At 33.6% G+C, this 62005-nt stretch overlaps 1 protein-coding gene and 1 long non-coding RNA gene across 2 annotated transcripts; both read right to left on the minus strand.

Moving 5' to 3' along the window:
- Nucleotides 1-15126: 15126 nt before the first annotated feature.
- Nucleotides 15127-16509, minus strand: LOC146936005 (uncharacterized). The gene has a single exon (XM_085749126.1). The coding sequence runs from the start codon at nucleotides 16507-16509 to the stop codon at nucleotides 15127-15129; it is 1383 nt and encodes a 460-aa protein (XP_085605252.1).
- Nucleotides 16510-21965: 5456 nt separating this feature from the next.
- Nucleotides 21966-24435, minus strand: LOC146936006 (uncharacterized). The gene is made up of 2 exons (XR_015033124.1): nucleotides 23828-24435; nucleotides 21966-22202 (listed from the first exon to the last, which is right to left on the minus strand). It is a non-coding gene; the product is annotated as an uncharacterized LOC146936006 (long non-coding RNA).
- Nucleotides 24436-62005: the final 37570 nt, after the last annotated feature.

Below are 62005 nucleotides of genomic sequence, written 5' to 3' on the forward strand. Positions count from 1 at the left end.
TATGGTATCTTGAATGGCGTAACGATGTAAAAAATGACTGTCTACTCCATTATAATTCTGACCCTTTTGGTTATATGGTGAAAGAGTACTTGGTTTAAATTTGTACTAAATTTCCACAACATCATAGACCCAATTGGGTCTATATTAAATCAGAATTTGGAGTGAATTGCTATGACAATTTATACTTAACATTTTTTTTATTAATTCTTAAATTCCTCATTTCAAAACCAAATCAACTTATTACTATTATGCTAATTTATCTTAACGCCTTTTCACATTCTTTGAATTTCTTTTTCCTTTATTCTACCATTCGATCCCTTCGCTTTCATAATTACCTCGTTTTGATCCCTTCGCTTTCATCTACCTTTTTACGAACTAGTAACTTGTTGATTCCTTCCAAGTTATAGGGTTTTAATGTAGTCTCAATTAATTGCATAGTAAGGTTCGTTTTTGTTTATAGAATTGTGGATAGACTTACTATACTATAAACCCAAATGGTTGATACAAAAAATCTACAACACACTAGACCCAATTGGTTCTATGGTATTTTGAATGGCGTAACAATATAAAAAATGACCGTCTACTCCATCATAGTTATGACCCTTTTGGTTCTATGGTGAAAGAGTATTTGGTGTAAATTTGTACTAAGTTTCGACAATATCATAGATCCAATTGGGTCTATATTAAATCAAAATTTGGAGTGAAGTGCTATGACAATATATACTTAACATTTTTTTTTATTATTAGTTCTTAAATTCCTCATATCAAAACTAAATCAACTTATTACTATTATGCTAATTTATTTTACGCCTTTTCCCATTCTTTGAATTTCTTTTTCCTTTATTCTACAATTTGATCCCCTGCCTTTCGTTTAAACCATTCGATCCCTTCGCTTTCATAACTACCTCGTTTTGATCCCTTCGATTTCATCTAACTTTTTTCGAACTAGTAACTTGTTGTTTCCTTCCAATTTATAGAGTGTAAATGTAGTCTCAATTAATTGCATAGTAAGGTTCGTTTTTGTTTATAGAAATGTGCATAGACTTACTATACTATAAACCCAAATGGTTAATAAAAAAATCTACAACACATTAGACCCAATTGGTTCTATGGTATCTTGAATGGCGTAACGATGTAAAAAATGACTGTCTACTCCATTATAGTTCTGACCCTTTTGGTTATATGGTGAAAGAGTATTTGGTGTAAATTTGTACTAAATTTCCACAACATCATAGACCCAATTGGGTCTATATTAAATGAGAATTTTGAGTGAAGTGCTATGACAATATATACTTAACATTTTTTTTATTATTAGTTCTTAAATTCCTCATTTCAAAACCAAATGAACTTATTACTATTATGCTAATTTATCTTAACGCCTTTTCACATTCTTTGAATTTCTTTTTCCTTTATTTTACCATTCGATCCCTTCGCTTTCATAATTACCTCGTTTTGATCCCTTCGCTTTCATCTACCTTTTTACGAACTAGTAACTTGTTGATTCCTTCCAAGTTATAGGGTTTTAATGTAGTCTCAATTAATTGCATAGTAAGGTTCGTTTTTGTTTATAGAAATGTGGATAGACTTACTATACTATAAACCCAAATGGTTGATACAAAAAATCTACAACACACTAGACCCAATTGGTTCTATGGTATTTTGAATGGCGTAACAATATAAAAAATGACCGTCTACTCCATCATAGTTATTAGGGGTGTTCGCGGTGCGGTTTGGTTCGGTTTTGAGCAAAAAAGTCATCCAAACCGCGAGATAAAAAAGCATGCGGTTTGGTTTGGTTCGGTTGATTTTTGAAAAGTCATCCAAACCAAACCAAACCAAACCAATGCGGTTTGAATTGGTTCGGTTTGTGCGGTTTATCGCGAGATAAAAAATATTACATTAACTCTAATATTGCCAACTTGTTACAAAATAAACATAGGACATTTTATTTTGAAGTTTATATGATAAAATATTAGGTAAAACTTATATCAAAATAGGTAAAATTAAGAAGAAACATAAGCATGAAACAAAATTATTGGGAAGTAAAGAAAACAAATTCATCACTGAAAATGAATTGAAAGAGATGGAAAGGAATTATAATCGAACATGATGGTGCAACGATGGAAAAATCGAATCAAAAGAGATTATTCTTGAGCTATGTAATTGAGCTAGTACATATTTAAGTAATATTCATTATTCTTGCGGTTTGGTTTGGTTTGGTTCAGTTTCTGAGATGCAAACCGCAAACCGAACCGAACCGCGCGGTTCAGTGCAAAAGTCATCCGAATTCATCCGAACCAAGTGCGGTTTTTTGCGGTTTCGGTTTGGATTGGTTTGGTTTGCGGTTTTTCTATTGGGTTGGTTCGGTTTTGAACACCCCTAATAGTTATGACCCTTTTGGTTCTATGGTGAAAGAGTATTTGGTGTAAATTTGTACTAAGTTTCGACAATATCATAGATCCAATTGGGTCTATATTAAATCAAAATTTGGAGTGAAGTGCTATGACAATATATACTTAACATTTTTTTTTTATTATTAGTTCTTAAATTCCTCATATCAAAACTAAATCAACTTATTACTATTATGCTAATTTATTTTACGCCTTTTCCCATTCTTTGAATTTCTTTTTCCTTTATTTTACAATTTGATCCCCTGCCTTTCGTTTAAACCATTCGATCCCTTTGCTTTCATAACTACCTCGTTTTGATCCCTTCGATTTCATCTAACTTTTTTCGAACTAGTAACTTGTTGTTTCCTTCCAATTTATAGAGTGTAAATGTAGTCTCAATTAATTGCATAGTAAGGTTCGTTTTTGTTTATAGAAATGTGCATAGACTTACTATACTATAAACCCAAATGGTTAATAAAAAAATCTACAACACATTAGACCCAATTGGTTCTATGGTATCTTGAATGGCGTAACGATGTAAAAAATGACTGTCTACTCCATTATAGTTCTGACCCTTTTGGTTATATGGTGAAAAAGTATTTGGTGTAAATTTGTATTAAATTTCCACAACATCATAGACCCAATTGGGTCTATATTAAATGAGAATTTGGAGTGAAGTGCTATGACAATATATACTTAACATTTTTTTTATTATTAGTTCTTAAATTCCTCATTTCAAAACCAAATCAACTTATTACTATTATGCTAATTTATTTTAACGCCTTTTCACATTCTTTGAATTTCTTTTTCCTTTATTCTACCATTCGATCCCTTCGCTTTCATAATTACCTCGTTTTGATCCCTTCGCTTTCATCTACCTTTTTTCGAACTAGTAACTTGTTGATTCCTTCCAAGTTATAGAGTATTAATGTAGTCTCAATTAATTGCATAGTAAGGTTCGTTTTTGTTTATAGAAATGTGCATAGACTTACTATACTGTAAACCCAAATGGTTAATATAAAATCTACAACACACTAGACCCAATTGGTTCTATGGTATTTTGAATGGCGTAACAATATAAAAAATGACCGTCTACTCCACCATAGTTATGACCCTTTTGGTTCCATGGTGAAAGAGTATTTGATGTAAATTTGTACTAAGTTTCGACAATATCATAGACCCAATTGGGTCTATATTAAATCAGAATTTGGAGTGAAGTGCTATGACAATATATACTTAACATTTTTTTTTTATTATTAGTTCTTAAATTCCTCATATCAAAACCAAATCAACTTATTACTATTATGCTATATTATTTTAACGCCTTTTCCCATTCTTTGAATTTCTTTTTCCTTTATTCTACAATTTGATCCCCTGCCTTTCATTTAAACCATTCGATCCCTTCGCTTTCATAATTACCTCGTTTTGATCCCTTCGCTTTCATCTACCTTTTTTCGAACTAGTAACTTGTTGATTCCTTGCAAGTTATAGAGTTTTAATGTAGTCTCAATTAATTTCATAGTAAGGTCTGTTTTTGTTTATAGAAATGTGCATAGACTTACTATACTGTAAACCCAAATGGTTAATATAAAATCTACAACACACTAGACCCAATTGGTTCTATGGTATTTTGAATGGCGTAACAATATAAAAAATGACCGTCTACTCCATCATAGTTAGGACCCTTTTGGTTCTATGGTGAAAGAGTATTTGGTGTAAATTTGTACTAAGTTTCGACAATATCATAGACCCAATTGGGTCTATATTAAATCAGAATTTGGAGTGAAGTGCTATGACAATATATACTTAACATTTTTTTATTATTAGTTCTTAAATTCCTCATATCAAAACCAAATCAACTTATTACTATTATGCTAATTTATTTTAACGCCTTTTCCCATTATTTGAATTTCTTTTTCCTTTATTCTACAATTTGATCCCCTGCCTTTCATTTAAACCATTCGATCCCTTCGCTTTCATAATTATCTCGTTTTGATCCCTTCGCTTTCTTCTACCTTTTTTCGAACTAGTAACTTGTTGTTTCCTTCCAATTTATAGAGTGTAAATCTAGTCTCAATTAATTGCATAGTAAGGTTCGTTTTTGTTTATAGAAATGTGCATAGACTTACTATACTATAAACCCAAATGGTTAATAAAAAAATCTACAACACACTAGACCCAATTGGTTCTATGGTATCTTGAATGGCGTAACGATGTAAAAAATGAGATTCTACTCCATGATAGTTCTGACCCTTTTGGTTATATGGTGAAAGAGTATTTGGTGTAAATTTGTACTAAATTTCCACAACATCATAGACCCAATTGGGTCTATATTAAATCAGAATTTGGAGTGAAGTGTTATGACAATATATACTTAACATTTTTTTTTATTAATTCATAAATTCCTCATTTCAAAACCAAATCAACTTATTACTATTATGCTAATTTATCTTAACGCTTTTTCACATTCTTTGAATTTCATTTTCCTTTATTCTACTATTTGATCCCTTCGCTTTCATAATTACCTCATTATGATCCCTTCCTTTCATCTACCTTTTTTCGAACGAATAACTTGTTGATTCCTTCCAAGTTATAGAGTGTTAATGTAGTTTCAATTAATTCCATAGTAAGGTTCGTTTTTGTTTATAGAAATGTGCATAGACTTACTATACTATAAACCCAAATGGTTAATAAAAAATCTACAACACACTAGACCCAATTGGTTCTATGGTATCTTGAATGGCGTAACGATGTAAAAAATGACTGTCTACTCCATTATAGTTCTGACCCTTTTGGTTATATGGTGAAAGAGTATTTGGTGTAAATTTGTACTAAGTTTCGACAATATCATAGACCCAATTGGGTCTATATTAAATCAGAATTTGGAGTGAAGTGTTATGATGTAACACCCATACCAGACGTATCTAGAAAGTCTAGCATGTGCATTAATATTAGTACTGGATACATTAAAATTTACAACATAAACTTCATACGAATGAATAATTGTACAACAAATTGCGTTCGTACATAAGTCACATAAATAGCTCATCCATACATTTATAATTACATCCTCAAAAGCTAAAGCATCCTGCAGTGACACGAACGCACACTTGTTGAAATATCCATCCGACTTCAAGCTTGCATAGCATCCTGCTTATCTGAAACAAATAAGGATTGGGATGAGACATAAGGTCTCAGTGAGTTCCCCTAAATCCTAGGCTATAGGCAACCTCAAGGGGAAACCTACGGTCACCACGTGTCTACTTTACAACCTGACGGTTGATTATACGTGTGTGGGGACTTGCATACTAGACGGTTGTGCATACTAGGGCCGTCATAGTCTCATCTTAACTTGTTATAGGCTTACTATAATCATGTGTGTCATGGCGATCAAGGGATCCTAGGACCGCTAACTCATGATACGGTAAACGCATCAAGATTTAACATAACATATTCATGACACAATCCTAAACCGGACGATTAGGGGAACCTAAGATCGTCATCGGCATAACATTCTTTACTTTCTCTATTTCCTGACTTGAACTTGTCTGATAGCATCTTGTGCTATTGTGCATAAACATAATCATACATAATTTCATTATTGCATAAACATAACATAGTCAGGGTCATACTTGGTTAGCGTTGAACAAACATTAATTATCTTGATTCATTTTACGGATAGTCCCGGTTGGAGTAACCCCGAGATCAATCCCATACATGACCGATGTACGTACATCGGACTCCCTCGGTGTCGTGCGGGTCCCTTGCGGCTTGAACCGTTCCCCTTAGGTCGAGAACCTCCCGTATCCCCCTGGCGTGGATAACAAGAGACACGAACACCTACGTCTTGCTTACTCGGTGACATGCGGGTCCCTTACGGCTTGAATCGTTCTCATCATGAGAACCCCTTGTATCCCCCTGATGTGGATAGCAAGAGACATGCCACCTACACTTATTCATATACATACTTAATCATGGTGGAGAGAAATAACCTATCAATCCACAACTTACATACTTGCTAAGTCATTCTAGTTCATGTGCGAAGAGATTATCCTTCGCGTCTTAGTTACATATGCATTCATATTTCTATACTTGGCACACTTAGGGATTCTTGCTAACATGCTAGTTCTCGACAACTATGTCGAGGCTCTAGTTCTCCCTTGCTTAAGGAATAACTTGCTACCCAAATCTATATCATAACATAACATTTCATGTGCAATTCGTCATTGAAATTCTTGATGTTGTTCATGCATTTCTTTACCAATATCCTTAGGTGTAGTGTGCAATGATAACTTGACTTTGAGGGGTGTTTAAAGTTATAAGAGACTGCAGGGAAAAGCTTGGTCGAAACCACTGCATTTCATGAATTTTCTTGTAAAAAGTGTTGTGCTGCCAAATCTCGCTTGAGCGAGATTTATCATGCTTGAGCGAGATTCCAAGCGAGATTTTTAATTCGGTTCTGCCTTAATCTCGCTTGAGCGAGATTCATCTCGCTTAAGCGAGGTTCTTCAGTACCAGACCTGCAGAATTCGTAATTTTGACCTCTAAATCTCAAAATTAAGTTTCCAATGCACACAAACCACTTAGAATACATAGAAAACAACTTAGAACAAATACATAACAACAAACAACATAATTTCAATGATTAATGGCAAAAGGGGTACTAAAACCCTAACTTACATTCTAATACAAATCATGTTTATTCACAAGATTAAACAAACCCAAAGGTAGGTAATCTATCTATGGAACTCACCTAATCAATGATTTCATAGCAGCTCCAAGTTCCTTGCTCAAGCAACCAAAACTCTAGTTTTTGATCCATATGTTTCCTTTGTTCAACCCACCTCAATCTTGATGTTTTCTTGCAATCTAAGACTTCATGATCCTTGCTTGATCATCTTTGATCCAACCCATAGCTTCTTCATCAAAACCCTAACCTTGAATCTTTTCTAAAGAGAAGGAAGGATTGGAAATAAGCTCAAACCAAGTCACCAATCTCTTGTGGAAAGATAGAGACACTAAAATTGTTCTTGAATCTATGAAGAAGAAGATTTGATGCATGATGTGGTGTGAAGAGGGAAAGGATCGATGGAAGAAGAGAGAAGGAGAAGGAAGCTCTTGCCAACCTTAAGAGAGAGAAAGGAAAAGAGGAAAATGAGATATTTTTGGTGTCTTAACCCAATAAATATCCTTTCCCATGCAATTACATATTGCCCTTGGCTTAAACGTGTTTAAAACGACTCTGATACTTTTCCCGTAAAAAGCTGACATGTCATAAAATATTTTCCATTAACTTATTTTCCGAGATATTGGTCCTCTAGCACGATCGACTGGTAATATTCCGACACCGACAGGCGGGATATTACATTCTACCCCCCTTAAAGAAATTTCGTCCTCGAAATTTAGGGATCAACTACCGATCATCATGACAAAATCTTGGCATCTTTGATCTAAACCATACATATTCTAATCATCCATTCTCAAGAAGTTCATCGTATAAATTCCTCAAACATGCATTTCGTCTTGTTTCTTGATTCACATACATAAGCATATAGCTTTCTTGATCTTAATATAACTCAACATTTAGAGTTAACTTGTTACATCATGATTTAGAACATTCCTTGCTACATATAGACTTATCGTTTGGGACTCATATCTTACCCGCTTAACATAAACCATTCATAAAGGTATCTTATTATAAACATGTACACTCAGGATTTGCCCTTTAACTGGAATCCTACCGGAAACCAGGTTTGCCCTGCAGTGCTTACTTGCAACATTAAATATCTTTTCATGCCTACATAATCTTTCTTACCGCGCGTTTCGACTTATGCCTCTTACATACATTACTCATATAGACGATTCCACAAATCACTTATCTCCTTTCAAAGCCTTAGGAAATTTCCCGACTTCATGCGATTTCTCTGCACCTGAATTAGTGGGTACTCACATAACTTGACATGGAAATGTGAAATCAACTATGCCGATTCATCTTAACAATTTAATCACCAACGTTGTGGTTCACATGCTCTTGAAACTTTCTAGCACATCTACTTGCACATACATCAAACATTCTTAACACATTTCCGTGTATCCTGTAGGATATTGGCTTCATACGAACATTGTCGTTTCCATAACATGTACATACTTTCAAGTGCCACCTCTTATTAAATGATAACGATATGTGTCTAGCATTTTTCTTGAAGAAATTTTCTTAAACTTTGGTATTAGGGTTCTTGGAACGAATATATACTTGACTAAAATATTTTATCAATTCCAAAACTGAATTTGCAATAGCACCACAGAACCACCGGACGAGTTTCTATATTTTGAAAAAGATTTAACAACTCGCCCCAAACTTTTCCATGACAAGTTGGTCCTGAAGTTTGTACGTCTTAAGTGAGTTTACTTACGACGTATCTTATCAGTTTCAAAAACGTATAATTCTATGAGTTTAAATAAAAACATCGTTCCCAAGTTCCGTAATACCAATCTTAGCTTTCTGTCGCGTCATTTTTCGGAGATCAAGACTATTTGGTTAGCGTTTGACTCACTTTTTATTTCACGACTTTGAAAAAATTTATTTAAATTGGGGGGTCCGGGGGTTGGTTATATTTAGGGAAGGTATTAGCACCCTAAATATTCGTAGTACTCTACGAGAACCTTTTGGTTTTATTTAATGTTTTGTGCTATAAACTTGCTTGCTTTTTTTTTTTTTAAAAAAAAATGAAACTTTGAAATGATTAAAAAAAGGAAGACCTAATTATCTACATTTTATTGATTTGGAAGGACGAGTGTCCTCTGCCTACGTACCCGTGAGGGATCAAAACCTCGTAGTTCGGGGTTAAGAAAATGACGTTTGATTTGTTTTGGTGTTTTTTATTAATTTTGAAAAAAGGTTTTAAAATAAAAGCCAAGTGGCAAATGAGTATTTGTTTGTATTTTTTATATTGAAAGAAAGATGACTCAAAGTATGATTAAAATTGATTTGATATTTGATTAAGAAAGAAACTAAAAAAGAACGATCACTTGATTGAAAATCAAGGTTTATTATGAAAATATTTTTTGTGATTTTTGTTGATTATTTGAATGTTTTTGTTGTTTTTGAATATTGAATAGGACATAAAATAAACTAACGTAGCAATAAAAATAAAAGCGTGAGAATTTTTTGTAGTGACATTGGATCACCACAAAATCTCCTAACCTAATCTAATTTTTTTTGCATTTTTTGATATATAAAGCAGTAAGAGAAATAAAAGACAGAGACACACACACACACACACACACACACACACTATTTTTTATTTATATTGTACATTGGACCTAATTACATTCTAGATATATGCAATAAAATAAATGACTAAAAATATACATGCATGAATAAATAATACAAATGCAGAATAATAAATCTAAACTTATAAAAGTGCATGAGATAAAATTAACAATAGATAAACTAAAGAGATAAATAAATAACAAAAATAGAAATGCATGATAATAAAACACTAAACAAATCAAACAATGCGTTATTATTTACCTTTGTTTATCGTTTAATTCAAAGATCAAATTAAATTCTACGACAAACAAAAGCAACCAAAATAATAGTATAGAAACAATATGAATTGACCAAAAAACATAAATGGAATCCAAAATAGTTTATACACGGTTAAAAATTAGTATCATGGTAAACATTGCCTCATACAAAAACTAATTTAGTGTCACAAACAAACAAAATTTGCCTCAAAACATATAAATATACACGGTTAAGGTACAGAGTTTGCTTGCTTAAAAAACGTATGAAAATTAAGTATAGAAGAGTTGTTGCAGTATTAAAAGGCTGAAATATCATGAAGGAATCAAAATCAGACGAGTGAGCCTGCAAAGAAATTGATATTCGCAAGTATATATAATTGAATTGAACCATGGTTTTGATAGAGTTCAATCAAGAAGCTGACTTGCGTTTTACTGACACTAGATCTATAATCCTTTTGCAATTTCAACCAAAATCAAGACATGCATAAATTAAACATAAGAAAAGACGATTGATAAGATTAAAAAAATAAAACAAAAAAAGAACCAAAAGTATAAGAGAGAGAGAGAGATGCAAGACAATATGAGTGTGTTGTGTTTTGGCTTGGACCTTTTGATTGGAAAGAAAGTGAATCGGTGAAAGAAAGCTGCCGCCACCTCCAAGGTAGCTCCCCCGATCCCCCCCTTTGATATGTGACTCTGTCCTCCTTTTAAACAATTATGCAGTTTTTAATTTGGACAGAAATTAAACTCCAATTAAAAGTGCATTGAATAGGATTGAATGGCATTGCAAGATGCTGGACGCGTTTGGCATGAAAAAGGGAAGAAAGAGTAGACTTGAGACTCTGCCTGTGATTGAGGCGTGGAAAAGAACAAGAAAATTGGAAAAGAGCAAACAATATTTTTTGGACACTATACTATTTTGGACCCATTAAAAAGTTAACAAAACAAAAATCAAAACTAAAGAAAACGTATTTGACTAAAAGGATAGAAATGGAAAAGAAATGATAAAACTAAATAAATAATAATAATAAATATGGAAAGGTGTAAACTACAAACAAAAGACAAAATCAAATAAAAATATAAAAGATGGAAATTAAAATAAAAGACTAATAAAATAAAATAAAGGAGAAGTGGGCTTGAACTCGGAACAAAATATGAGGTATTTTAAAATACCTCTCTGCCGAAATTTTCACTGAAAAGACCGAGAATATTCCGGGTCAGAGGACATGTGTCAGTGGGACCTTAGGTCAAAAATTGGGGTATGACAGATGCCCCTATTTAAGTTTCTTCGTCCGGAGACTTGAAGATGGAATCTTTGAGTTGACGGACTGAAGAGACTTAAATATAAAAGTACACCAATTTTGGACCTAAGATGCTATGAAATGCTCATGATGCAAGTACGAATGCAGGACGACAAAAATGACTTGACTAGGACTGGAAAACAACAACGGGATACCCATGTTCGTTAAAGAAAGGGATCTGACACTGCTGGGGAATGTAGTTTTACTGTGGAAGAGATTGTCTACTACCGTATCGGTTTGGAACGATAGCTTAATGAAGACAAAACTTTTTAGCGACATCACTTGAACAGATAAACTGGGGATGACACTCGAGAGAGAAAAAAATGTGATTTCAAACTGAAACTTGGCGAAAGGTAAACTCAAGCGGTCCGTTGTTTAGGACTGACAGCTCAAAATAAGACAAAATGGAAACTCAAGCGGTCCGTTGTTTAGGACTGGCAGCTTAAAATAAGACAAAAAGGAAACTCAAGCGGTCCGTTGTTTAGGACTAGCAGCCTGAAACATGATAAAAAGGAAACTCAAGCGGTCCGTTGTTTAGGACTAGCAGCCTGAAATAAGACAAAAAGGAAACTCAAGCGGTCCGTTGTTTAGGACTGGCAGCCTGAAACAAGATAAAATGAAACTCAAGCGGTCCGTTGTTTAGGACTGGCGGCTTGAAACAGGATAAAAAGGAAACTCAAGCGGTCCGTTGTTTAGGACTGGCAGCTTGAACAAGACTAAAAGGTAGATTCAAGCGGTCCGTTGTTTAGGACTCGCCACTTGAAACAAGATAAAGATAGACTCAAGCTGTCCGTTGTTTAGGACTCGCCACTTGAAACAAGATAAAGGTAGACTCAAGTTGTCCGTTGTTTAGGACTCGCCACTTGAAACAAGATAAAGGTAGACTCAAGCTGTCCGTTGTTTAGGACTCGCCACTTGAAACAAGATAAAAGGTAGACTCAAGCTGTCCGTTGTTTAGGACTCGCCACTTGAAACAAGATAAAGATAGGCTCAAGCTGTCCGTTGTTTAGGACTCGCCACTTGAAACAAGATAAAAGGTAGACTCAAGCTGTCCGTTGTTTAGGACTCGCCACTTGAAACAAGATAAAGATAGGCTCAAGCTGTCCGTTGTTTAGGACTTGCCACTTGAAAGAAGATAAAATGTAGACTCAAGCTGTCCGTTGTTTAGGACTTGCCACTTGAAAGAAGATCAAGATAGACTCAAGCTGTCCGTTGTTTAGGACTTGCCACTTGAAAGAAGATAAAATGTAGACTCAAGCTGTCCGTTGTTTAGGACTTGCCACTTGAAACAAGATCAAGATAGACTCAAGCTGTCCGTTGTTTAGGACTTGCCACTTGAAACAAGATAAAGATATACTCAAGCTGTCCGCTGTTTAGGACTTGCCACTTGAAAGAAGATAAAGGTAGACTCAAGCTGTCCGTTGTTTAGGACTTGCCACTTGAAACAGGATAAAAGATAGACTCAAGCTGTCCGTTATTTAGGACTTGCCACTTGACACTGACAGGTGACAACTCTTGACCAGACACACTGGGGATGGCACTTTTGACGATGAGAAGGTAAATGTCAGATGTTCATGTGTAGAAACTTGCGGCTTGACACAATGATAAGTAGAGACCAAATTGAAAAGACATGAACGAAACAAGATTTTGGTGACTAATGCAATCATGTATGAATTGATATCGCGTATATGATATGTATGAATGTATGAATAAGTGAAAATATTTATGTATGATTGTGTGAATGTATGATTGTATGGATGTATGAATGTAACTTGTATGATTGTATGAACTGTATATGACAGACGAACTCGATGAGACATGACACGACAGGTAAGACGGGAGGCGGATTGACATCGCAGTACAAACACTCGACAAACTTCCTTGGAGATGATATTATTGTGAACCAATCGAGCCGTTGACGGTGTGAAACCTGGCACAAGGTAGCAACTGGTGAATAGCAACCGATGAATCTTGGGGAGAAAGCCCATTCTTTAACCAAAAGTCTGGAAGAAGTCACCATTTGTAAATCAGCGCGGAGTGCCTTTCCTCTGGCATGCTTCAACAGTCATGTTTTTTTTTTTTTTGTATATTTTTTTTGTTTTGAAAATCCCTAACTTTTGCCTGGACCGCCCTTTCGGGTTTTCAGTCCACCGGGAATATATTCCTTTTTTTGTGCCCCTAATTTTTGCCTGGGCTGCCCTTTCGGGTTTTCAGTCCACCGGGACGCTCTCTATTGCCTAAGCCGCCTTTTCAGGTTTTCAACTTAGCGAGCATTTATTTTTGTATTTCTTTTTTTTTTTGACTGTGAAAGCATCTTGCTTGAAGCAGAGGTCCCCTCCATTGTGTTTAGACATGTTTCTTTTCCGGAATGTAACCGTTCTCGAGGCGGATGCTGATGTACGCTTCGACTACTCACAAGTTCAAAGAGAGTGCGTTTGTTGTTCACACTTTTCAAAAGATGTAAAAAAAGTTTTTGTATTTTGAAAAATTTTTTGCTTCAAGTATTGCCATCAAAAATAGAAGAAATTTTGCAAATAGAATAAATGAGAATTCCAAATAAATGGCACAGGCTCAAATTTGATGAATTGAGTGGTGGCCTGCCAATGGCGTGGCCCCATGGATCTTTGAAAAATTTGGAAAATGGTAAATATATGGGAAGGTACATTGAACACAATAACCGTCACACTCCCTGACAACTTTGAATGCCCCAGTTCCGAGTCTTTGATCTGCAGATGCTTCAAATCGGAGGTTCTTTTGACGACTGGATGCCCCAAGTGGACTGTGCCGACTGATGCAGTTACTTGTCATGATCCTTAACTTTTGCATAGATCGCCCTTTTCGGGTTTTCAATCTATCAGGATAATCATCATTTTTTTTTCTCTAATTTTTGCCTGGACCGCCCTTTCGGGTTTTCAGTCCACCGAGACGCTCATTTTTGCCTAAGCCGCTTTTTATGATTTGCGACTTATCGAGCTTTTATTTTTTTGACAGAGTATTTCTTAACTGCACCGGTATTCATAGGACGTGCGAGTTTGTCATCACCGTAAAAGTTTTTGCACATGAACCTTCATAATTAGGCATCCATTTGCCCCTGGAGTCTGGTTGGAAAGTAGTACAAAGTTCCGTTCTTGAAATTTATGGGGACGAACCTTTTTGTCAGAAGCTTGTTTTAAACCTCTTTTGATATATTTGCACAACGTCGTCATGTGTTTAAATTCGATCAAGCTTGGACTTTAGCAGAACTCCTATTGACGGGACTTTGACTTCCACGAGAAGCAACGAACTCCATGTTGCATATTGGGGAAGGAGGGGGGGTTGCCCCTGTTGAAATGTGTACTGAAGTACGATATCCATGCGAGGCAACAGTAACGTCTCATGCCAGTCTTTGTGAGTGACTGCCATCTTCTGAACAATGTTCTTGATTTTTGTTTGCAGCTTTGACAGCTAAGATGCCCCAGTATGTGAGAGATCTCATCGGGAGTCTCTTCACTCTCTTCTTCAGCTTCGGACACAGGGAACTCAAAGTTGGAAGAGAGTACATGGTTAACATGTTCAACGGGTTTATTAATGCATGATTTGATTATTGATTTTGACAAGTGTAAGTTATGATTATGCAGATATTTGAGAATGATTAAAGAAGAATTTTTTTGGTTTTTTCTATTACCATTTTTCCAGAAAAGCACAAAATAAAAAACAAAGTCGGGATCAAAACGACCTTTTTATTAATGATGGAAAATACATGAAGCAAAAAGCCCTACACAAGTTCACTTTCGTCTTGGGCAGGACGAGAGGATGTTTTTTTTTAAAAAGCGAAAAGCAACAAACAAACATCATTTGAACAAATAAGTAGCGGAAGGAACGTCAACAGCGACCCAATTACAGCTAACCACTCCATGCGTTAGGTCTTAGAAGGTCAGGCGGTTGGTCCGGATCAAATTTTGAACTGCCTTCTTCATTGCATTACAATGTTCAATATCATGGCCAGGTGCCCCTTGATGGAAGTTACAGAAAAGGTCAGGTCTATACCATGCTGGCAATCTTGCTGGCACCGGAGGAGGCGACTTGGTCTGGACTAGATTCTTTTCGAGCAACTGTGGAAGCAAAACCGCATATTTTATAGGAATCGGGTCATACTGCGGCGTTTTTTGGGCCTGGCGATGTGTATCGACTTGCTGCCCTTTCACCATATTTACTCCCTGGTCTTTCTCCTTTGAACTGCCAGCAGGGACACTTTCATTGATCAGTCGTCCTTCTCGGACTCCTTCTTCCAACTGTACACCTATAGTAACCATCTCAGCAAAGTCCTTGGGGGTACTTCCGACCATATTCACATAATAGAACTGACTGAGAGTTTTAAAAAAGAGCTTGGTCATCTCCTTCTCTTCTATGCGCGGGCTGACTTGGGCAGCAGTATCCCTCCACCGCTGGGCATACTCTTTGAACGTTTCGTTGTCTCCCTGAGTCATAGCTTGTAGATCACTTCGATCTGGGGCCATATCCACATTGTAACTGTATTGCTCCACAAAAGCATCACACAGATCTTGAAAAGTTTGGATATTTGTTTTATCTAGATTCATGTACCATTTTGAGGCAGGACTAGCCAAACTTTCATGGAAGAAATAGATAAGGACTGAATCATCCTTGGAATAGGCAGACATTCTTCTCACATACATTGTTAGATGTTCCTCAGGACAGGATTTTCCCTTATACTTCTCGAAGTCTGGTACCTTGAACTTGTGGGGTATCTGAACATTTGGCACCAAACAAAGATCATAAGCAGTCTTCCCAAATATTTTCTTCCTTTGGAGGGCTCTCACATCTCGCTGAATTTCATCATATTTTTGCTGCAAGTCATTCACTCTATCATAGGCTTCCATATCCCCTGAATAGTAGATGGGCTCTTCTTCTTGTGGAATGGTATGCATCACAGGTGCTGAATAGGTCATAGAGACTGGAGGAGCTCTCATAGGAGGTGGAGGAACATGAGCTACATATTGATGGGTAGGCATCTGAGCTTCACAAGCAATGGGACGAAGTATTTCGCCAACAGTAAGAGGCGGGAACCAGGGCATGGAACGTTGTGGAGCAGAGCACTCCGGAGTATCGGCACAAAACATCCATTCAGGGCCAATAGAAACAGTTTCGGCTTGAGGCCTGATAGGAGGAGCAGGAGGACGTGCTTGAGCAACCGTCAGTGTCTTCATCAATTCAGTCATTTCGTCCATCTTGGTCTGCATGGCTGCAATTTCCTCCCGAAGCAATTGATTTTCTTGCTCGAGAAAATCCATCTTCTCTTTATGATTGCTCGAGTGTTGTACATGCGAGTTGGTTTCGGACGAGGACGCCATGACACTTTTGAGATTGGTTGACCTTTTATGGAGAAGGAAAATTTGTGAGACTCAGAATTGAGACCATGAAATGCACGATGATGCATGATGTTATGCAAAAATAGACACACATTTTCGAAGGATTTGTCACAGTAATTGTAAACATCATAAGGAATATTTTTCATTTGATAATTTGAAATGTTGAAAACAGTTCCCTCAAAAAAATGCCAAAGACAAAGTCCCTGACAAAGCTAAGGTCTAGTTTGAGACTTTTGAAATTGTATTCCTTGGTGTCCCTCTTTACAAGGTCTATACCTCTGATGTTTACAAAGATTTATCTAAGTCCTTCAATGTTTAATGAGAAAAAAGTTAATGAATGTATGCATGTATGCATGATTATGCTAAAGAACAAAGAAAACATAATGAGGTTAGGTCCATGATGATGGAGTCAAGGGCAACAACGCCATTTTGGTAAGGACTATGGTTTCATTTGTACTTGTAACAAGGGTTCTACCAAGTTCCCAAAGTCTGCAACCACTTCCAAATATTATCGGGTTACAAGATTACTCTTGTTCCAATGACATTCGTAGGAAAGTCTCGTTTGGGTGTAGTATCGCGTATCAACTAATTCAAGATTACTCTTGATCAGCCACCGCACTACGTCCTAAAAGGCCAAGATGAGTTAAAGGTAACTAAAGGTCCTCAACTTCGACGGTTACTTGAAAGTAATAGTGCCAAACACGATTACTCATGTCAACATAGTACTACCTCCAAGAACCTCCATTGAGCGGGATTATCACATGTACTAACACTCAAGATTACTCTTGGAATAGCACTTTGATTATATCACCATCCTATCTTAATGTTCCCTCAAGCCCGGGTGTAGGACTTATCTCACCACTCAGGTTTAAGAAAGGAGAAAGAAGAAGGATGAACAAATATATACACGGATTTCCATCTTTTATTTTTTTGTTTTTTTGATTTTTTTTAAGCAAGTTATAGCACAAAAATTAAATAAGACCAAGTTAGGCTCAGCCCTCAAAAGATCTCTTCCCCAGTGAAGTCGCCATTTCTGTCGCGTCATTTTTCGGAGATCAAGACTATTTGGTTAGCGTTTGACTCACTTTTTATTTCACGACTTTGAAAAAATTTATTTAAATTGGGGGGTCCGGGGGTTGGTTATATTTAGGGAAGGTATTAGCACCCTAAATATTCGTAGTACTCTACGAGAACCTTTTGGTTTTATTTAATGTTTTGTGCTATAAACTTGCTTGCTTTTTTTTTTTTAAAAAAAAATGAAACTTTGAAATGATTAAAAAAAGGAAGACCTAATTATCTACATTTTATTGATTTGGAAGGACGAGTGTCCTCTGCCTACGTACCCGTGAGGGATCAAAACCTCGTAGTTCGGGGTTAAGAAAATGACGTTTGATTTGTTTTGGTGTTTTTTATTAATTTTGAAAAAAGGTTTTAAAATAAAAGCCAAGTGGCAAATGAGTATTTGTTTGTATTTTTTATATTGAAAGAAAGATGACTCAAAGTATGATTAAAATTGATTTGATATTTGATTAAGAAAGAAACTAAAAAAGAACGATCACTTGATTGAAAATCAAGGTTTATTATGAAAATATTTTTTGTGATTTTTGTTGATTATTTGAATGTTTTTGTTGTTTTTGAATATTGAATAGGACATAAAATAAACTAACGTAGCAATAAAAATAAAAGCGTGAGAATTTTTTGTAGTGACATTGGATCACCACAAAATCTCCTAACCTAATCTAATTTTTTTTGCATTTTTTGATATATAAAGCAGTAAGAGAAATAAAAGACAGAGACACACACACACACACACACACACTATTTTTTATTTATATTGTACATTGGACCTAATTACATTCTAGATATATGCAATAAAATAAATGACTAAAAATATACATGCATGAATAAATAATACAAATGCAGAATAATAAATCTAAACTTATAAAAGTGCATGAGATAAAATTAACAATAGATAAACTAAAGAGATAAATAAATAACAAAAATAGAAATGCATGATAATAAAACACTAAACAAATCAAACAATGCGTTATTATTTACCTTTGTTTATCGTTTAATTCAAAGATCAAATTAAATTCTACGACAAACAAAAGCAACCAAAATAATAGTATAGAAACAATATGAATTGACCAAAAAACATAAATGGAATCCAAAATAGTTTATACACGGTTAAAAATTAGTATCATGGTAAACATTGCCTCATACAAAAACTAATTTAGTGTCACAAACAAACAAAATTTGCCTCAAAACATATAAACATACACGGTTAAGGTACAGAGTTTGCTTGCTTAAAAAACGTATGAAAATTAAGTATAGAAGAGTTGTTGCAGTATTAAAAGGCTGAAATATCATGAAGGAATCAAAATCAGACGAGTGAGCCTGCAAAGAAATTGATATTCGCAAGTATATATAATTGAATTGAACCATGGTTTTGATAGAGTTCAATCAAGAAGCTGACTTGCGTTTTACTGACACTAGATCTATAATCCTTTTGCAATTTCAACCAAAATCAAGACATGCATAAATTAAACATAAGAAAAGACGATTGATAAGATTAAAAAAATAAAACAAAAAAAGAACCAAAAGTATAAGAGAGAGAGAGAGATGCAAGACAATATGAGTGTGTTGTGTTTTGGCTTGGACCTTTTGATTGGAAAGAAAGTGAATCGGTGAAAGAAAGCTGCCGCCACCTCCAAGGTAGCTCCCCCGATCCCCCCCTTTGATATGTGACTCTGTCCTCCTTTTAAACAATTATGCAGTTTTTAATTTGGACAGAAATTAAACTCCAATTAAAAGTGCATTGAATAGGATTGAATGGCATTGCAAGATGCTGGACGCGTTTGGCATGAAAAAGGGAAGAAAGAGTAGACTTGAGACTCTGCCTGTGATTGAGGCGTGGAAAAGAACAAGAAAATTGGAAAAGAGCAAACAATATTTTTTGGACACTATACTATTTTGGACCCATTAAAAAGTTAACAAAACAAAAATCAAAACTAAAGAAAACGTATTTGACTAAAAGGATAGAAATGGAAAAGAAATGATAAAACTAAATAAATAATAATAATAAATATGGAAAGGTGTAAACTACAAACAAAAGACAAAATCAAATAAAAATATAAAAGATGGAAATTAAAATAAAAGACTAATAAAATAAAATAAAGGAGAAGTGGGCTTGAACTCGGAACAAAATATGAGGTATTTTAAAATACCTCTCTGCCGAAATTTTCACTGAAAAGACCGAGAATATTCCGGGTCAGAGGACATGTGTCAGTGGGACCTTAGGTCAAAAATTGGGGTATGACACTTTAAAAGTTATAAAATCATGGTTTGGCTTGTCTTAACAAGTATCGTTTCCACTTAACAAGTATTGCATACAAGAGTATGAATCTCATTACATAAAGCTTAAGAGTTGCATCTCCTTTCTTGATAACATACTTAACTTCAAAGGTAAATTCTTCCCTTGTTTAACCGATATACATAATTACATATCCATAGGAAATCCTTGGACCTCTTAACATTAACTTGTTCCTCTTCCTCGGAACATTAAACTTGATTCTCCACATCATCTTATCCGGTTATCGCTTGAGCATTAATACCTTTTCCGGAAACCGGTCATCATTCTTGATGCTTTAATTCTTTACTTGAGTCACAAAAGGTACCTTCTAAACCTTACGTGCTTCCCATTATCATCTTTCATGCATCCTGACCATTTCATATATAGCAATTCTTGTCCTTTTCATCTTGCTTAGGTGACAACACATATTTAAAACTTTTACCTTAGCCAACACTGACTGAATACTTATCGCATCGAGAACTTCTTGTTTGTCTTAGGATGCATTCTTGTTACACTTATGTTACCAACCGAATATTCTTCTCAAAGATTCTTTCATACTAAAATCCCATGTTTCGTGTTTAACGATTAGCTTCCATGGCGCTACTCTGATTCCCACCGGTTGGCTTAAACCATTACCCTAATCCGTTAGAGCAATTGAGACTTCAATTCATGCTTATCACTTGATTACTTACTTCTTGAGATCTTCCATGTTGTACCCAACATCACAACCTTACACTTGTCTTCTAAATTCAAAACTCATGATAACTTATCTTATACTCATAATACTTGACTTGGGGGTAAACCTTACATTCTTGCTGATTGCATTTACCTGCTGAGGTATACATATCATACTTGAACTTGTTTTCGAATAAACTCAAATTCCTTTAAACTTTATAGTTCAACTTCATAATGAGCCTTAGCAAATCAATTAAGCAAAACATAGGTTCAAGAGATACGTCATAATTCCACATAATCCGTGAACCTTGTGATTCCTCATAACTTTGCACCGCTTTAACTTCTTACTTCATACCTCTTGCATGAACATCCGTGACTTTCCTTCTAGATACCAGAACTTCTATACTCTTGATCTTGGCTCGTTCTTGATTCTTAACACATTAACTTCCAAAGCTACCTTAAACCGTATCGATTTCGTTGATGGTTTCCCATGTCTATTTCCTTGAAAATCTTAGGATATGATATGCATTCGTAACTTGATGTCATAAAAGATTTTTGTCACATAAAATAGTATTGTGAAGACATCTCCCCAATAGTCATTGCAAACCATGGAAACAAACTAGTAGATTTCACAAAACAGGAAGTTTCGTCCCAGGCTTGCTATTGGTGAGCTTCTCCAACTCTATTATTCAGAAAACATTTATTGCATAAAATTCTTATTCTCAAGTATACAATGCACATCATTCATTCCTATCATCGTAAAATATTCTATAACATATGCATGGCAACATCAACCTTTTTCGATACAATTCTTGGCACGCCGGAAATCAATGCCTTACGCCTAATAACATAAAACTTTCTCTTGAATCCTTAACTTTCCCCACTACGAATAACTTACCTCGTTACATTGCCACTTACACAACTTTTCGAGCATACATGTCCTTAACTTCATTCTCATATTGCTACCATCTTACCCGACATTGTCGGAACGTTCCTTCTTATCATGTCTTACATTCCCGGAGGATTCACACTTGTACATGATCAGTTCACCGGCCACCTTTCGGCACGATCCAACTTCCTACTTACACTCATTCCGAGTTCTTACTTCTGAGTTCACACTTTCCAGTGCATCTTCATCACATACTTCGTTCCTCCTGGGTCCTATTCAGCTCTCAGGCATCCATTCTAATCGTTGAATGCTAAATTGAGTTGATCAGGCTCAACTAACAACTACAACTAGAACATTTACCCGGAACCCAATGGCCCCACTACCTTAGTTGTAACATTAATGACCCAAGGCACGGTCTGAATCGACCTGCTCTGATACCAATTGTAACACCCATACCAGACGTATCTAGAAAGTCTAGCATGTGCATTAATATTAGTACTGGATACATTAAAATTTACAACATAAACTTCATACGAATGAATAATTGTACAACAAATTGCGTTCGTACATAAGTCACATAAATAGCTCATCCATACATTTATAATTACATCCTCAAAAGCTAAAGCATCCTGCAGCGACACGAACGCACACTTGTTGAAATATCCATCCGACTTCAAGCTTGCATAGCATCCTGCTTATCTGAAACAAATAAGGATTGGGATGAGACATAAGGTCTCAGTGAGTTCCCCTAAATCCTAGGCTATAGGCAACCTCAAGGGGAAACCTACGGTCACCACGTGTCTACTTTACAACCTGACGGTTGATTATACGTGTGTGGGGACTTGCATACTAGACGGTTGTGCATACTAGGGCCGTCATAGTCTCATCTTAACTTGTTATAGGCTTACTATAATCATGTGTGTCATGGCGATCAAGGGATCCTAGGACCGCTAACTCATGATACGGTAAACGCATCAAGATTTAACATAACATATTCATGACACAATCCTAAACCGGACGATTAGGGGAACCTAAGATCGTCATCGGCATAACATTCTTTACTTTCTCTATTTCCTGACTTGAACTTGTCTGATAGCATCTTGTGCTATTGTGCATAAACATAATCATACATAATTTCATTATTGCATAAACATAACATAGTCAGGGTCATACTTGGTTAGCGTTGAACAAACATTAATTATCTTGATTCATTTTACGGATAGTCCCGGTTGGAGTAACCCCGAGATCAATCCCATACATGACCGATGTACGTACATCGGACTCCCTCGGTGTCGTGCGGGTCCCTTGCGGCTTGAACCGTTCCCCTTAGGTCGAGAACCTCCCGTATCCCCCTGGCGTGGATAACAAGAGACACGAACACCTACGTCTTGCTTACTCGGTGACATGCGGGTCCCATAAGGCTTGAATCGTTCTCATCATGAGAACCCCTTGTATCCCCCTGATGTGGATAGCAAGAGACATGCCACCTACACTTATTCATATACATACTTAATCATGGTGGAGAGAAATAACCTATCAATCCACAACTTACATACTTGCTAAGTCATTCTAGTTCATGTGCGAAGAGATTATCCTTCGCGTCTTAGTTACATATGCATTCATATTTCTATACTTGGCACACTTAGGGATTCTTGCTAACATGCTAGTTCTCGACAACTATGTCGAGGCTCTAGTTCTCCCTTGCTTAAGGAATAACTTGCTACCCAAATCTATATCATAACATAACATTTCATGTGCAATTCGTCATTGAAATTCTTGATGTTGTTCATGCATTTCTTTACCAATATCCTTAGGTGTAGTGTGCAATGATAACTTGACTTTGAGGGGTGTTTAAAGTTATAAGAGACTGCAGGGAAAAGCTTGGTCGAAACCACTGCATTTCATGAATTTTCTTGTAAAAAGTGTTGTGCTGCCAAATCTCGCTTGAGCGAGATTTATCATGCTTGAGCGAGATTCCAAGCGAGATTTCTCGCTTGAGCGAGATTCCAAGCGAGATTTTTAATTCGGTTCTGCCTTAATCTCGCTTGAGCGAGATTCATCTCGCTTAAGCGAGGTTCTGCAGTACCAGACCTGCAGAATTCGTAATTTTGACCTCTAAATCTCAAAATTAAGTTTCCAATGCACACAAACCACTTAGAATACATAGAAAACAACTTAGAACAAATACATAACAACAAACAACATAATTTCAATGATTAATGGCAAAAGGGGTACTAAAACCCTAACTTACATTCTAATACAAATCATGTTTATTCACAAGATTAAACAAACCCAAAGGTAGGTAATCTATCTATGGAACTCACCTAATCAATGATTTCATAGCAGCTCCAAGTTCCTTGCTCAAGCAACCAAAACTCTAGTTTTTGATCCATATGTTTCCTTTGTTCAACCCACCTCAATCTTGATGTTTTCTTGCAATCTAAGACTTCATGATCCTTGCTTGATCATCTTTGATCCAACCCATAGCTTCTTCATCAAAACCCTAACCTTGAATCTTTTCTAAAGAGAAGGAAGGATTGGAAATAAGCTCAAACCAAGTCACCAATCTCTTGTGGAAAGATAGAGACACTAAAATTGTTCTTGAATCTATGAAGAAGAAGATTTGATGCATGATGTGGTGTGAAGAGGGAAAGGATCGATGGAAGAAGAGAGAAGGAGAAGGAAGCTCTTGCCAACCTTAAGAGAGAGAAAGGAAAAGAGGAAAATGAGATATTTTTGGTGTCTTAACCCAATAAATATCCTTTCCCATGCAATTACCATATTGCCCTTGGCTTAAACGTGTTTAAAACGACTCTGATACTTTTCCCGTAAAAAGCTGACATGTCATAAAATATTTTCCATTAACTTATTTTCCGAGATATTGGTCCTCTAGCACGATCGACTGGTAATATTCCGACACCGACAGGCGGGATATTACATATGACAATATATACTTAACATTTTTTTTATTATTAGTTCTTAAATTCCTCATATCAAAACCAAATAAACTTATTACTATTATGCTAATTTATTTTAACGCCTTTTCACATTCTTTGAATTTATTTTTCCTTTATTCTACCATTCGATCCCCTGCCTTTCATTTAAACCATTCGATCCCTTCGCTTTCATAATTACCTCGTTTTGATCCCTTCGCTTTCATCTACCTTTTTTCGAACTAGTAACTTGTTGATTCCTTCCAAGTTATAGAGTGTTAATGTAGTCTCAATTAATTGCATAGTAAGGTTCGTTTTTGTTTATAGAAATGTGCATAGACTTACTATACTATAAACCCAAATGGTTAATAAAAATATCTACAACACACTAGACCCAATTTGTTCTATGGTATCTTGAATGGCGTAACGATGTAAAAAATGACTGTCTACTCCATTATAGTTCTGACCCTTTTGGTTATATGGTGAAAGAGTATTTGGTGTAAATTTGTACTAAATTTCCACAACATCATAGACCCAATTGGGTCTATATTAACTCAGAATTTGGAGTGAAGTGCTATGACAATATATACTTAACATTTTTTTTTATTAATTCATAAATTCCTCATTTCAAAACCAAATCAACTTATTACTATAATGCTAATTTATCTTAACGCTTTTTCACATTCTTTGAATTTCTTTTTCCTTTATTCTACTATTTGATCCCTTCGCTTTCATAATTACCTCATTTTGACCGCTTCGCTTTCATCTACCTTTTTTCGAACTAGTAACTTGTTGATTCCTTCCAAGTTATAAAGTGTTAATGTAGTTTCAATTAATTCCATAGTAAGGTTCGTTTTTGTTTATAGAAATGTGCATAGACTTACTATACTATAAACCCAAATGGTTAATAAAAAATCTACAACACACTAGACCCAATTGGTTCTATGGTATTTTGAATGGCGTAACAATATAAAAAATGACCGTCTACTCCATCATAGTTCTGACCGTTTTGGTTCTATGGTGAAAGAGTATTTGGTGTAAATTTGTACTAAGTTTCGACAACATCATAGACCCAATTGGTCTATATTAAATCAGAATTTGGAGTGAAGTGTTATGACAATATATACTTAACATTTTTTTTTATTAATTCATAAATTCCTCATTTCAAAACCAAATCAACTTATTACTATTATGCTAATTTATCTTAACGCTTTTTCACATTCTTTGAATTTCATTTTCCTTTATTCTACTATTTGATCCCTTCGCTTTCATAATTACCTCATTATGATCCCTTCGCTTTCATCTACCTTTTTTCGAACGAATAACTTGTTGATTCCTTCCAAGTTATAAAGTGTTAATGTAGTTTCAATTAATTCCATAGTAAGGTTCGTTTTTGTTTATAGAAATGTGCATAGACTTACTATACTATAAACCCAAATGGTTAATAAAAATATCTACAACACACTAGACCCAATTGGTTCTATGGTATCTTGAATGGCGTAACGATGTAAAAAATGACTGTCAACTCCATTATAGTTCTGACCCTTTTGGTTATATGGTGAAAGAGTATTTGGTGTAAATTTGTACTAAATTTCCACAACATCATAGACCCAATTGGGTCTATATTAAATCAGAATTTGGAGTGAAGTGCTATGACAATATATACTTAACATTTTTTTTTATTAATTCATAAATTCCTCATTTCAAAACCAAATCAACTTATTACTATAATGCTAATTTATCTTAACGCTTTTTCACATTCTTTGAATTTCTTTTTCCTTTATTCTACTATTTGATCCCTTCGCTTTCATAATTACCTCATTATGATCCCTTCGCTTTCATCTACCTTTTTTCGAACGAATAACTTGTTGATTCCTTCCAAGTTATAGAGTGTTAATGTAGTTTCAATTAATTCGATAGTAAGGTTCGTTTTTGTTTATAGAAATGTGCATAGACTTACTATACTATAAACCCAAATGGTTAATAAAAATATCTACAACACACTAGACCCAATTGGTTCTATGGTATCTTGAATGGCGTAACGATGTAAAAAATGACTGTCTACTCCATTATAGTTCTGACCCTATTGGTTATATGGTGAAAGAGTATTTGGTGTAAATTTGTACTAAGTTTCGACAATATCATAGACCCAATTGGGTCTATATTAAATCAGAATTTGGAGTGAAGTGTTATGACAATATATACTTAACATTTTTTTTATTATTAGTTCTTAAATTCCTCATATCAAAACCAAATAAACTTATTACTATTATGCTAATTTATTTTAACGCCTTTTCACATTCTTTGAATTTATTTTTCCTTTATTCTACCATTCGATCCCCTGCCTTTCATTTAAATCATTCGATCCCTTCGCTTTCATAATTACCTCGTTTTGATCCCTTCGCTTTCATCTACCTTTTTTCGAACTAGTAACTTGTTGATTCCTTCCAAGTTATAGAGTGTTAATGTAGTCTCAATTAATTGCATAGTAAGGTTCATTTTTGTTTATAGAAATGTGCATAGACTTACTATACTACCCAAATGGTTAATAAAAAAAATCTACAACACACTAGACCCAATTGGTTCTATGGTATCTTGAATGGCGTAACAATGTAAAAGATGACTGTCTACTCCATTATAGTTCTGACCCTTTTGGTTCTATGGTGAATGTACTAAATTTCCACAACATCATAGACCCAATTGGGTCTATATTAAATCAGAATTTGGAGTGATGTGCTATGACAATATATACTTAACAATTTTTTTAATAATTCTTAAATTCCTCATTTCAAAACCAAATCAACTTATCTATTATGCTAATTTATCTTAACGCCTTTTCACATTCTTTGAATTTCTTTTTCCTTTATTCTACCATTCGATCCCTTCGCTTTCATAATTACCTCGTTTTGATCCCTTCGCTTTCATCTACCTTCTTCGAACTAGAACTTGTTGATTCCTTCCAAGTTATAGAGTATTAATGTAGTCTCAATTAATTGCATAGTAAGGTTCGTTTTTGTTTATAGAAATGTGCATAGACTTACTATACTGTAAACCCAAATGGTTAATAAAAAATCTACAACACACTAGACCAAATTGCTTCTATGGTATCTTGAATGGCGTAACGATGTAAAAAATGACTGTCTACTCCATTATAGTTCTGACCCTTTTGGTTATATGGTGAAAGAGTATTTGGTGTAAATTTGTACTAAATTTCCACAACATCATAGACCCAATTGGGTCTATATTAAATCAGAATTTGGAGTGAAGTGCTATGACAATATATACTTAACATTTTTTTTATTATTAGTTCTTAAATTCCTCATTTCAAAACCAAATGAACTTATTACTATTATGCTAATTTATCTTAACGCCTTTTCACATTCTTTGAATTTCTTTTTCCTTTATTCTACCACTCGATCCCTTCGCTTTCATAATTACCTCGTTTTGATCCCTTCGCTTTCATCTACCTTTTTTCGAACTAGTAACTTGTTGATTCCTTCCAAGTTATAGAGTATTAATGTAGTCTCAATTAATTGCATAGTAAGGTTCGTTTTTGTTTATAGAAATGTGCATAGACTTACTATACTGTAAACCCAAATGGTAAATAAAAAATCTACAACACACTAGACCCAATTGGTTCTATGGTATTTTGAATGGCATAACAATATAAAAAATGACCGTCTACTCCGTCATAGTTATGACCCTTTTGGTTCTATGGTGAAAGAGTATTTGGTGTAAATTTGTACTAAGTTTCGACAATATCATAGACCCAATTGGGTCTATATTAAATCAAAATTTGGAGTTGAAGTGCTATGACAATATATACTTAACATTTTTTTTATTATTAGTTCTTAAATTCCTCATATGAAAACCAAATCAACTTATTACTATTATGCTAATTTATTTTAACGCCTTTTCCCATTCTTTGAATTTCTTTTTCCTTTATTCTACAATTTGATCCCCTGCCTTTCATTTAAACTATTCGATCCCTTCGCTTTCATAATTACCTCGTTTTGATCCCTTCACTTTCATCTACCTTTTTTCGAACTAGTAACTTGTTGTTTCCTTCCAATTTATAGAGTGTAAATGTAGTCTCAATTAATTGCATAGTAAGGTTCGTTTTTGTTTATAGAAATGTGCATAGACTTACTATACTATAAACCCAAATGGTTAATAAAAATATCTACAACACACTAGACCCAATTGGTTCTATGGTATCTTGAATGGCGTAACGATGTAAAAAATGACTTTCTACTCCATTATAGTTCTGACCCTTTTGGTTATATGGTGAAAGAGTATTTGGTGTAAATTTGTACTAAGTTTCGACAACATCATAGACCCAATTGGGTCTATATTAAATCAGAATTTGGAGTGAAGTGTTATGACAATATATACTTAACATTTTTTTTTATTAATTCATAAATTCCTCATTTCAAAACCAAATCAACTTATTACTATTATGCTAATTTATCTTAACGCTTTTTCACATTCTTTGAATTTCATTTTCCTTTATTCTACTATTTGATCCCTTCGCTTTCATAATTACCTCATTATGATCCCTTCGCTTTCATCTACCTTTTTTCGAACGAATAACTTGTTGATTCCTTCCAAGTTATAAAGTGTTAATGTAGTTTCAATTAATTCCATAGTAAGGTTCGTTTTTGTTTATAGAAATGTGCATAGACTTACTATACTATAAACCCAAATGGTTAATAAAAATATCTACAACACACTAGACCCAATTGGTTCTATGGTATCTTGAATGGCGTAACGATGTAAAAAATGACTGTCAACTCCATTATAGTTCTGACCCTTTTGGTTATATGGTGAAAGAGTATTTGGTGTAAATTTGTACTAAATTTCCACAACATCATAGACCCAATTGGGTCTATATTAAATCAGAATTTGGAGTGAAGTGCTATGACAATATATACTTAACATTTTTTTTTATTAATTCATAAATTCCTCATTTCAAAACCAAATCAACTTATTACTATAATGCTAATTTATCTTAACGCTTTTTCACATTCTTTGAATTTCTTTTTCCTTTATTCTACTATTTGATCCCTTCGCTTTCATAATTACCTCATTATGATCCCTTCGCTTTCATCTACCTTTTTTCGAACGAATAACTTGTTGATTCCTTCCAAGTTATAGAGTGTTAATGTAGTTTCAATTAATTCGATAGTAAGGTTCGTTTTTGTTTATAGAAATGTGCATAGACTTACTATACTATAAACCCAAATGGTTAATAAAAATATCTACAACACACTAGACCCAATTGGTTCTATGGTATCTTGAATGGCGTAACGATGTAAAAAATGACTGTCTACTCCATTATAGTTCTGACCCTATTGGTTATATGGTGAAAGAGTATTTGGTGTAAATTTGTACTAAGTTTCGACAATATCATAGACCCAATTGGGTCTATATTAAATCAGAATTTGGAGTGAAGTGTTATGACAATATATACTTAACATTTTTTTTATTATTAGTTCTTAAATTCCTCATATCAAAACCAAATAAACTTATTACTATTATGCTAATTTATTTTAACGCCTTTTCACATTCTTTGAATTTATTTTTCCTTTATTCTACCATTCGATCCCCTGCCTTTCATTTAAATCATTCGATCCCTTCGCTTTCATAATTACCTCGTTTTGATCCCTTCGCTTTCATCTACCTTTTTTCGAACTAGTAACTTGTTGATTCCTTCCAAGTTATAGAGTGTTAATGTAGTCTCAATTAATTGCATAGTAAGGTTCATTTTTGTTTATAGAAATGTGCATAGACTTACTATACTACCCAAATGGTTAATAAAAAAAATCTACAACACACTAGACCCAATTGGTTCTATGGTATCTTGAATGGCGTAACAATGTAAAAAATGACTGTCTACTCCATTATAGTTCTGACCCTTTTGGTTCTATGGTGAATGTACTAAATTTCCACAACATCATAGACCCAATTGGGTCTATATTAAATCAGAATTTGGAGTGATGTGCTATGACAATATATACTTAACAATTTTTTTAATAATTCTTAAATTCCTCATTTCAAAACCAAATCAACTTATCTATTATGCTAATTTATCTTAACGCCTTTTCACATTCTTTGAATTTCTTTTTCCTTTATTCTACCATTCGATCCCTTCGCTTTCATAATTACCTCGTTTTGATCCCTTCGCTTTCATCTACCTTCTTCGAACTAGAACTTGTTGATTCCTTCCAAGTTATAGAGTATTAATGTAGTCTCAATTAATTGCATAGTAAGGTTCGTTTTTGTTTATAGAAATGTGCATAGACTTACTATACTGTAAACCCAAATGGTTAATAAAAAATCTACAACACACTAGACCAAATTGCTTCTATGGTATCTTGAATGGCGTAACGATGTAAAAAATGACTGTCTACTCCATTATAGTTCTGACCCTTTTGGTTATATGGTGAAAGAGTATTTGGTGTAAATTTGTACTAAATTTCCACAACATCATAGACCCAATTGGGTCTATATTAAATCAGAATTTGGAGTGAAGTGCTATGACAATATATACTTAACATTTTTTTTATTATTAGTTCTTAAATTCCTCATTTCAAAACCAAATGAACTTATTACTATTATGCTAATTTATCTTAACGCCTTTTCACATTCTTTGAATTTCTTTTTCCTTTATTCTACCATTCGATCCCTTCGCTTTCATAATTACCTCGTTTTGATCCCTTCGCTTTCATCTACCTTTTTTCGAACTAGTAACTTGTTGATTCCTTCCAAGTTATAGAGTATTAATGTAGTCTCAATTAATTCCATAGTAAGGTTCGTTTTTGTTTATAGAAATGTGCATAGACTTACTATACTGTAAACCCAAATGGTTAATAAAAAATCTACAACATACTAGACCAAATTGCTTCTATGGTATCTTGAATGGCGTAACGATGTAAAAAATGACTGTCTACTCCATTATAGTTCTGACCCTTTTGGTTATATGGTGAAAGAGTATTTGGTGTAAATTTGTACTAAATTTCCACAACATCATAGACCCAATTGGGTCTATATTAAATCAGAATTTGGAGTGAAGTGCTATGACAATATATACTTAACATTTTTTTTATTATTAGTTCTTAAATTCCTCATTTCAAAACCAAATGAACTTATTACTATTATGCTAATTTATCTTAACGCCTTTTCACATTCTTTGAATTTCTTTTTCCTTTATTCTACCATTCGATCCCTTCGCTTTCATAATTACCTCGTTTTGATCCCTTCGCTTTCATCTACCTTTTTTCGAACTAGTAACTTGTTGATTCCTTCCAAGTTATAGAGTATTAATGTAGTCTCAATTAATTGCATAGTAAGGTTCGTTTTTGTTTATAGAAATGTGCATAGACTTACTATACTGTAAACCCAAATGGTAAATAAAAAATCTACAACACACTAGACCCAATTGGTTCTATGGTATTTTGAATGGCATAACAATATAAAAAATGACCGTCTACTCCGTCATAGTTATGACCCTTTTGGTTCTATGGTGAAAGAGTATTTGGTGTAAATTTGTACTAAGTTTCGACAATATCATAGACCCAATTGGGTCTATATTAAATCAAAATTTGGAGTTGAAGTGCTATGACAATATATACTTAACATTTTTTTTATTATTAGTTCTTAAATTCCTCATATCAAAACCAAATCAACTTATTACTATTATGCTAATTTATTTTAACGCCTTTTCCCATTCTTTGAATTTCTTTTTCCTTTATTCTACAATTTGATCCCCTGCCTTTCATTTAAACTATTCGATCCCTTCGCTTTCATAATTACCTCGTTTTGATCCCTTCACTTTCATCTACCTTTTTTCGAACTAGTAACTTGTTGTTTCCTTCCAATTTATAGAGTGTAAATGTAGTCTCAATTAATTGCATAGTAAGGTTCGTTTTTGTTTATAGAAATGTGCATAGACTTACTATACTATAAACCCAAATGGTTAATAAAAATATCTACAACACACTAGACCCAATTGGTTCTATGGTATCTTGAATGGCGTAACGATGTAAAAAATGACTGTCTACTCCATTATAGTTCTGACCCTTTTGGTTATATGGTGAAAGAGTATTTGGTGTAAATTTGTACTAAATTTCCACAACATCATAGACCCAATTGGGTCTATATTAAATCAGAATTTGGAGTGAAGTGCTATGACAATATATACTTAACATTTTTTTTTATTAATTCATAAATTCCTCTCAAAACCAAATCAACTTATTACTATAATGCTAATTTATCTTAACGCTTTTTCACATTCTTTGAATTTCTTTTTCCTTTATTCTACTATTTGATCCCTTCGCTTTCATAATTACCTCATTTTGACCGCTTCGCTTTCATCTACCTTTTTTCGAACTAGTAACTTGTTGATTCCTTCCAAGTTATAAAGTGTTAATGTAGTTTCAATTAATTCCATAGTAAGGTTCGTTTTTGTTTATAGAAATGTGCATAGACTTACTATACTATAAACCCAAATGGTTAATAAAAAATCTACAACACACTAGACCCAATTGGTTCTATGGTATTTTGAATGGCGTAACAATATAAAAAATGACCGTCTACTCCATCATAGTTCTGACCCTTTTGGTTCTATGGTGAAAGAGTATTTGGTGTAAATTTGTACTAAGTTTCGACAACATCATAGACCCAATTGGGTCTATATTAAATGAGAATTTGGGGTGAAGTGCTATGACAATATATACTTAACATTTTTTTTATTATTAGTTCTTTAATTCCTCATATCAAAACCAAATCAACTTATTACTATTATGCTAATTTATTTTAACGCCTTTTCCCATTCTTTGAATTTCTTTTTCCTTTATTCTACAATTTGATCCCCTGCCTTTCATTTAAACCATTCGATCCCTTCGCTTTCATAATTATCTTGTTTTGATCCCTTCGCTTTCATCTACCTTTTTTCGAACTAGTAACTTGTTGTTTCCTTCCAATTTATAGAATGTAAATCTAGTCTCAATTAATTGCATAGTAAGGTTCGTTTTTGTTTATAGAAATGTGCATAGACTTACTATACTATAAACCCAAATGGTTAATAAAAAAATCTACAACACACTAGACCCAATTGGTTCTATGGTATCTTGAATGGCGTAACGATGTAAAAAATGACTGTCTACTCCATTATAGTTCTGACCCTTTTGGTTATATGGTGAAAGAGTATTTGGTGTAAATTTGTACTAAATTTCCACAACATCATAGACCCAATTGGGTCTATATTAAATGAGAATTTGGAGTGAAGTGCTATGACAATATATACTTAACATTTTTTTTATTATTAGTTCTTAAATTCCTCATTTCAAAACCAAATGAACTTATTACTATTATGCTAATTTATCTTAACGCCTTTTCACATTCTTTGAATTTCTTTTTCCTTTATTCTACCATTCGATCCCTTCGCTTTCATAATTACCTCGTTTTGATCCCTTCGCTTTCATCTACCTTTTTTCGAACTAGTAACTTGTTGATTCCTTCCAAGTTATAGAGTATTAATGTAGTCTCAATTAATTGCATAGTAAGGTTCGTTTTTGTTTATAGAAATGTGCATAAACTTACTATACTGTAAACCCAAATGGTAAATAAAAAATCTACAACACACTAGACCCAATTGGTTCTATGGTATTTTGAATGGCGTAACAATATAAAAAATGACCGTCTACTCCGTCATAGTTATGACCCTTTTGGTTCTATGGTGAAAGAGTATTTGGTGTAAATTTGTACTAAGTTTCGACAATATCATAGACCCAATTGGGTCTATATTAAATCAAAATTTGGAGTTGAAGTGCTATGACAATATATACTTAACATTTTTTTTATTATTAGTTCTTAAATTCCTCATATCAAAACCAAATCAACTTATTACTATTATGCTAATTTATTTTAACGCCTTTTCCCATTCTTTGAATTTCTTTTTCCTTTATTCTACAATTTGATCCCCTGCCTTTCATTTAAACTATTCGATCCCTTCGCTTTCATAATTACCTCGTTTTGATCCCTTCACTTTCATCTACCTTTTTTCGAACTAGTAACTTGTTGTTTCCTTCCAATTTATAGAGTGTAAATGTAGTCTCAATTAATTGCATAGTAAGGTTCGTTTTTGTTTATAGAAATGTGCATAGACTTACTATACTATAAACCCAAATGGTTAATAAAAATATCTACAACACACTAGACCCAATTGGTTCTATGGTATCTTGAATGGCGTAACGATGTAAAAAATGACTGTCTACTCCATTATAGTTCTGACCCTTTTGGTTATATGGTGAAAGAGTATTTGGTGTAAATTTGTACTAAATTTCCACAACATCATAGACCCAATTGGGTCTATATTAAATCAGAATTTGGAGTGAAGTGCTATGACAATATATACTTAACATTTTTTTTTATTAATTCATAAATTCCTCTCAAAACCAAATCAACTTATTACTATAATGCTAATTTATCTTAACGCTTTTTCACATTCTTTGAATTTCTTTTTCCTTTATTCTACTATCTGATCCCTTCACTTTCATAATTACCTCATTTTGACCGCTTCGCTTTCATCTACCTTTTTTCGAACTAGTAACTTGTTGATTCCTTCCAAGTTATAAAGTGTTAATGTAGTTTCAATTAATTCCATAGTAAGGTTCGTTTTTGTTTATAGAAATGTGCATAGACTTACTATACTATAAACCCAAATGGTTAATAAAAAATCTACAACACACTAGACCCAATTGGTTCTATGGTATTTTGAATGGCGTAACAATATAAAAAATGACCGTCTACTCCATCATAGTTCTGACCCTTTTGGTTCTATGGTGAAAGAGTATTTGGTGTAACTTTGTACTAAGTTTCGACAACATCATAGACCCAATTGGGTCTATATTAAATGAGAATTTGGGGTGAAGTGCTATGACAATATATACTTAACATTTTTTTTATTATTAGTTCTTTAATTCCTCATATCAAAACCAAATCAACTTATTACTATTATGCTAATTTATTTTAACGCCTTTTCCCATTCTTTGAATTTCTTTTTCCTTTATTCTACAATTTGATCCCCTGCCTTTCATTTAAACCATTCGATCCCTTCGCTTTCATAATTATCTCGTTTTGATCCCTTCGCTTTCATCTACCTTTTTCGAACTAGTAACTTGTTGTTTCCTTCCAATTTATAGAATGTAAATCTAGTCTCAATTAATTGCATAGTAAGGTTCGTTTTTGTTTATAGAAATGTGCATAGACTTACTATACTATAAACCCAAATGGTTAATAAAAAAATCTACAACACACTAGACCCAATTGGTTCTATGGTATCTTGAATGGCGTAACGATGTAAAAAATGACTGTCTACTCCATTATAGTTCTGACCCTTTTGGTTATATGGTGAAAGAGTATTTGGTGTAAATTTGTACTAAATTTCCACAACATCATAGACCCAATTGGGTCTATATTAAATCAGAATTTGGAGTGAAGTGCTATGACAATATATACTTAACATTTTTTTTATTAATTCATAAATTCCTCATTTCAAAACCAAATCAACGTATTACTATAATGCTAATTTATCTTAACGCTTTTTCATATTCTTTGAATTTCTTTTTCCTTTATTCTACTATTTGATCCCTTCGCTTTCATAATTACCTCATTTTGACCGCTTCGCTTTCATCTACCTTTTTTCGAACTAGTAACTTGTTGATTCCTTCCAAGTTATAAAGTGTTAATGTAGTTTCAATTAATTCCATAGTATGGTTCGTTTTTGTTTATAGAAATGTGCATAGACTTACTATACTATAAACCCAAATAGTTAATAAAAATATCTACAACACACTAGACCCAATTGGTTCTATGGTATCTTGAATGGCATAACGATGTAAAAAATGACTGTCAACTCCATTATAGTTCTGACCCTTTTGGTTATATGGTGAAAGAGTATTTGGTGTAAATTTGTACTAAATTTCCACAACATCATAGACCCAATTGGGTCTATATTAAATCAGAATTTGGAGTGAAGTGCTATGACAATATATACTTAACATTTTTTTTTATTAATTCATAAATTCCTCATTTCAAAACCAAATCAACTTATTACTATAATGCTAATTTATCTTAACGCTTTTTCACATTCTTTGAATTTCTTTTTCCTTTATTCTACTATTTGATCCCTTCGCTTTCATAATTACCTCATTTTGACCGCTTCGCTTTCATCTACCTTTTTTCGAACTAGTAACTTGTTGATTCCTTCCAAGTTATAGAGTGTTAATGTAGTTTCAATTAATTCCATAGTAAGGTTCGTTTTTGTTTATAGAAATGTGCATAGACTTACTATACTATAAACCCAAATGGTTAATAAAAAATCTACAACACACTAGACCCAATTGGTTCTATGGTATTTTGAATGGCGTAACAATATAAAAAATGACCGTCTACTCCATCATAGTTCTGACCCTTTTGGTTCTATGGTGAAAGAGTATTTGGTGTAAATTTGTACTAAGTTTCGACAACATCATAGACCCAATTGGGTCTATATGAAATGAGAATTTGGAGTGAAGTGCTATGACAATATATACTTAACATTTTTTTTATTATTAGTTCTTTAATTCCTCATATCAAAACCAAATCAACTTATTACTATTATGCTAATTTATTTTAACGCCTTTTCCCATTCTTTGAATTTCTTTTTCCTTTATTCTACATTTTGATCCCCTGCCTTTCATTTAAACCATTCGATCCCTTCGCTTTCATAATTATCTCGTTTTGATCCCTTCGCTTTCATCTACCTTTTTTCGAACTAGTAACTTGTTGTTTCCTTCCAATTTATAGAGTGTAAATCTAGTCTCAATTAATTGCATAGTAAGGTTCGTTTTTGTTTATAGAAATGTGCATAGACTTACTATAGTATAAACCCAAATGGTTAATAAAAAAATCTACAACACACTAGACCCAATTGGTTCTATGGTATCTTGAATGGGGTAACGATGTAAAAAATGACTGTCTACTCCATTATAGTTCTGACCCTTTTGGTTATATGGTGAAAGAGTATTTGGTGTAAATTTGTACTAAATTTCCACAACATCATAGACCCAATTGGGTCTATATTAAATCAGAATTTGGAGTGAAGTGCTATGACAATATATACTTAACATTTTTTTTTATTAATTCATAAATTCCTCATTTCAAAACCAAATCAACGTATTACTATAATGCTAATTTATCTTAACGCTTTTTCACATTCTTTGAATTTCTTTTTCCTTTATTCTACTATTTGATCCCTTCGCTTTCATAATTACCTCATTTTGACCGCTTCGCTTTCATCTACCTTTTTTCGAACTAGTAACTTGTTGATTCCTTCCAAGTTATAAAGTGTTAATGTAGTTTCAATTAATTCCATAGTAAGGTTCGTTTTTGTTTATAGAAATGTGCATAGACTTACTATACTATAAACCCAAATGGTTAATAAAAATATCTACAACACACTAGACCCAATTGGTTCTATGGTATCTGTTTTATCTTGGTTTTCGGGTGTCAAACATTGATTACGTTTGAACCTTTTAAACCGGTGATATCTTATTTTTTCTTGGGAAGGGAAAAAGTAAGCAAAACCCTTGAGAATCGAGGTCCGGGAGTTGTTTTCGCTACGGGAAGGTGTTAGGCACCCATAACGACTATAGTAACCTATAGGAACCATCTTTAATTTCTACGTGCGCGCTTTATTTTTAAATGCTATTTTGAAATGCTATTTACACCTAAAGTTTGCTAGATGAAGAATTGGAGGGAGAAGAATGTTTTTGGATTTTTATTTTAGTTGAATTGAAGGAATTTTGTTCCTTGCCTACGTACCCGTTTAAGGGATCAAATCCACCGTAGTTCTCTTTCAAAAATGTTTTTGTTTTTGTTGGTTGATTTTAAGTTTGAAAATGGAATTTGAAGAATAGAAAGAGGCCTCAAGGGCATGAGATTGGAAAATAGTGAGGTTGAATTAGTGAATTGCAAAAGAAGTCAAAGTTTGATTATTTTCATTGAAATTTGATTAAGAAAATGGAAAAGAAAATACAATGGGATATTGGATCCCAAGGTTTATTTGGAAAAGGTTTGAGTGAAGTTGTTCACATTTGTTTGGAAAATTGGTTTTTTCTAAGTATGAATCCTAGGCATTCATCTAAACATACAATCCTAAACATACATCTAAACATGCATATTCTAGCTATATAGTGATGTGTGTGCATGTGTCGGTGCTTGTGTCGGTGTACATCATTAGAGTCCATTGTCCTTTACATCAAACCCTAGATACATTCTATGGCCTCTTTGCCAAGAAAATTAAAATGACATGAAAGTAAAATATTACAAAAGCTCCTAAGTCTTTACATTCTAAGTCTTGGTACAAATTAAATTGCAAGAAGAATAGAGATGAAAATGGGATGAAATGGAGATGCTTATGGTGAATATGAAATATGAAATGAAAGGAGTTAGTAGCACATGACAATATCAAGAGAAATGGAGTAAGAGAAATACTAGAATATAAAGGATAGAAAATAGTGCAAACATAGCTAAAATTTGTTCATAAAATGCAAGAACCAAGTGACCTATGATTCTCACATTCCAATTACATTTTAAAGGTTTAGAAACAAGTTTTGGAATGGGAATTAAGGCTACATGACTTACTTGACACTTTAAAACAAATTTGGAGCATATTTACATTATTTAACTACCTAATGACTTGTAAGCTAAGTAACCTACCAAAATTCACAATTATGCAACAAAATTAAACACAAACAGTAGCAATAAACCCACAAAATCATCTAACATGTATCACAAACAATTATCAAGGGTTTGACATAGAATTAGACAAGATTTTCATGAACTTTCACAAAAAAAAACAAAGAAATAAAGCAAGAAAATGCAATAGTATTTTTCATCAAGATTTTCAGTAAACAAAATGCACAAAAACATCACAACAATTAACAAGAACATGTACAAAAATTTGTAGAATTTTTCAAGTAATTTTGATCATAAACAGAGGTGTAAAAAGGAAAATAGTGTTAGGAAATAGCAAAAGTGCATAAGAAAGAACGAAATCTGCATAAACACAAGCCCAGGCCCAAAGTCTTGATGGATATGGACTATCCAAACGCATCAGGAGCGTTAGATTGATCCAGATCCATCAAAACCCTAGATCTGAGGGTCCAGGACAAGCAGCGCATGACAAGCTCAGATAGACACGCAGCAAAAACGAATCAGGACCACACATCTAATCTGAATACAAGATCAACGGTTGACATGAAGTTTAGAAATGAACCAAACCGGTTTATATGAACCAGACCGGTTCACCTCCGTATAAAAAGCAAGCACAACCGGTTCAGTTCATTTCTAAACCCTATCTCTTTCCTTCTTCTCTTCGTTCTCTCGTTCTCTCATCCTAACCCTAACGGCGCCGTTCATCTTCTTCCTATCACTCATGGATCCACACACGTATGATGAACAAAACCACACACTTACATAGCCTGGCCAAAACGCTTACGAATCTTGGTACTTTTTCGAAGAGGATCCATTCAAAATGCTTCGATGTTGTAGCTTTCTGAAGGAAATCGTTTGAAACGTTTCGATCTAAGCATCTTTCCAAGGAATCAGTATGAAACGTTTCGATTCTTGCTCTTTTTTGACGAAAATCACTTGAAATGGTTCGATCTGGATACTTTTCGTTTTGAAATGCTTCGATTTGGAAACTTTTGAAGAAAACCACTCGAAACGTTTTAAACTTGGTGTCTTCTTGAAGAACACCGTTTAAAATGTTTCGATCCAGATTTTTTCGAAGGAAATTTGTTTGAATCTCTTTAAACTTGATGTTTTTTGTGGAAAATTGAATTGAAACGTTTCACACCATACTCATTCGAACGGATTCTATCCTAATTCTTCGCAAGTTCGAAGCGTTTTGGATTTTGAGGCTTTCTTGGAACTGAAACCCTAATTCGATTCGTAAATGATGAAATTACTTTCTGAATTGAAAAGTGAACGGTGAATCTTCCTGATTTTGTGTTTTTTAGGGTTTCAATGTTCAATTTGTTCGAATTTTTCAAGTTTTCAAACGAATTCACCGTTCATTTTTCAACACGAAGTTTCGATGATGATTATGAGAAAGTTTCTTTGTGTTTTTACCTGAATTACTTGGAGATTTGAACAATTGGATCCTTGCGAGCTTTTGATCCCTCTGGTAAGCTTTGAAACCGAAAATAAATCGGTATTCAAACTTCTTCTTCTTCGAACCGGTTTGATTCTTCTTCAATCTCTCTTCTTCTCTTCCTCCAATTTTCTTGTGATCGTCCTTTGGACTTGAATTGCGAGAAAACGAAGGAAAACCGTTCAGTGATGATGATTTTCGTAGAAAATCTCTGAGAACGAACCAAACTCAAAAGAACTTCGTTGAATTTTTCGCCTCCGTTTTGATTTTCCAAAAGTTCATGTTGATTCTGTATTTTTGATGATGAATGTGGTGGAACTGGTATGCAATTGAGAATTTGTGCGGTGGTTTTGATTCTGTTACGGTGGTTCAAAGGCTGAAAAAGTTTGTTAGAGTTTTTGTTAGGGCGGCGCGTGGGCGCGTGGAAATGAATGGTGTCAGTTTTTTGGTGAGTTGGCAATGAATATCTGGTTCTGTGATGATGATGTGTTGTATTTATAGCTGACATGTGTACTTGTGAGCCAGTGGCAAGCTGCCACGTGTTTCTGGACCTGTTTGGACTGAAACCTGGACTTTTGGACCTGAGGGACTAATCTGCAATTAAGAAAACTAAAGGACAAAAAAAAGGGAAAAAGGACTTAATTGCAATAATAAAAAAACTTAAAAAGAAAAATTGAAATAAGAAGGACCATTATGCAGAAAATGTGAAATTAAAGTCCTAAAAAGAAAATTACGAGGGACTTAAATGAAATTTTGGACATTTTGGACTTAGAGAAAAAAAGAACTAAAAATAAAATTGTAATAAAAAATGGTAACTTGACTAAACGTAAAGTGAAACGTCTAAAATTTGGCAAAACGGACTAAAACGAACCAATGGCTTAAATGAGGTACTTTAAAGTACCTCTCTGCCGAAATTTCGTGTGAAATGACCAAAATGCCCCTAGGGGCAAAACTGACTCAAAATGACTTCAAAAATGCAAATTTTGGAATGGATTCTGACATAGAATGAAACAGAGGCTTATTCACACTACTTGAAAGGACTCAAACAAAATTTTGAAAGACTGAGGGAATTTTGACACAGGAAATGACTAAAATACCCTTGCATGTGAATTTTGCAAATAACATTGAAATAAAATGCAGAGAAAGATGCAATTGATCAGAGACAATTCAAATGACTTAAAATGCAGGAAAAGAAAAATTGACTAGTATTTTTAGGTCCAAAATTAGGGTATAACAGTATCTTGAATGGCGTAACGATGTAAAAAATGACTGTCAACTCCATTATAGTTCTGACCCTTTTGGTTATATGGTGAAAGAGTATTTGGTGTAAATTTGTACTAAATTTCCACAACATCATAGACCCAATTGGGTCTATATTAAATCAGAATTTGGAGTGAAGTGCTATGACAATATATACTTAACATTTTTTTTTATTAATTCATAAATTCCTCATTTCAAAACCAAATCAACGTATTACTATAATGCTAATTTATCTTAACGCTTTTTCACATTCTTTGAATTTCTTTTTCCTTTATTCTACTATTTGATCCCTTCGCTTTCATAATTACCTCATTTTGACCGCTTCGCTTTCATCTACCTTTTTTCGAACTAGTAACTTGTTGATTCCTTCCAAGTTATAAAGTGTTAATGTAGTTTCAATTAATTCCATAGTAAGGTTCGTTTTTGTTTATAGAAATGTGCATAGACTTACTATACTATAAACCCAAATGGTTAATAAAAATATCTACAACACACTAGACCCAATTGGTTCTATGGTATCTTGAATGGCGTAACGATGTAAAAAATGACTGTCAACTCCATTATAGTTCTGACCCTTTTGGTTATATGGTGAAAGAGTATTTGGTGTAAATTTGTACTAAATTTCCACAACATCATAGACCCAATTGGGTCTATATTAAATCAGAATTTGGAGTTAAGTGCTATGACAATATATACTTAACATTTTTTTTTATTAATTCATAAATTCCTCATTTCAAAACCAAATCAACTTATTACTATAATGCTAATTTATCTTAACGCTTTTTCACATTCTTTGAATTTCTTTTTCCTTTATTCTACTATTTGATCCCTTCGCTTTCATAATTACCTCATTTTGACCGCTTCGCTTTCATCTACCTTTTTTCGAACTAGTAACTTGTTGATTCCTTCCAAGTTATAGAGTGTTAATGTAGTTTCAATTAATTCCATAGTAAGGTTCGTTTTTGTTTATAGAAATGTGCATAGACTTACTATACTATAAACCCAAATGGTTAATAAAAAATCTACAACACACTAGACCCAATTGGTTCTATGGTATTTTGAATGGCGTAACAATATAAAAAATGACCGTCTACTCCATCATAGTTCTGACCCTTTTGGTTCTATGGTGAAAGAGTATTTGGTGTAAATTTGTACTAAGTTTCGACAACATCATAGACCCAATTGGGTCTATATGAAATGAGAATTTGGAGTGAAGTGCTATGACAATATATACTTAACATTTTTTTTATTATTAGTTCTTTAATTCCTCATATCAAAACCAAATCAACTTATTACTATTATGCTAATTTATTTTAACGCCTTTTCCCATTCTTTGAATTTCTTTTTCCTTTATTCTACAATTTGATCCCCTGCCTTTCATTTAAACCATTCGATCCCTTCGCTTTCATAATTATCTCGTTTTGATCCCTTCGCTTTCATCTACCTTTTTTCGAACTAGTAACTTGTTGTTTCCTTCCAATTTATAGAGTGTAAATCTAGTCTCAATTAATTGCATAGTAAGGTTCGTTTTTGTTTATAGAAATGTGCATAGACTTACTATACTATAAACCCAAATGGTTAATAAAAAAATCTACAACACACTAGACCCAATTGGTTCTATGGTATCTTGAATGGCGTAACGATGTAAAAAATGACTGTCTACTCCATTATAGTTCTGACCCTTTTGGTTATATGGTGAAAGAGTATTTGGTGTAAATTTGTACTAAATTTCCACAACATCATAGACCCAATTGGGTCTATATTAAATCAGAATTTGGAGTGAAGTGCTATGACAATATATACTTAACATTTTTTTTTATTAATTCATAAATTCCTCATTTCAAAACCAAATCAACGTATTACTATAATGCTAATTTATCTTAACGCTTTTTCACATTCTTTGAATTTCTTTTTCCTTTATTCTACTATTTGATCCCTTCGCTTTCATAATTACCTCATTTTGACCGCTTCGCTTTCTTCTACCTTTTTTCGAACTAGTAACTTGTTGATTCCTTCCAAGTTATAAAGTGTTAATGTAGTTTCAATTAATTCCATAGTAAGGTTCGTTTTTGTTTATAGAAATGTGCATAGACTTACTATACTATAAACCCAAATGGTTAATAAAAGTATCTACAACACACTAGACCCAATTGGTTCTATGGTATCCTGAATGGCGTAACGATGTAAAAAATGACTGTCAACTCCATTATAGTTCTGACCCTTTTGGTTATATGGTGAAAGAGTATTTGGTGTAAATTTGTACTAAATTTCCACAACATCATAGACCCAATTGGGTCTATATTAAATCAGAATTTGGAGTGAAGTGCTATGACAATATATACTTAACATTTTTTTTTATTAATTCATAAATTCCTCATTTCAAAACCAAATCAACTTATTACTATAATGCTAATTTATCTTAACGCTTTTTCACATTCTTTGAATTTCTTTTTCCTCTATTCTACTATTTGATCCCTTCGCTTTCATAATTACCTCATTTTGACCGCTTCGCTTTCATCTACCTTTTTTCGAACTAGTAACTTGTTGATTCCTTCCAAGTTATAGAGTGTTAATGTAGTTTCAATTAATTCCATAGTAAGGTTCATTTTTGTTTATAGAAATGTGCATAGACTTACTATACTATAAACCCAAATGGTTAATAAAAAATCTACAACATACTAGACCCAATTGGTTCTATGGTATTTTGAATGGCGTAACAATATAAAAAATGACCGTCTACTCCATCATAGTTCTGACCCTTTTGGTTCTATGGTGAAAGAGTATTTGGTGTAAATTTGTCCTAAGTTTCGACAACATCATAGACCCAATTGGGTCTATATGAAATGAGAATTTGGAGTGAAGTGCTATGACAATATATACTTAACATTTTTTTTATTATTAGTTCTTTAATTCCTCATATCAAAACCAAATCAACTTATTACTATTATGCTAATTTATTTTAACGGCTTTTCCCATTCTTTGAATTTCTTTTTCCTTTATTCTACAATTTGATCCCCTGCCTTTCATTTAAACCATTCGATCCCTTCGCTTTCATAATTATCTCGTTTTGATCCCTTCGCTTTCATCTACCTTTTTTCGAACTAGTAACTTGTTGTTTCCTTCCAATTTATAGAGTGTAAATCTAGTCTCAATTAATTGCATAGTAAGGTTCGTTTTTGTTTATAGAAATGTGCATAGACTTACTATACTATAAACCCAAATGGTTAATAAAAAAATCTACAACACACTAGACCCAATTGGTTCTAAGGTATCTTGAATGGCGTAACGATGTAAAAAATGACTGTCTCCTCCATTATAGTTCTGACCCTTTTGGTTATATGGTGAAAGAGTATTTGGAGTAAATTTGTACTAAATTTCCACAACATCATAGACCCAATTGGGTCTATATTAAATCAGAATTTGGAGTGAAGTGCTATGACAATATATACTTAACATTTTTTTTTATTAATTCATAAATTCCTCATTTCAAAACCAAATCAACGTATTACTATAATGCTAATTTATCTTAACGCTTTTTCACATTCTTTGAATTTCTTTTCCCTTTATTCTACTATTTGATCCCTTCGCTTTCATAATTACCTCATTTTGACCGCTTCGCTTTCATCTACCTTTTTTCGAACTAGTAACTTGTTGATTCCTTCCAAGTTATAAAGTGTTAATGTAGTTTCAATTAATTCCATAGTAAGGTTCGTTTTTGTTTATAGAAATGTGCATAGACTTACTATACTATAAACCCAAATGGTTAATAAAAAATCTGCAACACACTAGACCCAATTGGTTCTATGGTATTTTGAATGGCGTAACAATATAAAAAATGACCGTCTACTCCATCATAGTTCTGACCCTTTTGGTTCTATGGTGAAAGAGTATTTGGTGTAAATTTGTACTATGTTTCGACAACATCATAGACCCATTTGGGTCTATATTAAATGAGAATTTGGAGTGAAGTGCTATGACAATATATACTTAACATTTTTTTTATTATTAGTTCTTTAATTCCTCATATCAAAACCAAATCAACTTATTACTATTATGCTAATTTATTTTAACGCCTTTTCCCATTCTTTGAATTTCTTTTTCCTTTATTCTACAATTTGATCCCCTGCCTTTCATTTAAACCATTCGATCCCTTCGCTTTCATAATTTAACTCGTTTTGATCCCTTCGCTTTCATCTACCTTTTTTCGAACTAGTAACTTGTTGTTTCCTTCCAATTTATAGAGTGTAAATCTAGTCTCAATTAATTGCATAGTAAGGTTCGTTTTTGTTTATAGAAATGTGCATAGACTTACTATACTATAATCCCAAATGGTTAATAAAAAAATCTACAACACACTAGACCCAATTGGTTCTATGGTATCTTGAATGGCGTAACGATGTAAAAAATGAGATTCTACTCCATTATAGTTCTGACCCTTTTGGTTATATGGTGAAAGAGTATTTGGTGTAAATTTGTACTAAATTTCCACAACATCATAGACCCAATTGGGTCTATATTAAATCAGAATTTGGAGTGAAGTGCTATGACAATATATACTTAACATTTTTTATTTATTAATTCATAAATTCCTCATTTCAAAACCAAATCAACTTATTACTATTATGCTAATTTATCTTAACGCTTTTTCACATTCTTTGAATTTCATTTTCCTTTATTCTACTATTTGATCCCTTCGCTTTCATAATTACCTCCTTTTGATCCCTTCGCTTTCATCTACCTTTTTTCGAACTAGTAACTTGTTGATTCCTTCCAAGTTATAGAGTGTTAATGTAGTTTCAATTAATTCCATAGTAAGGTTCGTTTTTGTTTATAGAAATGTGCATAGACTTACTATACTCTAAACCCAAATGGTTAATAAAAATATCTACAACACACTAGACCCAATTGGTTCTATGGTATCTTGAATGTAACGATGTAAAAAATGACTGTCTACTCCATTATAGTTCTGACCCTTTTGGTTATATGGTGAAAGAGTATTTGGTGTAAATTTGTACTAAATTTCCACAACATCATAGACCCAATTGGGTCTATATTAAATCAGAATTTGGAGTGAAGTGCTATGACAATATATACTTAACATTTTTTTTATTAATTCTTAAATTCCTCATTTCAAAACCAAATCAACTTATTACTATAATGCTAATTTATCTTAACGCTTTTTCACATTCTTTGAATTTCTTTTTCCTTTATTCTACTATTTGATCCCTTCGCTTTTATAATTACCTCATTTTGACCGCTTCGCTTTCATCTACCTTTTTTCGAACTAGTAACTTGTTGATTCCTTCCAAGTTATAGAGTGTTAATGTAGTTTCAATTAATTCCATAGTAAGGTTCGTTTTTGTTTATAGAAATGTGCATAGACTTATTATACTATAAACCCAAATGGTTAATAAAAATATCTACAACACACTAGACCCAATTGGTTCTATGGTATCTTGAATGGCGTAACGATGTAAAAAATGACTGTCTACTCCATTATAGTTCTGACCCTTTTGGTTATATGGTGAAAGAGTATTTGGTGTAAATTTGTACTAAGTTTCGACAATATCATAGACCCAATTGGGTCTATATTAAATTAGAATTTGGAGTGAAGTGTTATGACAATATATACTTAACATTTTTTTTATTATTAGTTCTTAAATTCCTCATATCAAAACCAAATAAACTTATTACTATTATGCTAATTTATTTTAACGCCTTTTCACATTCTTTGAATTTATTTTTCCTTTATTCTACCATTCGATCCCATGCCTTTCATTTAAACCATTCGATCCCTTCGCTTTCATAATTACCTCATTTTGATCCCTTCGCTTTCATCTACCTTTTTTCGAACTAGTAACTTGTTGATTCCTTCCAAGTTATATAGTGTTAATGTAGTCTCAATTAATTGCATAGTAAGGTTCGTTTTTGTTTATAGAAATGTGCATAGACTTACTATACTACCCAAATGGTTAATAAAAAAAATCTACAACACACTAGACCCAATTGGTTCTATGGTATCTTGAATGGCGTAACGATGTAAAGAATGACTGTCTACTCCATTATAGTTCTGACCCTTTTGGTTATATGGTGAAAGAGTATTTGGTGTAAATTTGTACTAAATTTCCACAACATCATAGACCCAATTGGGTCTATATTAAATCAGAATTTGGAGTGAAGTGCTATGACAATATATACTTAACATTTTTCTTTATTAATTCATAAATTCCTCATTTCAAAACCAAATCAACTTATTACTATAATGCTAATTTATCTTAACGCTTTTTCACATTCTTTGAATTTCTTTTTCCTTTATTCTACTATTTGATCCCTTCGCTTTCATAATTACCTCATTTTGACCGCTTCGCTTTCATCTACCTTTTTTCGAACTAGTAACTTGTTGATTCCTTCCAAGTTATAGAGTGTTAATGTAGTTTCAATTAATTCCATAGTAAGGTTCGTTTTTGTTTATAGAAATGTGCATAGACTTACTATACTATAATCCCAAATGGTTAATAAAAAAATCTACAACACACTAGACCCAATTGGTTCTATGGTATCTTGAATGGCGTAACGATGTAAAAAATGAGATTCTACTCCATTATAGTTCTGACCCTTTTGGTTATATGGTGAAAGAGTATTTGGTGTAAATTTGTACTAAATTTCCACAACATCATAGACCCAATTGGGTCTATATTAAATCAGAATTTGGAGTGAAGTGCTATGACAATATATACTTAACATTTTTTATTTATTAATTCATAAATTCCTCATTTCAAAACCAAATCAACTTATTACTATTATGCTAATTTATCTTAACGCTTTTTCACATTCTTTGAATTTCATTTTCCTTTATTCTACTATTTGATCCCTTCGCTTTCATAATTACCTCCTTTTGATCCCTTCGCTTTCATCTACCTTTTTTCGAACTAGTAACTTGTTGATTCCTTCCAAGTTATAGAGTGTTAATGTAGTTTCAATTAATTCCATAGTAAGGTTCGTTTTTGTTTATAGAAATGTGCATAGACTTACTATACTCTAAACCCAAATGGTTAATAAAAATATCTACAACACACTAGACCCAATTGGTTCTATGGTATCTTGAATGTAACGATGTAAAAAATGACTGTCTACTCCATTATAGTTCTGACCCTTTTGGTTATATGGTGAAAGAGTATTTGGTGTAAATTTGTACTAAATTTCCACAACATCATAGACCCAATTGGGTCTATATTAAATCAGAATTTGGAGTGAAGTGCTATGACAATATATACTTAACATTTTTTTTATTAATTCTTAAATTCCTCATTTCAAAACCAAATCAACTTATTACTATAATGCTAATTTATCTTAACGCTTTTTCACATTCTTTGAATTTCTTTTTCCTTTATTCTACTATTTGATCCCTTCGCTTTTATAATTACCTCATTTTGACCGCTTCGCTTTCATCTACCTTTTTTCGAACTAGTAACTTGTTGATTCCTTCCAAGTTATAGAGTGTTAATGTAGTTTCAATTAATTCCATAGTAAGGTTCGTTTTTGTTTATAGAAATGTGCATAGACTTATTATACTATAAACCCAAATGGTTAATAAAAATATCTACAACACACTAGACCCAATTGGTTCTATGGTATCTTGAATGGCGTAACGATGTAAAAAATGACTGTCTACTCCATTATAGTTCTGACCCTTTTGGTTATATGGTGAAAGAGTATTTGGTGTAAATTTGTACTAAGTTTCGACAATATCATAGACCCAATTGGGTCTATATTAAATTAGAATTTGGAGTGAAGTGTTATGACAATATATACTTAACATTTTTTTTTATTATTAGTTCTTAAATTCCTCATATCAAAACCAAATAAACTTATTACTATTATGCTAATTTATTTTAACGCCTTTTCACATTCTTTGAATTTATTTTTCCTTTATTCTACCATTCGATCCCATGCCTTTCATTTAAACCATTCGATCCCTTCGCTTTCATAATTACCTCATTTTGATCCCTTCGCTTTCATCTACCTTTTTTCGAACTAGTAACTTGTTGATTCCTTCCAAGTTATAGAGTGTTAATGTAGTCTCAATTAATTGCATAGTAAGGTTCGTTTTTGTTTATAGAAATGTGCATAGACTTACTATACTACCCAAATGGTTAATAAAAAAAATCTACAACACACTAGACCCAATTGGTTCTATGGTATCTTGAATGGCGTAACGATGTAAAAAATGACTGTCTACTCCATTATAGTTCTGACCCTTTTGGTTATATGGTGAAAGAGTATTTGGTGTAAATTTGTACTAAATTTCCACAACATCATAGACCCAATTGGGTCTATATTAAATCAGAATTTGGAGTGAAGTGCTATGACAATATATACTTAACATTTTTCTTTATTAATTCATAAATTCCTCATTTCAAAACCAAATCAACTTATTACTATAATGCTAATTTATCTTAACGCTTTTTCACATTCTTTGAATTTCTTTTTCCTTTATTCTACTATTTGATCCCTTCGCTTTCATAATTACCTCATTTTGACCGCTTCGCTTTCATCTACCTTTTTTCGGACTAGTAACTTGTTGATTCCTTCCAAGTTATAGAGTGTTAATGTAGTTTCAATTAATTCCATAGTAAGGTTCGTTTTTGTTTATAGAAATGTGCATAGACATACTATACTATAAACCCAAATGGTTAATAAAAATATCTACAACACACTAGACCCAATTGGTTCTATGGTATCTTGAATGGCGTAACGATGTAAAAAATTACTGTCTACTCCATTATAGTTCTGACCCTTTTGGTTATATGGTGAAAGAGTATTTGGTGTAAATTTGTACTAAGTTTCGACAATATCATAGACCCAATTGGGTCTATATTAAATCAGAATTTGGAGTGAAGTGTTATGACAATATATACTTAACATTTTTTTTATTATTAGTTCTTAAATTCCTCATATCAAAACCAAATAAACTTATTACTATTATGCTAATTTATTTTAACACCTTTTCACATTCTTTGAATTTATTTTTCCTTTATTCTACCATTCGATCCCCTGGCTTTCATTTAAACCATTCGATCCCTTCGCTTTCATAATTACCTCGTTTTGATCCCTTCGCTTTCATCTACCTTTTTTCGAACTAGTAACTTGTTGATTCCTTCCATCTACCTTGGTTTCATCTACCTCGTTATGACCGTCTACTCCATCATAGTTATGACCCTTTTGGTTCTATGGTGAAAGAGTATTTGTAACACCCTTACTAGACGTATCTAGAAAGTCTAGCAAGTGCATTAATTTAGTACTGGATACATTAAAATTTACAACATTAATGCTTGTAATGAATACATTATACAACTAAATTCGTTCGTACATAAAAATACAACTCAACTTGTCCAGCACATAAAAGGTACATCCTTGAACGTCCATCTCATCTTTCGTCGGTACGAACGAACACTTGCTGAATCATCCATTCGGCAACTAGCTTGACGTCCAACCTGTTTATCTGAAACAAAATAGGATTGGGATGAGACATAATGTCTCAATGAGTTCCACCTAATCCTAGGCTATAGGCAACCACGGGAAAAAAACCTACGGTCACCACGTGTCTATTTTAGAACCTGACGGTTGATTATACGTGTGTGGGGACTTGCATGCTTAGACGGTGGTGCATACTAAGACCGTCATAGTCTTATCTTACTTGTTATGGGTTTCTCATCTATACATGTCATGGCGGCCAAGGGGGAATCTAGGACCGCATTGCCAAGTATACGCTTTAAGTATCAAGGCCTAAACATAAAAAGACATAGCATAATCATGACATGATTCTAAACCGGACGATTAGGGGAAACCTAAGGTCGTCACAGACATAGCTTTCTCTACTTGCTCTATACATATTTTACTCTTGCCTAATAGCATCTCATGCTCTTGTTCTTGTTCTTAAACATAATTATACATGGGCTCTTCATGAGCATAAACATAATCGTGCATAGAAACCTACTCATAACATACATGTCGTACATAAGTTCATTTATTAGGTTAGTGTTGAACAAACATTATTATCTTGGTTCATTTTACGGAGAGCCCCGGGTGGAGTAACCCCGAGAACAATCCCATACATGACCGATGTACGTACATCGGACTCCCTCGGTGTCGTGCGGGTCCCTTGCGGCTTAAACCATTCCCCTTAGGTCGAGAACCTCCCGTATCCCCCTGACGTGGATAACAAGAGACACGAACACCGCCATGCGGTTATTACATAGTCTTGCGGTTTCGATGACATGCGGGTCCCTTACGGCTTGAATCGTTCTCATAAAGAGAACCCCTTGTATCCCCCTAATGTGGATAGCAAGACACATGCCACCTACTTATACTTATCATTAATTAGGTTATACCTAATCATGCTTAAAGCTTACCTCGGAACCTTGATCGATCCGATTTACGGTAAGTGTTCATACCTGTTCATTCATAAACATTGTGGAGGAATATCTATCCTATCCACAACTTAAAGCTTTCTGCATCTATCTTGGTCAATGTGCGAAGTTAACATACTTCGCTCCAAATCACCCTAGTGATTCTAGCTAACATGCTAGTTCTCGACTACTATGTCGAGGCTCTAGTTTTTCCCTTGCTTAAGGAATATCTTGCTGCTACCCGATTCTTATCGTATCATCTCTCGTGTGCCATGCTTGAATACACTTGTCAAACACTTGCTTCATTTATAAGGGAGTTTTCTTTCAAAGATTAACATTTAGGATCTTGGATTGAGGGGTTTATCTTATTAAAAGACTGCACAAAAGATCCGGAACGAAAATCACCGAATCTGCCTAAAACGAGCAAGCAGCACCAGATGGCACTACTTACTCGCCTAGGCGAGTGAACTTACTGGGGAGGCGAGCTACTGCTCGCCATGGTGAGTAGGAGGCGAGCAGAACCCCCTGTTCGGCCTTCTAGCTCGCCTAGCGAGCTATTTACTCGCCGTGGCGAGTTAGGACAGTCCAGCACCCCTAAAAATGGCATTTTTGACCCAAAAACCTCAACCCAAGCATCTATAAATGTTATATGACCCTTAGAATCATTAGAAATCTTTAGGACATGAATTCAGCAAGTGTTCACAAGTCAAACAAGCATGGCATACAATTGGGGTAATATTTTCTATGTATAACTTTAATTAACTATATGTTTTCTTGCAAGCATAAATCACATAATCCCAAGGGTGGGAACTAACTAAGGAACTCACCTATCATGATTCACAAGCTTCAAGCATCATCTTCACTTTACATAGCCAACCCTAGCTTCTTGCCCTTTTTGCTTTCTTGTTCAAACCAACTCACTCTTGATGTTTCCTTGCAATCCAAAACATCATCTTCCTTACTAGCTCATCTCTAATCCAAAGCAAAGCTTCTTTCCACATAACCCTAATTCTTCATAAATTTCTTTCAAGGAGGAAAAGTAGTGAAAACACTTCAACCCAAACTTCATATTGCTTCCTTGATCATGTTGAGACCATAACATAGCAAGACTCAAGCTTCCACTTCACCAAACCATAAACCCTAACTTGTTGGATCCATCCATGAGAAGAGAAATAAAGGAATCTAACAAAAATCCAAGCTTTTAGAAGTTTAAGAATCAAGAGGAAGCAAGATGAATTCACTTGCCATGGAAGGAAGAAGATTTGGAAGATTTGGTGGTGAGAAAGAAAGATGGGGGCGTGAGGAAGAAGAGAGAAGAAGGAGAAAAGTTTTTGCCAAGCTTAGAGAGAGAAAGGGAATTGAGGAATGATATATTTTGGGTCCAAACACAAATAAATATCCAATAGACGCGCAATTACCAAATTGCCCTCGCCATAAACGTGTTTTAAGCAATACTGATACTTTATCCGTATTTTGCTGACATAGCGTAATAAATATTATCCATACTTACTTTCCTTAAATTTAATCATCTGGCACGATCGACTGGTAATATTCTGATACTGACAGGCGGGATATTACAATATTAGGTGTAAATTTGTACTAAGTTTCGACAATATCATAGACCCAATTGGGTCTATATTAAATCAGAATTTGGAGTGAAGTGTTATGACAATATATACTTAACATTTTTTTTATTATTAGTTCTTAAATTCCTCATATCAAAACCAAATCAACTTATTACTATTATGCTAATTTATGTTAACGCCTTTTCACATTCTTTGAATTTATTTTTCCTTTATTCTACCATTCGATCCCCTGCCTTTCATTTAAACCATTCGATCCCTTCGCTTTCATAATTACCTCGTTTTGATCCCTTCGCTTTCATCTACCTTTTTTCGAACTAGTAACTTGTTGATTCCTTCCAAGTTATAGAGTGTTAATGTAGTCTCAATTAATTGCATAGTAAGGTTCATTTTTGTTTATAGAAATGTGCATAGACTTACTATACTATAAACCCAAATGGTTAATAAAAAAAAATCTACAATACACTAGACCCAATTGGTTCTATGGTATCTTGAATGGTGTAATGATGTAAAAAATGACTGTCTACTCCATTATAGTTCTGACCCTTTTGGTTCTATGGTGACAGAGTATTTGGTGTAAATTTGTACTGAATTTCCACAACATCATAGACCCAATTGGGTCTATATTAAATCAGAATTTGGAGTGAAGTGCTATGACAATATATACTTAACATTTTTTTTATTATTAGTTCTTAAATTCCTCATATCAAAACCAAATCAACTTATTACTATTCTGCTAATTTATTTTAACGCCTTTTCACATTCTTTGAATTTCTTTTTCCTTTATTCTACAATTTGATCCCCTGCCTTTCATTTAAACCATTCGATCCCTTCGCTTTCATAATTACCTCGTTTGATCCCTTCGCTTTCATCTACCTTTTTTCGAACTAGTAACTTGTTGATTCCTTCCAAGTTATAGAGTGTTAATGTAGTCTCAATTAATTGCATAGTAAGGTTCGTTTTTGTTTATAGAAATGTGCATAGACTTACTATGCTATAAACCCAAATGGTTAATAAAAAAAAATCTACAACACACTAGACCCAATTGGTTCTATGGTATCTTGAATGGTGTAATGATGTAAAAAATGACTGTCTACTCCATTATAGTTCTGACCCTTTTGGTTCTATGGTGACAGAGTATTTGGTGTAAATTTGTACTAAATTTCCACAACATCATAGACCCAATTGGGTCTATATTAAATCAGAATTTAGAGTGAAGTGCTATGACAATATATACTTAACATTTTTTTTATTATTAGTTCTTAAATTCCTCATATCAAAACCAAATCAACTTATTACTATTCTGCTAATTTATTTTAACGCCTTTTCACATTCTTTGAATTTCTTTTTCCTTTATTCTACAATTTGATCCCCTGCCTTTCATTTAAACCATTCGATCCCTTCGCTTTCATAATTACCTCGTTTGATCCCTTCGCTTTCATCTACCTTTTTTCGAACTAGTAACTTGTTGTTTCCTTCCAATTTATAGAGTGTTAATGTAGTCCCAATTAATTGCATAGTAAGGTTCGTTTTTGTTTATAGAAATGTGCATAGACTTACTATACTATAAACCCAAATGGTTAATAAAAAAATCTAGAACACACTAGACCCAATTGGTTCTATGGTATCTTGAATGGCGTAACGATGTAAAAAATGACTGTCTACTCCATTATAGTTCTGACCCTTTTGGTTATATGGTGAAAGAGTATTTGGTGTAAATTTGTACTAAATTTCCACAACTTCAAAGACTCAATTGGGTCTATATTAAATCAGAATTTGGAGTGAAGTGCTATGACAATATGTACTTAACATTTTTTTTTATTAATTCTTAAATTCCTCATTTCAAAACCAAATCAACTTATTACTATTATGCTAATTTATCTTAACGTCTTTTCACATTTTTGAATTTCTTTTTCCTTTATTCTACTATTTGATCCCTTCGCTTTTATAATTACCTCATTTTGACCGCTTCGCTTTCATCTACCTTTTTTCGAACTAGTAACTTGTTGATTCCTTCCAAGTTATAGAGTGTTAATGTAGTTTCAATTAATTCCATAGTAAGGTTCGTTTTTGTTTATAGAAATGTGCATAGACTTATTATACTATAAACCCAAATGGTTAATAAAAATATCTACAACACACTAGACCCAATTGGTTCTATGGTATCTTGAATGGCGTAACGATGTAAAAAATGACTGTCTACTCCATTATAGTTCTGACCCTTTTGGTTATATGGTGAAAGAGTATTTGGTGTAAATTTGTACTAAGTTTCGACAATATCATAGACCCAATTGGGTCTATATTAAATTAGAATTTGGAGTGAAGTGTTATGACAATATATACTTAACATTTTTTTTTATTATTAGTTCTTAAATTCCTCATATCAAAACCAAATAAACTTATTACTATTATGCTAATTTATTTTAACGCCTTTTCACATTCTTTGAATTTATTTTTCCTTTATTCTACCATTCGATCCCATGCCTTTCATTTAAACCATTCGATCCCTTCGCTTTCATAATTACCTCATTTTGATCCCTTCGCTTTCATCTACCTTTTTTCGAGCTAGTAACTTGTTGATTCCTTCCAAGTTATAGAGTGTTAATGTAGTCTCAATTAATTGCATAGTAAGGTTCGTTTTTGTTTATAGAAATGTGCATAGACTTACTATACTACCCAAATGGTTAATAAAAAAAATCTACAACACACTAGACCCAATTGGTTCTATGGTATCTTGAATGGCGTAACGATGTAAAAAATGACTGTCTACTCCATTATAGTTCTGACCCTTTTGGTTATATGGTGAAAGAGTATTTGGTGTAAATTTGTACTAAATTTCCACAACATCATAGACCCAATTGGGTCTATATTAAATCAGAATTTGGAGTGAAGTGCTATGACAATATATACTTAACATTTTTCTTTATTAATTCATAAATTCCTCATTTCAAAACCAAATCAACTTATTACTATAATGCTAATTTATCTTAACGCTTTTTCACATTCTTTGAATTTCTTTTTCCTTTATTCTACTATTTGATCCCTTCGCTTTCATAATTACCTCATTTTGACCGCTTCGCTTTCATCTACCTTTTTTCGGACTAGTAACTTGTTGATTCCTTCCAAGTTATAGAGTGTTAATGTAGTTTCAATTAATTCCATAGTAAGGTTCGTTTTTGTTTATAGAAATGTGCATAGACATACTATACTATAAACCCAAATGGTTAATAAAAATATCTACAACACACTAGACCCAATTGGTTCTATGGTATCTTGAATGGCGTAACGATGTAAAAAATTACTGTCTACTCCATTATAGTTCTGACCCTTTTGGTTATATGGTGAAAGAGTATTTGGTGTAAATTTGTACTAAGTTTCGACAATATCATAGACCCAATTGGGTCTATATTAAATCAGAATTTGGAGTGAAGTGTTATGACAATATATACTTAACATTTTTTTTATTATTAGTTCTTAAATTCCTCATATCAAAACCAAATAAACTTATTACTATTATGCTAATTTATTTTAACACCTTTTCACATTCTTTGAATTTATTTTTCCTTTATTCTACCATTCGATCCCCTGGCTTTCATTTAAACCATTCGATCCCTTCGCTTTCATAATTACCTCGTTTTGATCCCTTCGCTTTCATCTACCTTTTTTCGAACTAGTAACTTGTTGATTCCTTCCATCTACCTTGGTTTCATCTACCTCGTTATGACCGTCTACTCCATCATAGTTATGACCCTTTTGGTTCTATGGTGAAAGAGTATTTGTAACACCCTTACTAGACGTATCTAGAAAGTCTAGCAAGTGCATTAATTTAGTACTGGATACATTAAAATTTACAACATTAATGCTTGTAATGAATACATTATACAACTAAATTCGTTCGTACATAAAAATACAACTCAACTTGTCCAGCACATAAAAGGTACATCCTTGAACGTCCATCTCATCTTTCGTCGGTACGAACGAACACTTGCTGAATCATCCATTCGGCAACTAGCTTGACGTCCAACCTGTTTATCTGAAACAAAATAGGATTGGGATGAGACATAATGTCTCAATGAGTTCCACCTAATCCTAGGCTATAGGCAACCACGGGAAAAAAACCTACGGTCACCACGTGTCTATTTTAGAACCTGACGGTTGATTATACGTGTGTGGGGACTTGCATGCTTAGACGGTGGTGCATACTAAGACCGTCATAGTCTTATCTTACTTGTTATGGGTTTCTCATCTATACATGTCATGGCGGCCAAGGGGGAATCTAGGACCGCATTGCCAAGTATACGCTTTAAGTATCAAGGCCTAAACATAAAAAGACATAGCATAATCATGACATGATTCTAAACCGGACGATTAGGGGAAACCTAAGGTCGTCACAGACATAGCTTTCTCTACTTGCTCTATACATATTTTACTCTTGCCTAATAGCATCTCATGCTCTTGTTCTTGTTCTTAAACATAATTATACATGGGCTCTTCATGAGCATAAACATAATCGTGCATAGAAACCTACTCATAACATACATGTCGTACATAAGTTCATTTATTAGGTTAGTGTTGAACAAACATTATTATCTTGGTTCATTTTACGGAGAGCCCCGGGTGGAGTAACCCCGAGAACAATCCCATACATGACCGATGTACGTACATCGGACTCCCTCGGTGTCGTGCGGGTCCCTTGCGGCTTAAACCATTCCCCTTAGGTCGAGAACCTCCCGTATCCCCCTGACGTGGATAACAAGAGACACGAACACCGCCATGCGGTTATTACATAGTCTTGCGGTTTCGATGACATGCGGGTCCCTTACGGCTTGAATCGTTCTCATAAAGAGAACCCCTTGTATCCCCCTAATGTGGATAGCAAGACACATGCCACCTACTTATACTTATCATTAATTAGGTTATACCTAATCATGCTTAAAGCTTACCTCGGAACCTTGATCGATCCGATTTACGGTAAGTGTTCATACCTGTTCATTCATAAACATTGTGGAGGAATATCTATCCTATCCACAACTTAAAGCTTTCTGCATCTATCTTGGTCAATGTGCGAAGTTAACATACTTCGCTCCAAATCACCCTAGTGATTCTAGCTAACATGCTAGTTCTCGACTACTATGTCGAGGCTCTAGTTTTTCCCTTGCTTAAGGAATATCTTGCTGCTACCCGATTCTTATCGTATCATCTCTCGTGTGCCATGCTTGAATACACTTGTCAAACACTTGCTTCATTTATAAGGGAGTTTTCTTTCAAAGATTAACATTTAGGATCTTGGATTGAGGGGTTTATCTTATTAAAAGACTGCACAAAAGATCCGGAACGAAAATCACCGAATCTGCCTAAAACGAGCAAGCAGCACCAGATGGCACTACTTACTCGCCTAGGCGAGTGAACTTACTGGGGAGGCGAGCTACTGCTCGCCATGGTGAGTAGGAGGCGAGCAGAACCCCCTGTTCGGCCTTCTAGCTCGCCTAGCGAGCTATTTACTCGCCGTGGCGAGTTAGGACAGTCCAGCACCCCTAAAAATGGCATTTTTGACCCAAAAACCTCAACCCAAGCATCTATAAATGTTATATGACCCTTAGAATCATTAGAAATCTTTAGGACATGAATTCAGCAAGTGTTCACAAGTCAAACAAGCATGGCATACAATTGGGGTAATATTTTCTATGTATAACTTTAATTAACTATATGTTTTCTTGCAAGCATAAATCACATAATCCCAAGGGTGGGAACTAACTAAGGAACTCACCTATCATGATTCACAAGCTTCAAGCATCATCTTCACTTTACATAGCCAACCCTAGCTTCTTGCCCTTTTTGCTTTCTTGTTCAAACCAACTCACTCTTGATGTTTCCTTGCAATCCAAAACATCATCTTCCTTACTAGCTCATCTCTAATCCAAAGCAAAGCTTCTTTCCACATAACCCTAATTCTTCATAAATTTCTTTCAAGGAGGAAAAGTAGTGAAAACACTTCAACCCAAACTTCATATTGCTTCCTTGATCATGTTGAGACCATAACATAGCAAGACTCAAGCTTCCACTTCACCAAACCATAAACCCTAACTTGTTGGATCCATCCATGAGAAGAGAAATAAAGGAATCTAACAAAAATCCAAGCTTTTAGAAGTTTAAGAATCAAGAGGAAGCAAGATGAATTCACTTGCCATGGAAGGAAGAAGATTTGGAAGATTTGGTGGTGAGAAAGAAAGATGGGGGCGTGAGGAAGAAGAGAGAAGAAGGAGAAAAGTTTTTGCCAAGCTTAGAGAGAGAAAGGGAATTGAGGAATGATATATTTTGGGTCCAAACACAAATAAATATCCAATAGACGCGCAATTACCAAATTGCCCTCGCCATAAACGTGTTTTAAGCAATACTGATACTTTATCCGTATTTTGCTGACATAGCGTAATAAATATTATCCATACTTACTTTCCTTAAATTTAATCATCTGGCACGATCGACTGGTAATATTCTGATACTGACAGGCGGGATATTACAATATTAGGTGTAAATTTGTACTAAGTTTCGACAATATCATAGACCCAATTGGGTCTATATTAAATCAGAATTTGGAGTGAAGTGTTATGACAATATATACTTAACATTTTTTTTATTATTAGTTCTTAAATTCCTCATATCAAAACCAAATCAACTTATTACTATTATGCTAATTTATGTTAACGCCTTTTCACATTCTTTGAATTTATTTTTCCTTTATTCTACCATTCGATCCCCTGCCTTTCATTTAAACCATTCGATCCCTTCGCTTTCATAATTACCTCGTTTTGATCCCTTCGCTTTCATCTACCTTTTTTCGAACTAGTAACTTGTTGATTCCTTCCAAGTTATAGAGTGTTAATGTAGTCTCAATTAATTGCATAGTAAGGTTCATTTTTGTTTATAGAAATGTGCATAGACTTACTATACTATAAACCCAAATGGTTAATAAAAAAAAATCTACAATACACTAGACCCAATTGGTTCTATGGTATCTTGAATGGTGTAATGATGTAAAAAATGACTGTCTACTCCATTATAGTTCTGACCCTTTTGGTTCTATGGTGACAGAGTATTTGGTGTAAATTTGTACTAAATTTCCACAACATCATAGACCCAATTGGGTCTATATTAAATCAGAATTTGGAGTGAAGTGCTATGACAATATATACTTAACATTTTTTTTATTATTAGTTCTTAAATTCCTCATATCAAAACCAAATCAACTTATTACTATTCTGCTAATTTATTTTAACGCCTTTTCACATTCTTTGAATTTCTTTTTCCTTTATTCTACAATTTGATCCCCTGCCTTTCATTTAAACCATTCGATCCCTTCGCTTTCATAATTACCTCGTTTGATCCCTTCGCTTTCATCTACCTTTTTTCGAACTAGTAACTTGTTGATTCCTTCCAAGTTATAGAGTGTTAATGTAGTCTCAATTAATTGCATAGTAAGGTTCGTTTTTGTTTATAGAAATGTGCATAGACTTACTATGCTATAAACCCAAATGGTTAATAAAAAAAAATCTACAACACACTAGACCCAATTGGTTCTATGGTATCTTGAATGGTGTAATGATGTAAAAAATGACTGTCTACTCCATTATAGTTCTGACCCTTTTGGTTCTATGGTGACAGAGTATTTGGTGTAAATTTGTACTAAATTTCCACAACATCATAGACCCAATTGGGTCTATATTAAATCAGAATTTGGAGTGAAGTGCTATGACAATATATACTTAACATTTTTTTTATTATTAGTTCTTAAATTCCTCATATCAAAACCAAATCAACTTATTACTATTCTGCTAATTTATTTTAACGCCTTTTCACATTCTTTGAATTTCTTTTTCCTTTATTCTACAATTTGATCCCCTGCCTTTCATTTAAACCATTCGATCCCTTCGCTTTCATAATTACCTCGTTTGATCCCTTCGTTTTCATCTACCTTTTTTCGAACTAGTAACTTGTTGTTTCCTTCCAATTTATAGAGTGTTAATGTAGTCCCAATTAATTGCATAGTAAGGTTCGATTTTGTTTATAGAAATGTGCATAGACTTACTATACTATAAACCCAAATGGTTAATAAAAAAAT

This window comes from Medicago sativa, chromosome 3 (genome assembly GCF_051527215.1).
Source record: "Medicago sativa cultivar Bolivia chromosome 3, Bolivia_mono, whole genome shotgun sequence".
Taxonomy (NCBI): Eukaryota; Viridiplantae; Streptophyta; class Magnoliopsida; order Fabales; family Fabaceae; genus Medicago; species Medicago sativa.

Coding starts and splice junctions, on each gene's coding strand:
- LOC146936005 (XM_085749126.1), bottom strand. CDS start 16,509: ATGGATTTTCTCGAGCAAGAAAATCAATTGCTTCGGGAGGAAATTGCA.